This window comes from Thunnus albacares, chromosome 7, assembly GCF_914725855.1.
Source record: "Thunnus albacares chromosome 7, fThuAlb1.1, whole genome shotgun sequence".
NCBI classification, from domain to species: domain Eukaryota; kingdom Metazoa; phylum Chordata; class Actinopteri; order Scombriformes; family Scombridae; genus Thunnus; species Thunnus albacares.
This window is the reverse complement of record NC_058112.1, coordinates 12,851,305-12,923,393: the sequence shown is the minus strand read 5'-3', so window position 1 is coordinate 12,923,393 and position 72,089 is coordinate 12,851,305. Positions and strand designations below refer to the sequence as shown.

General features: G+C 40.4%; 2 protein-coding genes across 5 annotated transcripts in view; both read left to right on the top strand.

The window, feature by feature from the left end:
* Positions 1-2,775, top strand: part of fjx1 (four-jointed box kinase 1) — a 5,662-nt gene extending 2,887 nt beyond the window's left edge. Inside the window, exon 1 of the mRNA XM_044357691.1 lies at positions 1-2,775. This exon is cut by the window's left edge and continues 2,887 nt beyond it. The gene's annotated coding sequence lies outside the window, so the exon portion shown is untranslated.
* A 20,524-nt stretch (positions 2,776-23,299) lies between these two features.
* Positions 23,300-71,839, top strand: trim44 (tripartite motif containing 44). 4 transcript variants are annotated; one of them, XM_044356736.1, is made up of 6 exons: positions 23,300-23,591; positions 24,797-25,464; positions 26,969-27,046; positions 35,433-35,723; positions 42,984-43,006; positions 70,351-71,839. In XM_044356736.1, the coding sequence occupies exons 1-6, from the start codon at positions 23,525-23,527 to the stop codon at positions 70,433-70,435; spliced, it is 1,212 nt and encodes a 403-aa protein (XP_044212671.1). In that variant the 5' UTR covers positions 23,300-23,524; the 3' UTR covers positions 70,436-71,839. The 4 variants fall into 4 exon arrangements, with proteins under 4 accessions (XP_044212671.1, XP_044212674.1, XP_044212672.1 ...); XM_044356739.1 differs by having other exon boundaries at positions 23,531-23,591; positions 24,776-25,464; XM_044356737.1 differs by lacking the exon at positions 23,300-23,591 and adding an exon at positions 23,598-24,102.
* The last annotated feature ends 250 nt before the right edge of the window (positions 71,840-72,089 follow it).

Genomic DNA, 72,089 nt, shown 5'->3' with positions numbered 1-72,089 from the left:
GTAAGAAAACTCCATTAGTGGGTGCATGCTGAGAGGCCAAGCCCACAATTAATGAGAGCTCTTCTCTCAGAGGAGGCCTTTGTTTAGCATTTTTCAATGGTTGAATTTGTAGCGACCACCCGTCAGAATGTAACTGTGAGAAGCATTCAAGAGTTGCGAGTAAAGCACATGTATATACACATAGTGTCTGAGGGTCAGTGTTATTTGGCCTTACATGCTTTCACTTCACATCACCACACCAGTCTTTAATCTGGCCCTTTTGGAAGCACCCTTTCCTTATTAGTTCCACCACTGGCCCAGCTCTGTGTCTGATTTCTGGTTCTAGGCTTACGAGCACATCAGAGGGAGTGCCAATGAACAAACTTTTGAAGGCCTAATTCTTTCCAGCCTCTCACTATCCTGCACATCATCTGGTTTCTTTTGCAACTTTATATATGGCCAACTCAAGGGCACGTCACTACTGTTTGCACAGCTCCATAGAGTGGTATGAGCCAGGGATTAGTGCATCTTGTTCGAATAGTGCCTCAATTCGTACTCACCCTTCATTTCATGGCTTACAGCACGTGTCTCAGTGTCAGTGATTTGTACTTTACCCTGCTAGGTCACTACACAGCGGCAGAGATGCAGCACAGGTTTAAGCAGGTGTAACTGGAGGTTTTTTTCCAGACTAAGTGCCTGCTGCAGCTGCAATAGGGATTTGGAGATCAATATGTGCACTGACTGTTGTATAGGGGAAAGCAGGTCATGTTAATGTGCTTGTTGCCGGGTCTATGGTTAGTGTGTGGACGTGTGTCTTAGGGAAGGGGGTTGCAAGGACTGTGCTTGCAGCTGGGCATCGTGCTCTAAGCATGTCTGTTAATGCTGAACACTGCAAAGAGATTTACGACAGGCTGCAGACACCAGGGATTAAACACAATGCCAAACTGAGGTCTGCATGTCTAAACCAGACTCGCAACCCTTCCTCCTTCCCTGCCTCGCACGATTTCCCTCCCTCTGTATTTCACCCACATCTCGCCCTTCCTGCCATGCATCTGTCTTCACTGTTAATATCACTGTCAACTTCATGTTTTAGCTAAATGGAAAATGAAAATTTCATTTTCCTAATTAGTTTTTTTTTTTTTTTTTTTTTTTTGGATTCCTCCGCACAGGCAAGCCATTTTTTTACCAGGGACCATGCCAGCTGTAATCACACTAATGGTGGATATCAAAGAGGTTGTTGAATCACCCTTTTAACTATTCACATATGTTCCTCCCCCACCCTTCCTGCCTGGCTTATTTCAAACTACCACACAAACTTGTCCAAGTCTGCACCCACCCTACTTTTCACCCTGAGGCAACAAAATCCTCATGCACACAACTTTGTGACGCGGTCTAATGAATATAACTTGTTCTAGCTCATGGCACCAGCGCAGCAGTATATGGCAGTTAGTTATGCCCTTACACATGCCAGTGTTCTATGGTTCTCCCCAGATGTGCTTGTTTTTTGTGTCAGTAAACTGAATGACAGGCTCAGACAGTCCATACAGCTAGGGGCCCACAGCAGGCCTGAGCACAGACCCCAGGTACTCAAGCCGATCGTCTTCTTCTTTGTGAACATTGCAAACATTCCAGAGGAGCTGAGGGAGGATCATCTCCATGGACACGCAGAACGCACACAGACACTTCTCAGACGGGCAAGTGAAAGGAGACCCAGCTGTGTACACAAAACTGTTGTCAAAGTTGAATGTTTTAACTTGAGATCCTATGTTGTGAATTTTAAAACTACAAAAAGTCAGTATTATCTGTGGGTCATACAAAAGGAGAACAATTTATACTGATGCAACATTTTAACAGAATAATTCACTTAAACCGAATGAAAAACAAAACCCAAAGAATAATGATAATGGCGATCAACTCTAGATATTCTGTGAAAATACTGAATAGTTGTTTGACATATTTCTTTTTTGGTTTGGTGTAGAAAATGGTCAAGTCTAAAAGACTGGGTGCTTTGAAAAAATGTTTTAAAAGATTGTGTGTTTTGCCAAACACCAGGTGACTAAGTGACTTAGGCTGTCCCTCTCCCAGCGGGTCTGCCATGTGTGAGTGGACGGACGTAACTGAAATTCTTTCATTTCTACACAGTGCAGGGAACTTCCTGTGCATGACTGAATGATTTCATTATGAAACACGGCACATAGTAGGGGGAGAGTCACTTAGTCACAGCTGAGTGGATACGGGCCATGAAGGGTAAACCGGGGAGCCAGGGTAACGACTGGAGGGGCTTTGGCAATGTAAGGGCTGGACATCTAGGCTGTGGTGTGCCTGGAGAGCTGGCACAAAGCCTGGCTTTGTCCAAACCAGGGGTGCAAGCATAAGGTCAGGGCCTCTGGGCATTCTTGCTCAAGACAAAGTAGAAGGTAATGAGCAACAGAGACAGGCAAGAAGTGGGCTGTGCATATCTCAGCTAACAAGAGAAGAAAAATGTGTTAAATGTAATGACCTCGTCTATTTTTCCCCTCAGCATGTGTGTGTCCAAATCAATCAAGTTTTTCTCCTCTGTCTTTTTCTCTGTCTTTACTTATTACATAGATGTCTATGCCTATGACACAGATGTTAACAGCATCTAGTTTTTCACTTGGTAACCATCCATTGTTGTGAGATTTGCATGTAATAACATTTCATAACAAGTGTGTGCACATGGAAGCATCACGAGGGCACTAATTTCTGCTATACAGATTTACTTTTAAAGCCAACTATGTGATAGCACATGTATTTGAAACATGAGAGTGAATAAAATATTAAAAAGTCACAGAAAAAAAGTAACAAACAGAAGGTGAAGGTGTCTGTGTGTATGTGTGCTCATGTAAAACTCAGGACAGTGACAGAGGTCTACTGTCTTAAACAACAGACTTCCCTAAACTCTGATGGCCAAAGTCTTTAGCGAATAAACTTGCATCCTTGAGTGGGAAATTGGCTTTTGTGGGGCTCTGTCACAGTAAGTCATACACAGGGGACAGACTGATACATCTCTCCAGCTGTTGTCCACGCTTTCAGTGCTGCCATGCTTGCAGATTAAGGAAAAGATGACATTCGACTTGTCCTTTTCCAACACAGAAGCCTGTAGTTTATTTTTTCACTGTGTCATGACTACTAATGAGTCAGATCTTTGATGAGTTTATGTTGACAGAAATATATCAGATAACACAGACAGCAAAGGGAATTCAGATGACATATTTTATTATATTGCTCATTATATAATTTGATGTTATTATTAGATTTGGAACAGTAATATAGCCTACAGTATGTAGACATAGTGATCTACATACAGTATAATCCATTTAACAGTTTTTGAAACAAGAACTGTTTAACCTCAATTTGGATTCCCTCTATTTTCCCTTAATACGATTTGCTTCATGCCAGTCATAGCACACATAAAAATAAATCCTGATTAATTTCGCCACTTAATTCCATCCTATTTGTTATGCTTCATCCCTCAAGCTCTGTCTCCAAAATGTCAGAGCATAGCCTGCAGAAAGTCATAAGATTTGTTTAATTTCATGTAAAACATTGGCATTTTACGACATAAAGACAATATGTCGACTACTGCTATACTTCAGAAGGTAAAAGACTATTTTACGGCTAAATTGTATATGCTGTGATGCCATGAATGAAATAATTGTATTATGATTGATTGCTCTCCACAGTCTAAAACTATTAAACAAAATACTTTACCTGGATGTAAGTAAAAGGGACACATGAAGAGTTATTTACAGATTTAGCCATTGTAGCACATGTCTTACAATTCTGTTGTTGCTTTAATCTGGGATTACTCAGGCATGGCATTAGTTTCCTTGTAAGGACCTTGTTGTGTTCCAGTGTTTTGCCTTGCTTTTCCCCTCCTTACTTTAACTGAAATGTTGCATGGCATTTGATTGACATGCTTGATGGGTTTTGATATTCCTCTGGGTGATGCCTGTTGATGCCTCAGTGCAGCCAGGGGACTTGTTTCAAGTACACACTGTTTTGCTCATTTGCATCCGGGTTCATCTCTATGTAAATGTGAATTAGTATGCTTATGGAAATGACTGTTTTTTTCTGTTGTTGTTTTTTTTTTTTTTTTCTTTTTTTGATGGAAAGAATAATTGATCGCATTCACAAGGAGATAATCTATCGTCTTGCTGTTGAATGCATCTCTCTCATGGCCACTGCACCTGGCTGAGATTGTGGCCATAATTAAGATATTTCTATGCAAATGTTGTGAAGAGAGGTTATGAATCAGTCTCAATGCCAGAGAAAGAGTTGATTGGTCCAAATTAGCTGGCTGGATTTATGCCTGAGGGAATGACTTTTCTAATTCTGGGAAGGTGTATGCTGCACTGCTTGACACATCTTTTAGATTTAGCTTCTGAAGTAACTTTTATAAAAGCTTACTAATACTCAACAACCAAGACATATCTGTTGTTTTTTGGAGTACTTGTTTGTCAGTGAAGTTTGAGGTTTTGTGTTTTTTTCTCCATTGGCTGTGACTATGTCAGAAGGGTTTTGTCCTCTCCTGCCCCAAGTGCAGAGAGAATCGATACACAGAAGGGCAAGAGGATGTGTGATACTTGATGACAAAATACCTACAACCTGCTGAAACAGCACATTCCTTCCTGCTGGCTGACCACTAGCTCTCTGAATGTTAGTGTTGGCTGGAGGCTGTACCCTATCATAGACCTGTGTGTGGTTTCTTGCAGTAGTCGTTTTGAATTATAGCATCCATTGGCTGTGCCAGTGCTCAGTAATTTGGTCATTTCTATGTAAATTGCGCTTTGTGCCGCCATAGTAGGCTGTTGTACTGCACAAATGCTCCGGCTTGCCTCGTTCCATAATGGTGAACTGTTACAATGAAATGATTAAAACTAACTGTGAGAAAATGTCATGACAGTCAATCAGTTAAGTAGATAGGTTGACAGTAGTACAGATAGAAGAGAAGAGCACTCAAGCATGCAGCGATGAGGACAGGCATAACAGGCAGTCATTTTGGGTTGCGTCCAGGTGCTGGCCTCTCTCTTTAGAGAGGGGAAAGAGGGAACAGCTCACTAGAAACAAACATTAGGCGGCTTATGGCTGATTCTGCAGTATTATTGTCATTTGAACAAGATTGGACATGCCTTGGTGAAGGTGAGATGGGACTAACTCCTATACAATACAAAAGAATGGGGCAACGTATAAAAATTGTGACAATTACATACATATCATGGCTGTTCTACCTCAGGATTTTGTAAATGTAGGCTTGAGTACAAACTTTGGCAGCATTGTGAGCCAGACAATCTCAGCCCTCATGGTGCAAGACAATGTTATTCCCTCTGCCCTTGACAACAATATCACTTGATGGCATTGCTACCTTGAATTATCCTATAAACATAACGTTTCCTGTGAATATGGACAAGCTGTTCATAGATAAATCTCTCATTTTTAATTTAACACAAAAAGTGCAATTATTCAGTCCTCTGCAATACCTGTACAACATTTTACAATTTAAAAAAATGCCTTTAGCAATGTTGCTTATTGCTTGCACCCTGATAAATTCAAAACCTCATAGGACCAGCCATGATTTTAAACATTCATGTTACCTGGTTTTGAAGAGACATTCTAGGTCATTTGGCTGGACTTTAGTGGTTAAAATGTTACAAATAGAGGGCCTAGGTATAGTAGAGTTGAAATACTGCAAGTACCTTAATTGAAAGTGGTGTTTTTGATGACTTGCAGCGCTATGGGTTAAAAGGTCTGTTTTGTTTGTGCACGTGCATGATGATAAGCATGCAAGCAATGAAATATACATTCCTAGCACTGGTTTAACACTGATTAAGAGTTGGTGGGTAGTAATATGCAAAGAGGATGCACGACAATACAGTAAAGCTAGTAAACAATGCAAGATTTTAAATATTCCAAAAACTGGCTTTGCAGATGTTTCTTAATGTATCTATGATCACTGGAGGAACGTTATCATCTTCATCACTTCTACATCAACAAAATGGCTGATAATGATAGGACCATATGAATCAGGAATCAGCTATGACTAAACCGAGCTGGGAAAAGTGGACAAGAACATTAAAAAAGGCAATTTAAAAAACAGACATACTGTGTTTTCCTTGTCTCCCAGTATAACTTTAATTACATGGTATTATGTGCACTTTAAAGCCATTGCCTCCAAAGACATTCCTTTCTTTTCTCACCTGTAACTTGACTCATCTCAAATAACAAGTCTGAGACATCCAGGCCTCCCACGCCAGCAGCCACAGCAATTATGCTTTGACACGACTGCAGGGCGAGGCTTAGTGTCTAGCACTTCATGACACCCCTAACCAAAGGGGAAACAATACAGGGTGTAGTGGTACACTTCCTTCCTTCTCAAGAGGCAATTCAAGCAGCAAACCTTTGTGTTTTAACCTTATACTTTGAATAACATGCATCCCTTTGGCACCAGAACTGAAATGTTGCATGAGTAAGGTTTCAATATCCTCTCAATGAAAAAAAAAGAGCAATTGATAGACAAGGCGGGGTAACAGGAAATTTGGAGAGCCATATCATTTTGTGAATCAGCAAGGTTGCATTCAACAAAAACAAAAGGCTTTGATGTAGTGATGTGGCCCCTGTCCTTGTCTCAGTTTTATAAGGTCTTCTCTCTCTCTTTTTTCTCTTGCACCCATTTTCCTTGGTTCCCCTCCAATCTTTTCCATTCTATTTCTTCACATCTATTTGCCCTGTGTAAATATTGCCATTGTGAGATCCTGTGGGCATTGATTGATTGCGGGTGGGGGCTAATCATCCGGGCTAGTTACAAAGACATCTTCTACAAAATCAATGCCACTGAAAAAGAAACTAAATCTTTTTAGGGTCCCACAATCCTTCGTAATATAGCACTGTCTACCACAAGGGGAATATCTAGTATTTTGCTCTCATTTTGTCTCCTTTCATTTTTTCCCACTTCTTCGATTTTTTTTTTGAACCAGCTCATTTATTCTATATCATTTATCCTATAAAAGAGAATAGAGGGGGTTTCATTGGACACTTGGGGTTTGAAATATATCATCAAGATCAGCTACTGTATATAAGTCAATTTTAATGGCAAAATTTATGGCCTCCCATCATGAAATGGAAAGGTATAGAGATTGGCAGTGAGATGCTCTAAGACAGAAAACAGACATCTCCAGCAAGGGCAAAGAGAGTACAGAGCAGTGATTTATTCATTTGTGTGTGTTGACTTAAATGATTCTCCTGCTTTGCCTGTCATGTGGAAGCAACAAGAATGTCAGTTTTATGGTTTCATTCAAGACCCTTAAAGGTGCAGTGTGTAGAATTTAGTGGCATCTAGTGGAACAGACTTGGTAGATGGGTGGATGAAATATAATATTCATGAGTATGTTTTAATTAGTGTATAATCACCTAAAAATAAGAATTGTTGTGTTTTCGTTACTTTAGAATGAGCTCTTTATATCTACATAAGGAGCAAGTCCTCTTCCATGGAGCCTGCCATGTTACACCACCATGTTTCTACAGTAGCCCAGAATGGACAAATCAAACACTGGCTCTAGAGAGGGCCCTTCGCGTTTTTCATGAGTTCAGTGGCCACCGTAGGTTCTCACCATAGTTGGTTGCAATCTGCAACCTTACTACTAGATGCCACTAAATCCTACACACTGCACCTTCAACATACAAAAATGAAATATGATTAACAGTTCAACAGAAAATTAATTATCACCAATTGTGATCATTTGCATTAATAATTTAAGTCTGTTTTAAATTATTGCAAATTTAATATCTATGGGATGTGGACTGTTGTTCATACACGACAAGCAATTTAAAGATGTCACCTTGAGCTTCGGTAATTCAACTGTTCGCCAAACCCCTCCCTCAAATCATCATAGCTTAGCAACCATAACTAGGCACTTTAGATTTCTCCCCGTGTGCAAGAGACTGTAATAGCAGTGCTACTCGGCATTTAAAGAGTCAGGGGATAGTTCCTTTTTTTTAGTCTACAAAAATAAACACAAAAGAAAAAGTGCCAAAAATGGATTAAACAGTGTGTTTATCTGCTCTTACATAAGCTGCAAATCTTTGCATGTCTGGCTGACAAGCTTTCTACCAACAATAGTAAACGAGCATTACCTTCAAGGGCATCATTAAATGACTGTATTTGTTGCTTAGCTTGGGTTTAAAAAAGACCAATTCATGACTAGTACATTTACTGTGTGGAAGAGGTTTGTTTTATAATTGAGTCAGCATTATCAACCAACCCAAGGCTCTAACGTTAGCGATGGTTGTCATTTCTGACAGCAAATTTGAAGGTCATTGGTTGGTAAGGGGGGCCTGCATTCATCTACCTGAAATCAAGCAACTATTGTTTCAAAAATTACAATTTCAAGTGGTAAATCTACCACCATTAACATTGTAAACTGCAAATTTGCAGGCATACAGTGCAGTAATAAAGAGGGGCAGGGCTTAGTGAACAGTCAATTGTGAAAGGCATTTTTTTACTGTTTTCTAACATTTTATAGTAGACTGAACAATTAACCGAGCACTCAAAAAAATAATCGACAGATTAATCCATAATGAAAACAATAGTTGCTGCCTTACTCTCAACACATGTGCACAACAAATACTAGAGCAGGGGACTGAAAGACAGCCAAAGGCACACCTGGTACACAGATTCAAACCAACTTGTGCTCTCACTGACAGACAAACAAATGGAGTGCATTGTAGTGATTCTGCTAGGACACGCAGGGGCAGATGGGTGACTTTGAGCGTGCAGGCTTAAAGAATGTGATCTTGCTGTGCAGGAACGACAGAGTCAGGCCAGGCCGTGACCCTAGCCATGTTCTGTTTTTATAACCCACAGCCTTTTAAAAAACACCCCTCTCTGCCATCCCCGAATTCTCTGTAATTTCTTTCCATCTGAAGTTGCCACTGGGCAGGCAAGTATATTGCATGCTCATGTTCCCATCTAGTAAAAACAATAAGAGTGAGTGGCTTGTATTCCATGCTTATTCCATGATTTAAAGACATATTACCCACACCTAAGACAGTTGACCACCAGAACTAATCCATCAGCCTTGTTGGCTGTCAACATGTTGCCATTCATAGGTATAAGGATGCCTGAATCCCCCCTCCTTTTCTCTCCCTGCCTGTCCCCCCTTTACCCCTCCCAGGTGTTCCCATAACTCACCGAGCCTCAAATCCCATGCGGGCATTCCTGAACTTCAGAGGCACGTCGGCAGATGAGAGCCTGGATTTATGGTTTGCTGACGGACAGTGGAGGGGGAGTGGAGCAGGGGTGGGAAGGTGATAGGGTCCACTTCAAAGAGGAGGAAGCTTTTGTTGTTGTTCTCTCCTACGCTCACTGGTGTACACATATGCACAGCTCTCTCTCTCCCTCTGTGCTTCTGACAGCTGGAGTGCTCAATCACTGGTTTACATACACAGTTTAGTTTTGATTTCATTTTTTTTTTTACCTACTGTGTATGACTGGAGAGTTTGCGTCATGCCATATTTAAAGTTTGCCTCTTTTACACATCGACAGACACACAAAACTATTACAGACAAGATTTAGCCTCTCATTTTTCATGATATCAAAGGTGACCCCTCAAAGATTGCCTCCAAGCTTTTTTATTGCACCTGCATAAAATATCCCCCTTGATCTTAAATGCCACCTCCTTTTGAGCTATTAGAATTTGTTTGTGTGACTTTGCATATAACATCATAGGTCACAGATAAATGTGCGAGTGCGCGGATGTGTGCGTCTATCAGTATTTGTATATGTGTGAGTGTGTTTGTATTTACGTGCGTGTGTGAGTGCACCCTCCGTTCTCAACCAGCTAGTGTTATATTGCAGGGGCCCACCGTGTGTGAGGTTGATGGATGTGTGGAGTGGTGTCGTTTCTCTGAGCCGGATGTGTAATGAACCCTGCTTTACTCCTGTAGCATTTGGGCTGATTGATTACAAACAAAAGCCATTTAACATGCAGGGGTGCTGCCTCTTAACAATGCAACATAGCTTCACAGATGAGATTACACATATAGCATGGGAAAAGACGGCCTGTTTTTGTCCACAGCGTGCTGCTTGTTAAATTAAAGCTGTGCTGTTATCAAGCTTTTTTCCGCCCACATGAGGGTAACCACCCAAGACGAGGATAAAGAAGCATTGATGATTCATGTACAATTTTCACATCTTCATATTGCTCGAAATTCACTACTTGCTGTTATGGAAGAGAGCATATATAACTGTACTTGTTGCTGCAGCTTTAAATATACAAACCATTTCTGTTTTATTTCCTTTTCTCATTCCCTCCACCCTTCCTTTTCTATCTTACAGTTTTTTTCAATTGATAACATGCTAATATGACAGATAAAGCACAATTATTGAAACTGACACTCTGAGAGCAAAACCTCAGCTCAAGTCTCCAAAACACTAAACACATTATCTGCTTTGCACCCAATTTGCAATTCAACATGGCACTTTTGGAACACACTGCACACGGTCCTCTACAGCCAATCTGACATAAAGTCACTTGTTTGCCATTTCAAATTACTGCCATTCAAAATGCCACAACCATGGATTGGCCAATACGCGTGCCAACTGGCCAAACACCTTATTGCTTAATTGTCGACTCATTAATCAGAATGTAAGCACTATAAAAAGACCACAGGTGAGTATCTTTTATTGCTGAGATAAAGGGGTTGAGACAAAGAGGAGGAAGAGAAGACCACTTTCTGATGAAATCCGGGCATGGGTTGACAGTTAGACTTGAGCTGATTTACTGTTGCCTCTTTCATCCAGACATTTAGACTTGAGCATAGGCACGTAACCAAATTTTCATTCACTCTACATAATTCAGGACTCCACAAATCATACTGTATACATCAGTTGTTGTGTGATACCTATTTAATTCATGAGTGGCTGCCATGTCATACACTCTATAGCTGTACAAGAATCCTGCAACATATATTGTGGAAAAAAACTTCTTTGCACTTACCAATTACTATATTTTTGTTTTTTCCAAAGGACTGAGAGACATAAACATAATGGCGGAAGGTTTTGAATGTTCAATGACGCACAGGAAGCCACAATATTCAACTTGGTTTTGCCAGATAATGCAATTAGACTTTGAGAGATTCAAAGCCACATCATAAGGGACAACACAGTTTTCAACAACATCTGGCAAGTCAGCCTTACTACATTGGGGTATATTCTCCATCAAAACCAAGTGCACATGAAGCAGCTTTACAGGATGTCAATTGAGAGAAATTCTACACACAGTACAGCATTTTTTCCCAGCGTACTGGACTACACCATATCGACTGATTTTTTTTTATTTTTTGTTTTCAGAGAGCACTGGAAATGGATACTAATATGATCCCACATTAGTTTACTTTCAACCTGACAAAGACCAGGAGAAGGGGAAGGAACATCATTGGCCACAAAGCCATTGTAGATGTTCCTGGCCAACATAGCAAAAACATAGATCACATAGAATGGTGTCCTCCATTGCCATGCCAACCATAGTCCATACAACACAGCCCACATACTCATATTTTTGGACAGACTGCACAACATTTTAGTACCGGACCATATGGATGACGCAGAGCAGCACAGATATGTTGTAGTATGGGACAATGTCAGCTTCCATCATGTTCCAAAACTGGTTTGTTGACCACCCACAATTTCTTGTCCAATACCTCCTACCTTACTCTCCATTTCTCAATCCAATTGAAGAGTTCTTTTCAGCATGGCGATGGTAGGTGTATAACCGTCAGCCCTATGTGTGCATGCCTTTTCTGCAGACAATTGAAGAGGCACATGACGATATTGATTTGGGTGCTGTGGAGACGACACTCAAGGCACTTCTTCCCTTGATGTCTAACCAGGGAAGATATTGCCTGTGATGTTGATTAGATGCTGTGGTCAGACCCAGCTAGACAGCGAGATGGAGCCTAAGTATTTTTCTTTCTTTCTTTTTTCTTTTTCTGTAATTTATACTGTATGTGCTGTGCATATGTCGCACTGATTTGTTGCGGAGAAAAAACAGTATATTTGTGTTTCTGCAAATATTTCTGTACACTTGAACAATCTCTTTCTGCAGAATTCTCTACATACAGAACTATTATTATGACAAAGCCCACCAAAGATGAAAGTGCTTTTTATTGAGCACAACAGTGTGTAGTTGGTTAGGCAAAAATACGAATGAAGTGTGGGTCATTTGGTGCAAAAGTTTGTTTATGTAGTTTTGAATGCAGTGCTTCATTTAGCAGGATATATGATGCATTTTTCACTTTGGGTGTGTGGTTTTGTAAATTGTGTTCAGTATTTTGGGAAAATAGGTGAAAACGTGTGTTAACAATTGCAAAAAACTGTACACTCACTAAAATTTTCCTCTTTGGGTTTCCCAATTCTAGACATTGTTGAGGTGGAAAGCTGATGTAACTTGTGGCTGTTATTCCCAGTAACCAGGGAGATCCAAAAGTTCCCCATTGCTTAATCAGACCACTGTTTGTTCACTCTCCCTTTTCTCATGCTGTGGCCTGCCAAGCTAAACCAGCCAGGCATTAATGAAAAGTAAAAACTGCATCTTTATCTTCTATCACATATGAGTTTTTGAGGGAACTTTGAAATTGAAAGTCCAGCACGTCTGCAGACACTCGATATCCATTCCATCTCTACCCATTGCAGGGAGCCTCTCTAACCTGCCTCATTTCAGTCATTGCAGGAGAGCTGCAAAAGCCTGATGCTAGATGTGTGTGCGTGTTGTGAGTGTTGCGCTGGCCCTGACGTGACACAGTAGGGGTATAAATAGAGCAGGCCCACAGATCACTGTGCCAGACAGAATGTGGCATCTGCTGTGCTGGGAGTGCAAAGTGTTTGAGAGCCTCTAAACTCCTCTCCATTTCTCTTCCCTCCCCTCTCCCTCTCTCATCTTTTTTCCTCCTCGGCACTCCTGTCTGACTATTCCCTTCCTCCCTCCCTCTCTCCTTCTCTTTACTTTTGTCATCTCTCTCTTTCCTCGTCCTACTATTCCCTTTTCTCCCTCTCTGTTTCTTTCCTTCATTCTCTCCATCCCTCTGTGTCATTTTCCTTCTGCCCCCACCCCCACCCCCCACCCCCCTCACATACAGCCACACATCTGCTGCCATGTGTTGAGTGTTGTGGAGTAGTCCCATTTTCAATTTAGGCTACATAAGATCCTGTTTCTAAACACACAGTTGGAACTGGAGAGGGGGTACAGATAGAGAGAAATGAAGGAAAAGAGAAAAGGATGGCAAAAAAATGGCTGATAGTTGGCCCTGCAGTGGTTAACATCAAAGCCCTGATTTCATATTTACCATGGTTTTTCCTCTGCTGCGATGCTACACATGTTCTACGTAAAAACAATTTAAATCCCATGGGATTATGTGATGTACTTGCAAGGCAATCTTGAGTGGGACGGGCAACTCTGTGAGCTCAGGAGATAAAAGCAAAGTCATTGTGATTCTCTGCAGGTTATTTCCCACCCAGAGACGATTATCAATCCTACTGATTTAGCGATTCATTTCTCTGCTCTCAGTAAAGCCATTACAAAGTAACGGTCACCTCTCTGCCCCGTCTTCGTCACATGGTGCAACATACTGTGGTATATTATGCAAAAAATACATATCCACACCACACAGCTCATTTATATTGTACACCCATACTCCCCCTACATGCATACACACACCAAGTTTAGTAAAGAGTGACCTTCTTCTGGCTTCATTGAATTTACTGTATTCATCCATCTACTGTACCGTTTATTGTTTTTTTTTTCTCAGAAGCACACCACTTAATCTCATAATCTGCTTTCACTGTGACTAGTGTTGTATTCCCTCAGAGATAGGGGACTAACAGTAGCACACATATATACAGTCGCAGTGTCAACCAAATTAATGAGAAGCTTTTAAAATGATTCATCCATTCTTTCTACATGCCTCCCCATTTTCCTTTTCATTCTATACCCTTCTCCTCAGCCGTCCCCGCGCCCTGTGACAGGTAGTCTTCCATGTCTGTTTGCTGACTCAGCGCTATGTCCACCCTCTGGCAGTCCAATAATTGTTTTAAGAGTTGATATCGGACACTGGCAGGCAGCGGGGTGACTTGCAGCAGGAGAGTGAGTTGGAGGGAGGGGTAGCCATCAGGAAGACGGTGGACTGTCCAACCGTCAATCAGAGAACAGCGGCAGGTCATCTTTTCATCCTTTTGTTTGCTCGCAGGCAGTGTTCTCGTCTGTGAAGACGAAATTCAATCTTCATCCTTTCACTCACTTTTTTTTCCTCCCCCCATCCACATTACCTTGCTCTTTCCCCAAATCTATTCTCTGCCTCTATCCTCCTCTAACCTGCTCTTCCATTTTTCTCACTCTTCTTCTGTCTCTCTTTCTTCTCCTTTCTCACCACCAAGTCAGTCACATCAGCAACACACACAAAAGACTCTCCTCCATTTTGTTGGCCTCAGGCATAGTTGTTTGAGCGAACATTGTGTGAATCTCTTTCTCCTTTAAATATGTAATTACGTCAGCGTTTGTGCCAAATGCAGTCTCATTCCCTCGTCTTCCCCCCCATTTCCCCTCTGTCAGGGAAAGGAATAAGGTTTACGTTGGCACCTTTTGACTGGCAGGTGCAGTTATACCTTGTGATCAATGCTAGAGTCTGATAAATGAGTTAGAAGGTCATCTTCAACATGAAAAGATAATAAGAGGTTTGTGAAAACCCTTTCTTTAAAGACCGGTTGTATGGTTTCTTTGGGGAATGTGTTTCCTCCTTCTTTTCCAAACAGCAAGTGTGTGGAAACCCTTAAATCATCATCAGCACACTCAAAATTGTGAAAGCTTGATTGGTTTGGCAGCCAAATAGAGTATTTCTCGCCTAGTTGGAACAGGCCAGTTTTAAACTATTCAAAGGTGGCTCTTTATTATTATTTCTCTCACATGCTCTGCCTATCTCACTAAACACACTCACCTTAGAGTTCTCTCTCTTTCTTTCAGCGTTTTATAAACTGAGTCCCGCACAATCAAGCCTGAGCCCCAGAGGACGCCATCCGGGGATTTGGAAGGTTCGAAAGCTTCTGGCACAAATGTTCATCCTGAGAACTTTCCAGGGACACATCAGTGCCAGGATGCCATACGTCAGGGGGCACAGAGGAGCATTGTGAACCAGCGCCCACATTTAGGGGCCTGCTGAGAGGGGCCACAGAGGAAAACACTGAATGTCATTGTTATAAAGAAGCAATGATCTGCTCTGTGTCCTCCAATATGATGTCATGGCAGACAGTGGTCCAGCTGTGGCCAAGCATGCATGACTGTTGAAAAAGGCCGTTAGTCTCAGCATTGTGTGTGAATGTTTATTGAAGTATTCTAGCATGCAAACTATATTTGATGTAAATCGCACTTTGCACTTATGTTTTTATTTACATTTACATCACGTCCTCGATTTTTGATGCTGGTGGTCTGAACATAGTAGTGGTGTGCTCTCTACTCTGCAGAGCATGACTCACTGGCGAGTAAGTACTTGTTTGCCACTGATGAAGCACAGATGTAGCCGGGAAATGAGCATGTCATGGGTTATGCCAAGACATGACAACCTGAGACAAGCCTCCCATTGTGTTTGACTCACTTTTTCTATTCTGTAAACAAAAGATTTTAACCGGATTAGGGCAATGGCCTTTCATGAATAAGGAATCTTCTGTTAACCTAAGGGTAAAAAAATGTAACACTTAATTCTGTTGTTCAGTAAACCTCTTGCTACTAACCAAACATGATAAACATGACATGAGGTGCAAAATGTTTTCTCCTCGCCTCTACGACATGGCATTTAGTTGATAGATAGTCGCTCGTTGACAGCTGGTATTTTAGGGATCGCCATGCACACACGGTAAAAGCAATTTCATTGGCAAGCTAGAAGTGCACCTCATCTTTGGTGTCAAGATTCACAATGTTTTCCCTGCTTACATTACAAGCACCTGTTACTCTTTTTGCGACAGTTGGTGGTGGCCAAATCATACATCAATATGCACAGATAAGCTGACCAGCCATAATAACCACCAGAATTTCAGTCCAAAAACTTAAAAACAGACATCACTTAACTGTGGCAGTTTATCTGTGCTAGCATATATTAATATTTGAATTGCTGCACTGTATATTCACCATTGCAACTCCTTGACAAGAACACATTCCTATTACTTGCTGCTCTGTACTCACAGTTCATTACCAAAATCTCTCTTTTGGGCATAAATCCAACAGTAAGCTCAAGGATGGCCAATTTCTAAGATAAAAGCTACAGTCCACAAAAGGATCACCTTTCCAAGCTTGCAGACTGAATTTACCTCTCCCACTGATAACTGGAGAGGACCCACCCCAATGTCAGCCCTCAGGACACATTTTAACAATTCAGATAGCAGAATTAAAATATTACCTCACTCAAGAAAAGACCAAAAAAAAAAATGTATGTACTGTAAATACCTCAGCAGCAAGCAGTCTAGTTGTTGTCCCATGATGACAATTCTAAAAATGTTTTCAAGTAAACAGTCTAATAAAAAGATTTGAGCCTCTGGTATTTATGCTGAGCACACAGTTGACATTGGTGAAAATCTGCAAAGGTTTAGTATTTGGGGACATGAATATGTTTTAAATTTTTATTTTTCAGTATTTCAAAGAAAAATGGGCGAATGAAAACCAAAAACAAAAAAACAAAAACTTGACAATATGATTAAAAATGAATCAAATAAGACACATGAGCTGTCTGTGCAGGAGGAAAAGGTCCCCATGCCACCAGCAGAGGTGTAACACATTGCCATCACATCTGGAAACTGGATATTATGTGGTATTGCTGATTGAACATGAGATCATGTTTCTGTGACTCAATGACTCATTTGTTCACTCACATTCTTTCTGTTGTACATTAATGTCAAGTGCAAGACATCTTTTTTTAGATGTGTTGTTACTTTCTGAAATTTAATCCCATATGAGATGGGCCTCTCTGGTATAAAACGAGAAAGAAAATAATCCAGTCATTCATATAAAAGGAGAGGATAACCACATGCAGGTGTGCCTTGTTGCCTGCCTCTCACCACCTCCGTTGCTGAAGCTAAGCTATATGTTCAAAACCAATGAGAAACGTAATATATCTATACTGCCTGAAATTTTCTCCCATGTGTAACCAATGAATGAAAAGACTACTGATGTATGATTCATTCCAATTTGCTTCAGGAATACAAGTCTAAGCTTAATTGCTTCCACACACTGAAGTGTGTAGTGAGAATTCAAAGTCATCATATTAGCTGAGCTGGATGTTTGATTCTGAACAACGTTATTACCGTCATCCCCTGACACCCTATTTCTGCAGCACTGAGCAAAAGTGGACCGTGAACGCCGCAGGAAACTGCTGGTTGCACATCAGCGCCCTATGACTACTGGTGTAAGACAGTTACCCTGGTCACAGAGTGTGTGTAAGAGGCTGATAAGGGTAATGTTTGGATCAAACAGGAGAGGCAGGGGTGGGGCATGGTGAGGGAATATATGCCAAGGCAGATTGTGCTCCACTGGTTCATCTCATCTCCACTGCTATGTGTTTTCGGTCTCACTTCATGCCTGCCTGTCCATCTAATATCATACTTCAGTGTAGAGCTGCAACTAAAGATTTAGTTTTATTATCAATTCATTATTTTTTCGATTAATTGATTAGTCATTTGGTCTATAAAATATCAGAAGATGGTGAAAAATGTCCATTACTGTTTCCTAAATATCAATGTGACATCCTCTGATGTCTTCTTTTATCCAGACCAACTCTCCATAACCCAAAGATGTTCAGTTTACTATCATAGACAACTAACTAGCCCAGAAAATATTAACATTTGAGAAGCTGTATTCAGAGATGTTTTTTTACTCAAAACAATAAACTGATTATCAAAAATAATTGGCAATTAATTTTCTGTCGATTGACTAATCGACTAATTGTTGCAGCTCTACTTGAGTGTGTGGGGAAAATATTTTTGCTAGGAGTCACTTCATTGACACCTGGAAAATATGTTTTAATAAGGCTACCTAACAATCAGTGCGCAGAACACACGCACATCTTTCATGTCCAGGTGCTGAGTTCATAAAAGTTTGGGGAATTTTCTAAAAGCAATAAATATATTTTTAGAAGTTGGCCTTTTACAGTTTTGCGAGTCCTTGGAAGGCAGATATTAAGGCTACATAAAAAAAAAAAATTATTACTTTTCCTTATTGGTCTTCTAAAATATTTTTAACAACCTGCTTCATGGTTTTATAGTTCTGGCAATCTTCAGATAGAATATTTTATTCGATAGTTTCATTGCTGGGATCTGGGGACGCACTGGACGGACAAGAAGAGAGATCATCTGAGTGTAAGAAATCACTGGGTGATCACAATTAAAGCTGTTTGATTTCTAATACACACAAGCCCAAAGAGTCAGAATTGAATAGTTTGTTTCAGATAACCCAGCGATTTACTCTTCTTTTTTCTGTCCATTTGCTTTTAGTAATCTAGTCTAAGGTAGAACCTGGGTTTATAAAGACAGACATGAGGGAGCACTCTTGTGGGATCATTGATTAAATGACTTATTGATGGAAAGCCGCTGCCCCAAAGCTCAGTATTGATTCTGTGTTTCTAGGGAATAGGGGAGAGGGCCATAAAGAGATTTTGTAACTCATAATGCCCTTACAGAGGTCAAGAGAAGACTGTGAATAATGTGGTATCACCATCTGCGAAGGGCTATATTGAGTCATAATGTCAGAATTTAGTAATGCATTTACACACACACCTTGTTACCTTTTGTATCCTTATAAGAAAACTTTTACCATATTCACTCCTTAAATTTGGACCCAGAATCCTATCTGCAGCCCCTCGGAGAAGCAGGGACCAGCAAAATTCTATCAATTCAGAGAAAAAAAAAAAGTCCTAAAGGTCTAAATTACAATAATGCTGGAAGTGTGAGAGCACACACACACACACACACACACTTGTGAGTGCACACTCTATTTTTCAAAGCTCAACTCAGATTCACCTTACCACCATCATGGGAGGTGGTATTCTTCTTAGCCTCTATCCTCTCTGTCTATTTTCATGAGGGAGTTTTCAAAATATGTTTTTCTCCTACTCGCTGAAAGAGAGAGAGAGAGCAGGGCGAGACAAAGAGAGATTAGTCCAGATATCCCTTTGGCAGCAGACAGTAATGAGTTGGTACTTTGTGTGATATATATGATGATGCATTCTGGATGTATTAATTAGAGAGTCCATTCGACAGAATGTGAAATAAAGGCTGCAATATAACAATTTAGAAATGGATGACCGTAGCTCTGAGACAGGCATTGACAGTTTACATTATGTGGGGGAAAGTAGAAATAGGAACTTTAGGAAGAGTATGCATGTATGTATGTAATCAGATCACAAACAACTGTACTGGTTTATAATTTACCCTGATAGTGCCTGATCATTGATTAACATATGCTGTATGATTAAAGAATCACTAGGAAAAAGTTATGGGCCTGTTATTGAACAAGTAGGCTGGGATGCATGCTGGGATAGATTCCAACCCCGTGACCCTGAATAGGAATTAAATACAGGTAGGGAAGCAGGTCATTTCTAACTATTTCTTGGAGCAAGAAGTTGGCTTAATGATGAATACCAGAACCTGGCTTAATGATGAGAAATTGTGCCTCAAGGGCAAAAGAGGTATGCTGAGTTTCATCAAATTTTAGAAAGCCCTTATTGACAAATATGCTTATAAATAAATTCATAAATCTAAGCATACTTCAGTGGTTTCTTATAAAAATAAGGGTGTATATGTACTTTCATGTTACCAATTTGGACCATTTCTGTCAAGTTTTCGTTTCATACTCATGTAATTATGAGTGCAAGCTAAGTTTTTATTATATCTGTCTCAAGCAAAAACAATGGAAGTTTAGCCTAATTGGCTTAAAATCCTAAACAACCTATTTTGATAGGCATTAGAGAAGGTTGCACATACTGTATATAACATAGTTTTCCTTCAGATTCAAGCACTGATTGTGCTGTGGGTACATATTTATATTCTTGGGAGAATACTGTAAGATCTTGATCTTGCAATGTTTTGGATGACAAGATTTTTGGAAAAAACACTCTTTATCTCTGTCCTTCATATGCGCCCTCCCTGCACAAATTGTACTTTTTTTCCCTCTTCCCTCACCTGTATCTCACTGTTCATTGCCTCTGATCTGTCTTGACGGCTGTCCTTCCCCTACCATGCCCTACATACAGACACGCACACATAAAACAAACATTAAAGGGGAATTGCAGCACTATATGGGGGCTATCTCACTCAGTAGGATTACTAATACACCCATTACTCTTGACTTAAGTCCATGTTCCCAATTTGAAGGGGTTAGTCAGTGAAATTTAGTCATCTTACTTCTTGAGACATGAGTTCAAGAATCCACAAACAACCTTGCAAAACAGCATGTTGATTCTGTTTTATGATTCACAGCTATGACAGGCTGGGGGTGTTGTGGAAAAGTCAAGAGCAGAATGATGCAGAAGGCAAATGAGGAGCTGGGAGACAGAATAAAATATCAACAGATAAAGGGGGGAGAGAGTAAGAGAGAGAGAGCTAACTCACTCCAAGAAGTGTTCCTTTGACAGCGCTGTTAAAGGACATTCTATCTTGAGACGAACAGCTGACCTCAAGCCAATAAAACAATGTTAAAACTGAGGCATTAGGTAAGTGTTTTCTGTCTGCTCTGCTTGTCTGCCAAAGCTCCCCTCGTTACTCTTGGCTAGCATTTCTGAGAGCTTGATGTTCTTTGTGTTGCCAGCTTCCATGCACAGGCTTTTCTCAGCTGTAGAAACACAATTTTGGTAAACAAATTTAGCTCCTATTGCATGTCACATTTTCTCTGCAATTCCCGGGTAGAGAAGGAAAAAGTCAATGTTCCTATCAGTAGCCACATATTGTATTTATATTGGGTGCTTCTTTAATGAACTGCAAGTCAATGAGCCTTTTAATTGTTTCCAATTTAATGCAGTGTTCAAGATGATGCTGCCTTTCTCTGTTCAGCAGAGTTTAATGCAGTGGAAGATTTTAAAATAAGTCAGGTGAAAGTTTAGCATCACACTGACCATTTAGTGTGGTACAACAGCTGACAATGGTTGGATGTGATCTTGCTGTGATGTGTGTGGTAAAACAATGTGTGCTCTGGATTCCAACTACAACTCTAATCACAACCATGACATCTGTTACAATTAAATGTCCTCTGGAAACATTTTTAGTCATTACATTAGTATGGCTTAAGCAAGTCTCATGCCAAGGCAAATTTGATTTTGCCAGTGACATATGTTTTCATTGAGTCATCCTTTCTGTTTACAGTCTTATAATAAATCTTGTCTTTTGGCAATCTTTCCATAAGAGCAAACCTCTTCAAAACAGCTCATAAACTTTGGCAAAAGCAGCGCCATCATCCATATCGAGTGGATGCTCAAGGCTTCCTTGGACCGCGGTTTATGGTTATTTATGGCGTGCCACTCAAATCAGAGTAACAGTCAACAATTATTTGCCAAATACTGCTGGTATGAAGCCCAGCTCAATAGCCTCTTTAGATCTCTCTACAGAGAACAGCTTGTTTTTCCTCATCTCTTTGTCTCTCTCTCCAGACCTCTAATCCTGTTCCATTGTCCCTCAGTGCTGGTTTATGGAGGGTAAGGACGTGAACAGAAGGGGAAAGCATTATCAACATCATAATTAGAAATTTCCGTTAGTGCCAGTGTTAAAATACACATTTTGTTTACTCTTCCAGCAGAAGCATTCCTAAATTTTCCTGTATATAGATAATAAATACATCTTCATTCGGTTCCAAACTGTCACCTCTTTGTTGTAATTTCTCATAAATTTATGCAGAACCAATAACATGCACTTGTTTTAACATCACTTAAATGCTCATTGGAAAAATAAGATTACATTGTGTGATATGAGCATGTATTGCTTTTGTTCACTTTCCAAAACCATAAGGAAACCATCTCATCCCCAGAACCCAGTTATTGCCATTGTTATTTTTACATCTGAGGCTTTTGCATCCCATGATTATATTTATTTTAAATCTTATATTTTTAATTTAGAGATAAACCACTGTTTATGTCAAACATAAACAGAAGACTGATTTGGAAAAACCTAACTGGTCATCTGACAACACCTCATTTTTGAAGGCATGTCAATCAGAGCTTTTTTTTTTTTAAATTCTTTTGGGAAAAGTCTCAAATCAGATTAAGTATCACTTCAAGTCCAGTCAAGTCCAAATCAAGTCTCATAAGCAAATTACTGTTCACAACACCAATATCTCAGGTCTCTGAATACTGCTCATGCTCCTAAATTACTTAGTTCTTAGTGGGACATTTGCATTCAAAGCTGTTTAAACTGTGCAATGAGTGAGACCAGGTTCCCTCAGTAGGTTGGGCTACAAATTTGTGCTATAAAAAGAAACAACAGGAGTAGGCAGCTTTGCACACTTGATATCCAACACTTTAGCAGATATGACCAGCTGAAGTCAGAATAAAATGGTTTAGGTAAAACCATGTGCATACATGTGTCCAACAACACAACAAAAGGCAAGGTTGCAGGTGCACTGTATGACTTTTCAGTGCAATAAATTTACAATCACATGTAAAGCATATTTGCACTTGGAATCTCAAAGTCTATAGCTTGGAAAAATTCTGCAGGTCTGATGTAAATATGGCAAGTAACCGTGGCAGACCATAACAATTTTCTAGTAGAGAAGAATCCAAAACCTTTGTTTAAATTTTGGCAAGGTATATACACTGTGAAATGTTTAATCTTGTATTGTGCTCTCCTCTTTTAATGCAGTAATAAAACTCTGGAAAATATTTTTCTCTGTTTATTTATTTATTGTATTTTGAATTGGTTCAATAAAGACAGAGGAAAAAGGTAGTACATATTTAAAAAAGCATACACATCTACTTATATGCACACTGGACATAATATTTTTGATAATGTCTTAACTGTTTTCAAACAATGAGAAGATTATGGAGGTTATTTCTATTTAAGAGAAAATTATTATCAGAGGCGACCATAGACTGTATATAAAGAGGCAACACGAAGGCACGAGACACTTATCGAGCTGCTGATTGGCCTGTTATTATGTGGCATTCATGTCCCGTCAGAATAATCGGAAAAATGAATTTAAGCTTGGGAAAATTCACGCGCACGCCCCCTCAAATCGGAGCAATAATTTGTGAAGTGAAAATTTTGGTACACGACTTGCGGAAAGTTGATATCAGAAACGTGGGGGACAAAAGTAAATGTTTGGTTGATGGCAAGAAACGTTTTACTCATTCAGTCAGGTAAAGCAATATTTTAGTAGGTTTAGGGAATGTAATGGTGCAGCAACAAGACTGGGACAAAATACATCTTCTTTTTAGCGTCCACATTGTTTCCACATTACGGCTTAAGAGCTCATGAACACACCGAAGTCGAAAGAACGACTTCCCGACTCCGGAAATGGGACCATCCGAGGAGCACTTGAATGCAGCATTACCCTGCATAAGTCACTTTGCGCAGTTGTGGGGTAAGTTCAGCAAATAGTGACACACTTACAGCCTTATGCCTCTGCAATTCAAAACAAGTAGCTAATAACACAAGATTTATTTTAACGTTACAACTGTGCGAATCCTTTATTTCCTCATACGTCAGGTTTTGAGTTGTACTCTTTGTTGTTGTTGTCAAGCGAGTTTTCTCTCTTCAACCTCTGCGTGTCTCTGCCGTTCACACATACACACACACCTATATCCATGACACACATACAGAAGACTACAAGCAGGAAGTGGTGAAAAAAAACAGGCAGCAGCAGATGAAAATAAGGAAGTAAACGTTGTCGGGTTGGAGCTGGATCCCCCTCTTCTACTGTAAAGTGAAAGTGGATCAGTCGACAGCTCAGTAATTTATTTTAAAGCACAACGGCTGTGCTAAGGAAGTTAGCAGTCAAGCTAACACCTCTACTGACTCCATAGTGTCTTAAAAACAAGCCCTAGACAGAAAAACAAAAACAAAACAGAGGGGCGAGAGGAAGACAAAGACGAGTAAGTACACACTGCAGTGAGCTGCAAACTGTCAAGCCCCACAGGATGAGGAAGAAAATGCCTGCGTGTGTATGTGTGTGTATGTTTGTGTGAGTCAGATACAGGGAAATAGCAGAGCAGGGGTGTTGAAAGAGGGGATGAGGGGGAGTTTTCTCTGCATTACAGCACTTTTTTTCTAACCGGTTGTTTGTGTGTCAGCAGTGGGTAAAGAGTACACAAACAGAGCTCTGTGCACAGGCATGCAGCGGGTCTCTCCAGTCTTTCGGCTTCACTCCCGCAGAGTGGACTGAAAGGAGGGCGAGAGGGTAAAAAGATATTGTGTATCAGGGGGAGGTGAGAGAACATGCTGAGGGTACGGGCGCACACACCCAGCACTTTGTGCTTGTGAGTCATTAAACAAAGCGAGTGTGTTTGTACACAAAGACAGTTCAGTGTTCAGTTCCTGTTTTCTCGCGTCTGTTGTAGAGTGATGCGTTTTTGTGTGATAGTGTTGCTCCGGATGTTGTTTACTGTGGACTTTGGCGCCCTCCCTACATCATCTGTTATGGGAATATTATATCAGAGGGGATTAGTCCTGAGAATCTTGGACTTTCCCCCGTGCAAATATGAGAACCTTTCACAGAAGGTCACAGCTATTAATAACCTGTCCTCTACTCTATGTGTCCCCTAAAAGACTTACTCCTCTGATCCCCAGAATTACTTTCAGCAGCCACCATGGACCACAAAGGGGAAACCCAGGAAGGAGGCATGGGGCTGAAACGGGAGGAGCTGCCGCAGATGGACGGATCGTGTGATGCGTGCGAGCCCGATGAAGCCCAACCAGCCACGCAAGTGTGCCACACCTGCAGCTTCGCCTTCTGCCCTCTCCATGCTGACAAACACGCCAGCAGCACACATCACCCGCTAACGCCTTACAACCACGAGGGGACACAAGCAAATGATCTTGGCTCAAATGGAGACCCCAGAGTTGCAGGTGGAGCCGAGGATGAGGATGGGGCGGAGAGGGGAGCTGACATGGGTGTGAATCAGGCGATAGCAGCACTGAGAGGAGTGGCGATGGCTGGTGCGGATGAGAGTGGTGATGCTGAGGAAGGAGAGGGAGCCAAGAATGGTATGCCGCTGGACGCTGAGTTGGGTGAGGGAGCAGAGGGTGCAGAGGCAGGGCAGGAGGCCATGGCTGCTGGAGAGGCCGGGAAAAGGGACACTGTGACTGTGGAGAGACTGCGTTGCAAGGAGCATGGGCAGGAAGGCTCCCTCTACTGTAAACCAGACGAGAAGATTATCTGCGTAGTGTGTGCTGTACAGGGTGAGCACCGTGAGCACGAGATTATCACCCTACATGAGGCCTACGTCTGGCAGAAGGTGAATCGCACACTAAGAACATGACAGGCTTATAGTATACAACAGAATGCCACTGTGTGGTTCACTGTTTTTCCTATACTGTATATACATACATACTCTATCATATCTACAGCTGGGTAATGTATAACATAATGTATTCAGAGCGTTGCCTATCTGATTTGCATTTCTAATTCAGTATTAAGTAGTATGCCAATAGCTGTAGGCCCTCTAGTCTTTAAGTCAACTCACTAGGGCTCTGTAAGCGTTCTGTGTATTATTTTAAACATAACAATGTCTAATGATTAGCCATATGACATCATTAACAGATTGATTCAAATATACAGCAATGCAAATAATTTCTATGAAAACTGTGAAAAGGAAATCAAACATCATGAATATATTCCTGTGTCCATTCGGCTTTTGGCGCCAGTTATGGCTTCATCCTTTCTTCATTCCCCTGACGGCTTTTTGCTTCAGCCGATTTTAGTAGGTCCAGTGAGTCACCAGTCGTTCAGTGCAGTATTACAGTTGGTCCAGTAAGCTGAGCTAATGTTGTGCCGGATTTTGAGAATAACTCGAAATCAGTTCAACGGGATCAGTTCTGCAGAGCATAGTGTTTGTGATGATTATAGTCCCATTTACAGTCAGATGTTTTCAGCACACTGAACACATTCAGACTGTGCTATTGTGCAGATGACCAAGTAACAGGGATGTGACACAGATCACAAACCTGGGATTTAGTTTTGGATAAATAATTTGAAGAGTCAGGGGTTTTGTTTGTGAAGAGGAAGAGTTTCATTCAAAAATCGTACAACAAAGCCAATGCATTTGTCTACAGTAGTAATGACCCTCATCGTGTGCTGACTGTAGTTTGTAGAAACACAGCGTTGTCCTTTGCCCTGTGGCTATACAGCTGAAAAACAAAAGTAGACCACATGGTGCTATGCACCGCGGCACACTTCACTGGCTTACTCTTACATCAGGGCAACATATGGATTGACGAGAAACAAAGGGGGTCACACACATATACACAGCCCAGGGCCACATTATTTACTCTAAACCATGTCTAGTTTTTATCCTGCTTCCTGTGCCAGCTCATTCATGTGAATGAATCCTTTCTCTGGGAGTAGCGATATGATTCCCCCTTGCATGTAGCAGTTGTTGTGATATCAACTTGTTACACTTTAACTCGATGGATTGGGTGGATTCAAAGGTCTGGACCAGGCAAATGTAGATTGTCAGGCTTAATGTGTCAAACTGTGGCCTGTTCACAGTGTACCTTGGTCAACATATTCTTAAAGTATCATAAAAAATATTTTGAAGTTATTCATACTGAGATGTTGGTTCGATCAAAGATATTGTAATATTTATGTCCATCAATGTGCCCATCCCTTCACTGTATAGGCTTACAAACTAATCAGTAAAGCATAAGGAAGTGTGGTGTACTTCAATCTTGGTGTAAGTGTTACATTTTATGTGTTGGCATACTCTCTGTTTACCGTTTGTTTGTCTGCTCCACTTGTAGAACAGGCAGGGTTATGACCTGCTGGGCTGTACACAACAGATGGCTGAGAAGATCAAGACCAAGTGGACCAACCCTGAGGTGAGTCCAATCTCCTGCATACAGAACACCGAGTCGAAGGCGAAAGTGAGTCATGGGGGCAATTTTAGAAAATCTCTTAAAAAAGATTTGCTCTTGTACTATTCTCATTTAGTAATGAGCTCCAGCCAACTCTTATCAAATGAAATGAGAATTTCTCTGCAGCAATAAAAGGTGGATTTGACCTCCTTGCGGTAATGACAGCGTACTGTGTTCAGATTGCATTGCTATTCATTATATGGTTGTATTGAACTTGCTGATGACCTTTTACTGAGATATATCTCAGTGCAGCCATGATAGACAAAGCTGAAGAAGTACAGTGAATATAATGGCTGCAAAGAACACATAAAACATAAATATGGGAAGCTGCTATCGCTGTGCACTTGCTCCGTAGTTCATGAACAGTTAGAATTATACAATATTAGTTGCTTTAGGGTTTGTTACTATGGATTCTAGGTTTGTGTGCAGCTAAGGGAAATATTGGTTGAATTTGAGTCATATCTGTGTACATAATTAGGCCAAGCAATCTCAAGTCAGCCTGAGAAATTAACATTGCAGCCCTGCAGAATCCAATTCTGTATTTTAAATCAGTTCTATATTTCAGTTGCCCCAGTCAAGGACTTTCCTAACTACCAAGTCCTGTAGGGATTGCTTATAATCTAATTTAAAGACAATATTATCTGCCATAGTTTTGATATAATTTGAAAAGGCAAAACATGAATTTTTCTCAAATGGCTAGGTTATGCCTATAGTATTATTGCATTTTGTTAGTTGTGTAGGTTTTTGGTAAGGTTTTACCAAAAAACATTGGCTGATCCTGGTTTCAAGCCATATAGAGCAAAAAAAAGCTATTACTCATTTCTAATTCAGTAGGTAAAGCAGTAAGCACTGCAGCAGTATAGACACTGCAGCGGTGGAGACATAAGAGTCTAGAATGAGATAAAGAGGGATTAAAAGGAGATTATGTCATAAAGGCATTGGGTAGTAAACATGAGAGCCAACTATTTCAATCCATATATTCATCATGCCGCCCCATTCACAGATGACAGATCTCGCCTATTTCTGCAGATGTAATTCTACTTGAAGCTTAGGAGTGACGGCATCATTGTGTGATTACTGAGTCATGTCATTTTCAGGCTCCAGTTGATGTCACTTTTTTGACTCAGCACTTCTGCACTCAGTCAGAGGTTGTATTTTCAAAGTGACTGTGATTTAGGCATTGTCATATATAAAATAGAAAGCAATACTGAGCACTTAATTTCCTCTAGTGGCTTTAGTTTTTAAACCCTTGTTGACAAAAAATCCTTGTATTCAGTCTAGGGTTTAGAGGGTAGATTTGGTGTACTATACACAGTGTTAAATTGTTTTTAATATTTCTTGTACCTTCCATATAAATAAGTGAGAAGGTATTAAAAACACCTTTTGATTTAATGCAGTCCGATATGACACTAATACAGATTACACCCTTAACAATGACCATAGATAGGAATCAACACTAACATTCACAACATTAGCGTTTATTACAGGACTGCTGTATATTTATTTCACTCTGTAAATCCTCTCACACATCCCTTTATACTCATATCAGCGCGGTTGACCTCAGTTTTGTACTGATGGCAGTTGAGCCGTAGCATCTGATTAGTGGTGCCCTGTTCAAAATCAGACTCCATGGTAGTTAAGGTTCTTTCAGACAGCAAGCACTTTCCGCAGCAGCCTCTATTGTTTCCGATGTAAATGTAACAGCAGCAGCAAGGAGAGAGAGAGTGCGACTGCCGCTCCTCTAAATGCGCCCTCCGATTTGCCGCCACCGTCTGAGGCGATGTTAGTTCAATGTTTTCAGCTTGTCATCATGACTCACCGTGTGACCATGGCAACCACGGAAATTATAGCAAGGAAAACGATACAGGACCTAATACTACTGGTGTCTGAGTTTCCTGAATTATACACCTCTTCACCAGCAACAGACGTATCAGTAAAAATGAAATGGTCTTGGAGTAACGTCAGCTTCAAAGTTTGATTTTCTGGTCTGGGCCAAAAGGCAACATTCGCTGTATGACTTTAGTCAGCAGAAGTTGCTATATTAATCGTGTCATATTGATAACCATTTCCTCTTTTTTAAGGTTCAACGTGCTATACTTAGCTATGTGATGAGATTGCAGAAGTGAGATAGTATCAACCTGTAGTGTATGGCCTGCCCGTTCAAAATACCGACATTGCCCAGTGGCAGGTGCTGTAGAAACCACTCACTATCTCAAAGCACCTTTACTGAGTTACATTGATTTGTTTGTGCCACTCAGATTGTCCCAGTCACTCATAGGAAATGAGGTTGTGAAAGAAGGGTCACAATCTGAAATGATGATCACAACCTTATTTCAGACCTTTTGGTTAACCTTCATCACAGTGCTCATTGCATCCTGTAACCTTTCTCTTGATATCAACCTAAACAAAAGCTGGTGAAGTTGAATTTTCATGACAAGCCAACCTTGAAAACAGTGGCTGTATTTCCATTACAGATGCCACAGTAGGGGCATGTTCTGCCAGTGAAAATAAAACCTGACCACCGACTGTTACGTGTTGCACAGTGAGAGATGTAACAGTAAGCGGCAGGAGCACGGATGTACAGCTACAGTTGGTCTCAGCTATTATTTACCATTGACAGCAACTGCACCTGCTCTCTCAGCCACCCCTGCAGCCTCAAATCCGCCTTATACTCTGCCTATATATCTGTGTCTGAACCCATTGGAGAGCCGTGGCACACAGGAGCATTGCTCAATACCTGCAGAGGTATGACCTAAGCACAGTGGCATAATGTAGAAGGTTAATTTGACTGGCCTGTGAGAGGCAACACTTTTGCTGGCAGCCGGCACCCCAGCCAAGTTCATGTCTATTATCATACTGAAATATCAACGCTGCCCCAAGGACTTTCTACACATTAAGTCTTCTGCTGTTCCACAGTAGAGGCGTGGTGTGCTCGGTGAAAACCACTTACCTGCTCACTCACAGGGCACTGTGTTAGAGACCATTACAGTATGCGGATTTGTCAGCGTGTCCTCTCTGCTCTCTCAAATGTCAGTGTTTCTTATTATGCATGACAGGCAACCATCAGAGTGACTGCTGCTGGTGAGGAAAGTTGTGTGTGTGTGAGAGAGAGAGAGACAGAGGCAAAGAGTGAAAAAGATAGACAGAAGTTGGAGGAGGTTAAATTGTATGGTATTGACATCCTAAAAGACTTGAGAGACGAAGAGATGTGAGAGGCTGTCAGTGTGGAGGTGAGGGGTGGGTGTAAAAATTTTAACCCTTAGCTGGTGTTTGCTTATTAAATCTACAGTAGCTTGCATAATTATGTACTTTGCCCCAGGTGTGGGGATTTTAATCTCTCAAAGCTCATATCTCCATCCCCCACAGGGGAATGGAACATAATGCAAAAAACAGTGATGAGTCTGCATACATATTAATGAGGGACCAGAGGCATAACGTAACATGGGGGGCCTGGATGGCTGTCTGTCATTCAGCAAATCAGCTAGTGTTACCTATCGTCAGAGAGAGTATGGAAATGACATGTGAATCATGTTGTGGCTTCAGACCAGGACAGAAGGTAGTCAGCATATTTACCGGGCTCTCATGTTTTATTTACTCACTTTCCGCTGCGCAGGGTGTCGTCTCGAGGCACACGCAGACGCTCTCTGCAGCGACAGAGAGAGAGGAGTCCGATATCTGGAAGCAGCAGCACGGCAACATCAGCCCAGTCACAAATGTATGTGTGTGTGCTGTGCAGTGGCTACATCCATTTTCCCTGCCTCATAAAATCTACAAGAGCAGCAGACACATTAAAGCTGTCTTAGGGAGCCGAGGCTGAGGAACAGACGGGGAGAGGAATGAAAAGACGTGGCTTCTGTTGTTAGGTTTATTCATCCTCTACTTCATCCCTTTTCCTCTTCTTCCTCTCCTACCCCCTTCTCGTATTGCTCTTTAAGTCTGTCATTCCCTTTCTATCTCTGCTCACAGAAATTTAATTGAATTACTCGGTATCATTCCCCAGAAAGTTGCTTGGCTGACATTGCCTTACTTAGAACCAATAAAAAGGTGCTGGATATTGAAACTCTGTTATTATAAAACCAAAGGCCCTCTGTCTCATTTTGCCGTTCCCTCTTTTTACTTCCTGTACTTCTCCATTTTATATTACTCTATATGACTTTTGAAGAGCTGGTGTTTTTCCAGATTAACTTTCTATGTATTTCTGTGTTGTGTTTGAGACTAAATTGGAGAATCTAATTTCTGTAAGAGATAAAATAGAGCATGAGCTAGAGAGAGTATTCACTTGGAACAGGGCCACTATTGCCAAGGGCAAGGACAGTTCAAATCCATTTACTCTTAATGTTCTATTAATGCTTTTTAGGCCTTTTTAAAAAAGCATCACACAAAACAGTCCTCTGCATAAGCAGCAGGTGGGGCTCTGATTTGATTGTGAGAGCACTGAAGAAAGTTAACCACTTGAACTCTTTGAACTCCCAATATTCCCCTTAAGAAGCATCAATGTTTTCCTTTTTCTCTTTTCTGTATCTGTATTTTTTTAATCATTTTAATGAAGCTACAGGACACTCGAATTGAGGGAAATATTCAAATGAAAAAAGCCGTCATTTTGCCTGCAACATTACATCAACTAGTAAGTCCTAGATGTCATATTCTTCAGTAATTCAGAATAACACGTTTGGTATTTGCTCTGGCAGTTCATTAGAAATTAAGATGCATTTTCCCACAAAATACATGGGTAATAATGGACCTACTGAAGTGTCTGTGCAGTTAGAGGTTAAGATTAAAGCTAAGACTACTTTGATATTTTGTTGTGAGGCATTTTCTGTTTACTTCAGTTTTTTTCCACTGTAGTGTGTCCTGATGTCTCAGCAAAGTAAGGCGACACATTGTTTTTGTAGTTTTTTTTTCTACACTGATCACTGATCTATTTTCACTCCCAAGGGCTTTGGTTCTTGTTCTGCATTTTTTTTTCATTAGCACTAATGAGTAGCACAACCTCTTTTTGTAGCCAGTCACAAAGAACAGTAGTGTGTGAAGTTAATTCTATTTGAGTGTCTTGCTATATTGTAATCATGTGAGGTGTTAGTGGAATGTTTAAGAAGTTTTCCATTTTTAGCAAACCACAGATCCTAGCTCTCTGTGTCTGAAGAGACATTTTCAGTCACAAGCAGCCTTTTTTTCCCTTGGAATTTCAACTTTCAGTTCACCTTTCACAACTCCCATTAATTGCACATAAAGTAATACTATCAAGGTGAACTTCAAGTTGACCACTTAGGCATGACTGGGTCTGTACTGACAAAGGCCTTTTTAGTCTTTCATTTGCTTTTATTACCATCACACCTGAATTTCTCAGATAAGAAACATTCTAATACAACGCATGTTAGAAACATGACTTAAGATTTTAGCTCACCTAATCTTCTTACCTAATGTCTTAACTTTGCTTGAAAAATAAATTAGCTTTCTTAATCTGCTAGCCTGATGTCCTACCTCTGCCTGTACTCTCTCTCACCCCCCGTCCTTACTCCAAGTCTGCCCTTGTAAGCAGTGTACCGCTGTCTCTCCTGAGGGTTCATTTCGTGGCCTCAGCTTGCAGCAATGCAAATGAAGATTAGCACGCATGAATGCTTCTTCTTCGCTAGCAGGACAAATTCTCAGAGAAACTCTGTCACCGAGTAAAAGGTCTAAGGGCAGAGGGCTCCGGCTCAACAAACACAAAGGGCACTGATCTGGGTTCATGGCTCCCATCTGCCACTGAGGCCAAGGGGACTCGATGAGAGGGCAGGGGGCTTTATGGAGGTCCTGGAGATTGGAAGATGTGGTGAAGGAATGTGTCAGATTGATGACAGATAAGATAGACAATAAGTTTTATGTTACAATGCTGTCTGCCCCATTCATATCGTAGCTTCTCTCTTGGGAAGCAAGTTCTTTATGATTTATTCTAACTGCTTTCTTTTGATGTGCATTTACATTCTCTGAAACTTGTTGTGACCACAAAAGAACAAAATATGCAGATCCAGATTTTCTTTTAATTATTTAATTAATATGTACTGAATGACTTAGTTGCAAATTTGATCTCATACCACATAAAGTCAGCAAACTGACTGAAATGTAAGTACAAAACCATATCTATGTAATGTTTGCTAACATTTGCTAATGTTAGAAAACTTGGTTTCAAAATTACTTTTTATTGATAAATTCAACTTTTCATTAGCAAGAGGAAGATTATATAATTTCTTACTTCAATAGCTACAGTATATAGACTTGCTTTAACTAATTGATAGACTAGCCATCTAAAAGAAATGGATAAAATGTAACATTTCTTCAGTATTCATGATGATAGTTGAATACTAATGCTATGCCTGACCCGGATTTAGCTAATGAAGAAATTACTTCTACTGTCAGCTGAATGATTTCATGAATATTATTTGACAAACAGATATATTCAATTTGGCTAATGTATATGCATTCACAAACTGCAGGTTTGGAAAGGAAACCAAGGAAACCAAGGATAGGAAAGCTTGCCAGTCAGAACAGAGTGGGCTCATAGGAGCTAAGACTACCTGTTAGAGACAGAGGCTGAACCGAGGGGCTTCATAAACAGCCAGTATAAGATAAATAAGGAGTTTTTTGAACTGTGAATCATGCAAAGCTACTCTAGTGAAGTCCCAGAATAAAAATATAGAGCTGGAAATGAGCATAATAGGTCCCCTTTAAATGCTCACTGCTCGTGTTAAAAATGATCATTCTTCTGGAAGATTTAATCAGCATATATATTGCAATTTTGTAGGATTTATTGTGTTTGAGCGGTTCCTCCTATTGCACTGTGTGATAAAATAGAACAACGTCATTCCATAAAAAGTGTCTATGGACAGGGAATAAAACATGTTGCTTGTGCAACACAGCTGTAATCTATTGTTTCTTAACCAACAGATATGTATTTAGGGCATTGATTCTGGTGAAGCAAAATGAGAAAACGACTCTTTGTGTTCCAATTAAATGTGAACACTGTGTCTGATTCAGAATGAATGATGTGCATGGTTTTCTCTGCTCATACAAAGAAAGTAAATTAAAAATGTTACTTTTTGAGTTTGGTTTAATGGGCAATTTGGAGAATCTGATTGCTTGTGCAGAAATGGCAAATACATGATAGAACTTTGGACCCCTAGGGGCTATGGCTCTGCCAACCTCAGTAAAGACTGATGATTCCTTGCTTCAGTGGAGAGAGCAAGACTGAGGGGAAACAAGATAAAATAGATAGAAAGGAAAAGAATTAAGTTCTGCTCAAGGGGAGAGGGGAGACCAAGCAGCTGATGTACGTAGATTGAAGCAATTATAACAGTCAGGAGCAGAGATCATGACAAGGGACTTTGGGGTGTTTTACCTTCTGACAGCAGCTGTGTTGGAGGTGGGGCCATCTCAGCGGGATGGATTGTAGGGAGGCATCTTGTTTATTGAGATGTTTTAACGTAATGAGTCATAGCTAAAGAGATCCTCTGTGGGGAAACAGGGAAACGGATTAAAAAGGTATCTCATTGAGCAGTTCAGTTGCCTTGAAAGTCAAACAGATGGCTTGCTTTGGTAGAAGAAACCTCTGAGGTCTATATCTACAGATGGGATGCGTGGAGTGTGCCTCCAGGGGATCTTCTTCATGCTATCAATCAGCTACTGCATGATAAAGACCAGTGGGTTTAGCAAATTAATATTCACAGTAAAAGACTGAGGTCTCTGTCTGGCCTCTATACTGTGGTCATTTCATATGTATTTATTTCTGTCTATTTGTTGCATTTTGTTCTTTCTATTCCATGTTTATTTCCAACATATTCTTAGATGTACATTATCTTTGTGGTTTAAGATAACAATTAGGAGACAATGCAGGCTTCAAATGACCAAGATTTTTATTCCATGTCTGTACAATGGCAAAACATATCTGTGAACAATTTAATAATTTATTATTAATGAGGGCTGCATGTCTCTTTGTTATTGTTTGTAGTTTAATAAACCAACATGTTGAAGGATGCATAGTCAGTTGAGTGTCGTAGGGAATTAAAGCAGCTTTTGGGATGTTCAATTCGTGGTTCTTCTGTAATTTTATTGTTATCTAATCTCTATTTTTACTTACTTACTTTGTACTCACTTACATTTTTGTGTTCAATGTCTGTCTCTACTTCTCTATTTTAAGAGTTCATCTTAGTGATTCATATCTACACTAAAGTAGATCATTCAGGTTAATTTGGAATGACGGCTCAGTATCTCTTTCCATCTTGGTAATTATTTGACTTCCTCCACTGAAATTTTCTCATCCATTCACTCTCCCTCTCTCCCTCCCTGTCTTTCTTACATCATCCACCTATCTTAGATGTCTACAGAGGAGTTGGAGGCCTACGTGAATGACCAGTTCGATGAGCTCCGCAGATTGGTGCGTCTGGAGGAGAGGAGGACCCTTCACCTGGTGGATCTCAAAGAAGCATTTCTGACAGCGTCAGCTGCTGAGAAAATTGCAGAGATCACTGTCCAAACTGAGCGCCTGCAAGAAGAGATGGCCAACATTACACACCAGCTTTGTCTGTTGGAGCAGGTTGAGGCACAGGCGGTTGGTCCTGCAGTGGCAGCAGAGGTCCTCGTAGCTGGACCAGCCCACAGAGTGCCGGTGAGAAGAACCTTCCCTCCTTCCTCATTATCCTTATTATGCTTCTTAGACTGCTTGCACAATCAACACTGTATGTCTTAGTCACTGCAGGAGAAAGGTTGTAATGTCACAGAATCCCACTATGACTGACATTCAGTTTGCCAGAATTTATATAGTGTTTGTTTTAAGCTTGGAGGTTTTAGCCACACAATTTCAGCTCAACAGCCTCACACTGTTTGCTTTACATATAGTCTCAAACACTTTCTAAGTCTGACGTAGTTAAGGTGTCAACCTTGCTCAAATATGACCTTCTGTATCTAATCTAATTTCTCTGAGGACGAAGTGAATGGGATATTTCCATCCCAGTTACAGCCCGTGCAAGGCTATGTAAACGTTCACATTTTTACCTATGTGCATTTTTCTGACCAATTATACTGGATCCACTGCATTCTGGGGTTGAAGTTGGTTTAAAACTGGGCTGCAAGTCACTTGCAATACCAGTCTTACCTTGTGAACCAGAGATAGTCACAGAAATGAATGAAAAACACATTTATTTTCCTCCTCAGTTAAAATTGCTTCAAATCCAGAGGCCCTTATTTGTGAAGCTGACACACTAAATGACAATATCTCATTAAATCACAAAGTCTGTTGACAGCACTTTGAAAGAAGTGATTTATTCATTTAAACTTTGAACACAGTGGTCGACTGCCAATACTAAGGCCAGCCTTGTAAAAACAGGTGCTGTTGCTCTTGTCAATAAACAATTACAAACAATTGGCCAGCCAGCACAAAGACAATGACTACGGCACCTGCTGCATAGTCATTACGGTAAAATGACTATAGTAAACAGGTGCCACTGTGCACAGCTATGTTCCAAATGAATGGAGAGACCATACGTTATGTTTGTGTAGAGAAATGGAATTTTTCCTCTCATACAGACAGCTGTGTCAGTATGATAGAGGTAGTAACATATAACTAAATCCTGAGTGTTGGCTGAGGTGGCATGAGTGTAACTATGGGTACGTCTCAAGTCTCTTATTTTATGGCTCCTTGCTCCTCGCCTGAACTGGAAGTTGTTCCTGATGCACCATTTTGACAAGCGTCCCAAGTCTCTTATTTTGCTTGGAGGAGCGAGGAGCGAGGAAACATGAGAGCAGACTTCACGGAAGTCTTTTACCGGCCGACACGCCCCTTTATTGGATATCAGTTATTGATTGGACGCTGCAGCTGATCAGACTGATCTGATACATCACTGCAGTTTCATATTGAAGTGGAGACAGATTACAGATTCAATTTAAATGTATCACTCCCAAGTTTTATGTTTATTTATATATTCATCATATAGTTAAAAGTCTGTTAATTGTCGGTCTGATCAACAAAAGAACCATAAACAACTTTCTTCATTTATTAGAAAGATTTTTTTTCATGATGTTATTTCCTCCATTAAACTGTTTCTGACAGACAGACTCTTCCTGACTTTAATTTGATCCATAATAACAGTTAAACACATTTATATTTTACATCATTTACCGTCATTTCCATTCAGTCACATGTGAAGCTGAAAATTCCTGAGTGTCGGGTTTGATATGAGTTACATCATTTCCATTTGCCCTGAAACATTTAGCCAAATACATATTTTCCAGTGTTCAGAAGACACCCTGATCATATTCTGGGTTATTGAATGATGAATTCACTATCAGGGTTATCAAAAAATACAGATGGAAATGATCAATAAATAGTATAAACGCGAGTAGAAATGATTTCTACAGCTGTTAAAGCCGACTGACAACTGATCCAGCTGTGGTCAGCTGTCGCCGTCATCAGAAACGGACGTCGCTTCACATGACGCTTCAGAGGAGAGGACGTCTCATGTCTCTTAAAACAAATTTCCTCGTTTCCTCTCTCCTCACTTGGTTTCCTTGCCTCTCTCCTTGCATCCACGGTGGGAGGAACTAAGACACAAGTGAGGGAAACTTGGATGCAATTTAAGAGACTTGGGATGCACCCTATGTTTGTCCTCTGGCTACACAGCAGATGGGTACCCTGTTCCTTTTCATTCTACTTACCAGCCCCTCGGTCACAGTTAGTTTCCCATGCCAAAGTACTGTTCACACCAGAGCATGTGTGCAGTTACAGTCTACAATTTATACACAACATACATGTACATTAACACAACCAAGCCACGTCAACACTTCACCCTCACCCTCTCTCTTCTCTTCACTTCATCTCTCATTTTAAAAATGTAAGAGGAGGCTTGTACTGCTCTTAGGCCCCAAATTAAAATATCCCTTTGGTCTACTTGTCACTTTACTGAAGTCACCACAGCCAGGCAAGGACTCTTGAGTGTTCCCTGGTGATGTTGCGCAGGGCTGTGAAGGCTGCAGTAATGGTGGTATCTCATGTGCTTTTTTGTTTATTTTATTCCGATGGCTTTTTTTAGCTGAAAAATGAATCCATGGTGGGCCAAGTTCATTAAGAGCCTAATTGAATGCTGATGGTTGCCCTGTTTGTTCTCATGTGTTAGTAATGTGCGCTGTTATTTGGAGATGTACAGTCACAGGAGAGGGTTGTGTGGGTGTGGAGTGGCAACAATTCACTTACCCAAGCAAATGTGTATCTTATGTTGGTATACACAACAAAGTGAGTTGGACTGAGTTGTATGTGTGAACGGTGAGATTTGAAGTGAATGAATCCACGGTCACCGTAACAGTTGTTGGGAGGAAGAGTAGCATCAAGTAACTCACCAACACTTGCAGTAATTTGTTTTGTTTTGTGTGTTGCACCTCATAGGTCCAGAGAAGAGCTGAATCACACATTAATTCTCTTACCAGCTCACTGCTCTATCACTTTTAGTCTCTTTGCCTCTTAGTGGCTGTATCTGTCTACAGATGGCACATTGAACTACGATCATCCAGCTGCCTCTTTATTGCAGTTCTGCGGAACTGTATAGAGTACTCTGTGTCTATGACACCACGGCTGGAACTAACAGTTCTGTTTGTAATCAATGAATGTACCGGTAATTGTTTAGATTAATTACTTAGCTAATTGTTTAAAATGTCAAAAGTGACAAATTTTTATGAAATTGCCAGAGCCTACAGTGATGCTTTGTCTTGCCAACAGCTAAAGAACACTTAAGCGTTTATCATCGATGTATGAAAAGAAGCAAAGCCACCAAGACTCATATTTGAGGAGACTTATCGATTAATCTGTTGTTTGAGCACTATAGCCAACTACCAACAATAGCTGCTGCAGTGTTAAGAGTAGTCTGTAGTTATAGGAAATGTGCTGTGATGTGATGAATTAGTGTTTGGGATATGAAAGCCATGAATGAAATCATGATATAAGCTGATTTAACACTGGAATAAACACAAATAGAGTATGCTGAATCAGAGCCATTTCCACCTTCAGCTCTGTTTGAATGAAAATGCATATTTACAGATCAAGTTAAACTTTATTATAATCCCAGAGGGCAATTGTTTCGCAGGCCAAGAGCAACACAGCAATAGGCAGCACAAAAAAGAATACAGAAGTTTAAAAAAAGACATAATCAAACACACATCGCAGTGGGTTATAGTCTAGGGTAAATTGCATTACAGTAAAGCATTACTACAGCAAAATGCGTGTACCTATCTATTCAACAAGCTAATAGCTGATGGAACAAATGAGTGCTCATGTCTGTTTGTTTTAATCCTCGGTACCTTGAAACGGGTACCCGAGGGGAGAGTCTGGAACTCTGAGTGTAGTGGGTTGACCCTGTTTACTGTTCTGGCATTTATTTCTCTTCCTGTAAAGCAAAATCTAATCCTGTTTGCCAGAGAGCTGCAGTTATAGCCTCCAGCACTTTTGGAAGTAAATCCCTCATTCCAACTTTTTTAAAAGAGAGACTAGCAGCTTTGGAGCCAAGTCAGAAAAGTGATTGCTGCTTTGTAAGCATAGCAAGCTCACATACTGCAGCCATGTAACAGCAAGCCTGTGGAATGGAACGACTGTAAAATAAAATATTTCTCATCCATAGAAAAAAAAAAAATCATAATTGAGGTCAGTCTTCCCGCTCGCGGTCAAACAAACAAATTACGACTGGTTCTGTTGATAATCTCCCTTCTTTCTTTTTAATGCAGCCACAGGTAGACACACATACACGCACAAACAAAGGAGGTTAGGAAGGAATAAAAAGGCATCCTGAAAATTGACCAATCAGTGGGAGCCAGAGGGAGAATATATTAAAAGATTTTGTCTCAGTTCAGTCCATTTATTACCAACATTCTCAGTCTCCACATTTTCATTAAAAAGTGCCAGTAGGTACTCATTTGTACAGCCACACACTGTGTTTACTTGAACATTCACTAATGACTGTACAGTTATTAAAAAAAAACACTGATTATGTCACCAGGTAAGTGATTTTTCTGCCAAACTGGCACAAGCACAAGAAATGTGTGTCATCCCAAAATTCATACAAATACAGAACAAGAATAGTTCTACAACCGGTAACATAAACCATGAAACTACTCTTATCATAGAGATGTGGGTGACATCCACTGTATGTTCCTATGAAACAAATGTGTTGCTACCATTATGGTAGGTCACATTTTCACATGTTTGACAGAAGAGGTTCTGCAAGGTTCCTTTAGTCTGTGATTATGTTTAGAAAAGTTGAGGCGGAGGCTCATTGTTCTTTAAGCTATAAAAGACTTCTAGCACGAAAACAAAGCCAAGATGCCTCATTAGTCAGGCATCAGGGGTCTGCACCAGTGACCCAACCCTGACTCAGTTGTGACCCAGGTCACAATGAACTACTCAGAGGTTGATTTGCAACAATGCAGCCCAATAGCTATATCTTTAATTAAGCTGAAGCTTTTTGTTCACACTCTTTTTTTTCTTTGTAGTTTATTTTTTCTTTCAGTTGAAGCATCACACACTGCACATCCTCGTCTGTCACAAAGTAGTGAGCACTCTTCTCTTCAACTATTATGATTATAGTGTGAGGTGAATTATGGTGAAGAAGAGTGCAGCTATTGTACACCACATACTGAGTAAACCTCTTGAGTTTTCACTCAATTCATTAACTGAACTAATTAAGTGTCAAATGAGACATTAATCTTCATTTTTTTAAGGTGGATATCTATTATATCAGGACAGTATATAATAAATAATAAAAACATGTTTGCCATCAGGTTCTTTGTAGGAGGAGTTAACACTTTTGAAATAAAACTCAGCTCTTATTTGAAAAATTCAAGAACCAATCATTCTATGAAGTCAGTGTTGTTTTTAAATTATGAATGATGCAGCTTCAGGTTGCATCGTTTTGTGACAGACACCAGAGGCTAGGTTGTTTGTAGCTGTGAGAGAGCAGTTGTTATGTGTGCACATATTTATTGAACTGCCTAAGGCCATGTGAGTAATGTAGGAAAAGTTGAATCTGGTATTATTCAGCCCTGAAGGCATGGGAGGGGGTTTATATTGTTGTATAGGTAACTGGTAATTACAAAGGGAACAAAGCTCTGTACTAGTCGGCTTCTTTCAAACGGCATATTTCATTTGATCTTGTGGGCAGTGGCACTGAAAAACAAAACTAAATTTAACTAAATGAAAACAAAGCACACAATTGGGACTATAACTTTACATTTTCATTGTTGTAATATAACAGAATATTCACAACAAATACTGAAGAAAGACAGTAAGCATTACTAATTCAACACCATCCATCTGACTCCATCTGATCACCAGTAATGACTTCCCTGATTTTAATAATAATGATCTCAGTGTAGTCATCAAGGCACCGTCAGGGCATCATAGACAATCCCTGTTAGTGGGATAAGGTCATTGTCAATTTTGGTCTCCTCAGGGGAATTGTTGATTTTTAACAAAAAAGATGAAATAACACCATTATAACACATTTGTATACAAATGTTTTTCTAAGGTGTAGCAATTACTTCTGAATAATGAATTACTGATATCAGATATATAGTCCACCTGTTAAAGGAGGTAGACTAAAATCTATCTATTAAGAATAGTTTTATCCAGCAGCATTATTAGTGTTCATAGTTTTTCTGTGTTTCTAATGCATTTAATCAAATATATTTAAAAGGCAACAGTGGATTTACAATTTTTAATTTTAAGCAGACTTTGACTAGGGAGTTTTCACATTTCTTCTTCCCTTTGGTAGTCGTAAAACCCGTCAGTCAGTTAATTAACCACGGATTGGAGAAATAGAAGTAAGGCAGCCTTACAGAAACCAGTCAAGAGCTTCTTTAGTGAACGCCAGCTTTGCACCCTGATTACACAAATTGACTCTTGATTCTATTGAGGTGTTTAACAAGGTAAACCAAGTAAAATCTCACTCAGTTCAAATATTTGAAACTATGTATTTGTCCAGATCTGCAGCTAATCAAATTTAGAGCCGAATCTTCAGTCAGTGAGGCAGACAGCCAGTCATTGCTCCACAGCCTCCACTCGTCAGCTCTCCTCTCATCTGCTGTGCTGCCAAGGAGCTACTGCCTTCAAGACACTGTTACTTACACAGTGTCAAAATCCCTTTCTGGCGCAGCCATTTTAGTGCTGGTAGTCAAGGTCCAGTGCTACAGTACAATCAATGCTGAACAGAATATTATGAGGTAACAAGAAAAAAGCCGTCTTGTACTCAAGGTCCTCTTGACTGAAAACAGACCAATTGAGATCAGCAATTGTGTACCAAGAAGTTTGGCTGTTCATGACAGCAATTTCAAGTGTGCTGCATACATACTGAAGCTGTGTGTTTGATATGCTAAATACTGAATATACTTCTCTTTGTAAATTCATAACTGTAATTTGAATATTATGGGTAAGCCTTGTGAAATAATGCCTTTATCCTCCAGGAATTGACATAATTTGAAATGTGACTCAATATCGCATACTGCATTTGGTACATCAATACCATTTTTGCTTGCAGTGTTTCTGTCACATACTGGCAGTCAACAAATCATGTCCATCATTTTGACATTGACAAATCTTTTGAGACCCAGTTAAAGTTAAAAAAGAAAAGCCTGCATGTTCGCAGCTCACTCGATGCTTTGTTCCAGACTGTTCCTTTAAAAGCTCATGAATATACATGAGCACAACTGGTGGATGAAAGTGAAAATTAATTGGTCAGATTTAGAGCCACACCAGCTGTGGACCAACTTGATGTAAATTATGCTGTTTACCTTTTATTTGTTAGCCACAACACCTGTGCTGCAAAGATTTTAAATGTTTTCTTCTTTCTCTCTGTCTTTCTCTCTCTCTCTCTCTTTCTCTCATTGTTTTCAGCACGACATTGAGGCCAGGCCAAGGTAAGACTGCCAGTGTGATTCATGTTCACCTTTTTATAGCGCTGACTAAGGACCCTTCAAACTCTCCTCACTCAGGTCCTTCCGCCATCAACCAGCATGAGACTGTCGAGTATTCATCTTGCATAATATCACACAAGTCTTTGTCCCTGTTACACTGCCACCTTTCAGTGACTCTCTCAAACAACTCACATACTCACTACAGAGACGGGGTCACCTATGCACATCCACCCTCCCAAATGCCTCCAAACCTATCCGGTCACATGCGAGTCACGTTGGTGCCCCAGCAAGGCAATTAGTAGCTCTCATCTGTGTGTGCCCGCTGGAATCAAAAGAGGTGACAATCTGCCTGGTCCAATAAGAGGACCCTGGACAGTGGCTGACAGGCTGGAGCTGTGTGTGTACGTGTGTGTATGTGTTTATATGCTCACATACTCTATATGCGCGCCCTTGTGTTAAGGCAAGCTGTTGTGTCATTAGTGGAGTCAAGTCTCGCCCTCTGATACAGCGTAGTATTTACATTTGTACTATCTCCACACTGATTATGTGTGCCTTCAGGCGTGTGTAAGGGAGAGTTAGAAACAGGTCCAGACAGATGCAGCCATATTATTTTCCAGCTGCTATTACAGTTTGTTTGTGTCATTTTTTTGCTTAGAGTACATCTTTCACCTTTATCTCCATCTGTGTCAGACAATCTGAAATGGATAGTCCTCTCCCAGTCTTACACTTGTTGATCTGTTGACACGAAAACCTCTCTGCCTCTTTCACCTGGAGCAGGAGCAACTCACCTACCCTACCTCCCCCCCTGGCTGTCTCTCTGGGCTTTCATCTCAAAGTACTGTTCTCCTCTAATGACACACATGCACAGACTCAGACACCTTCAGCAAATGCCAGCACATCTGTCCTCAGAGAAAAGAACCTTATTCTCTTTGAGACTTTATTTAAAATGAAGGCTGAATACAAAAATAGCCCTGTGTGCCACAAAAAAAAAACACTTTTGATTGACAACATGCTCACTTTGCTTGTGCTTCTGAAGTCTAAGAAACAGAAATTGAATTTTTAATTTCACTTTGTACTTTTGTTATTGTGATGCTGCGTGCTTTTGGGAAATGTACTGTAGTTCCTCTGCGGAGTGTGATGTGCCAAGAAAGTCATGAGCAGGGCTGGCGCATGGTGCCAACATGTAATATGTTATTGATTGGTCAGCCAGTTTTATGACCTCTAAGCTCTGGAGCAGATGGCAGCGAGCTTGGACCCAAGGGTGAGATGAAACTAATAGTTTGCCCTTGGTCAAGGTTACCCTCTACATCTCTACACACACACACATTCACACTGATATAATTACTCTCAAAGGTCCCCCATATCGCCCTGAAATGCAGTGGGTGCAGAATCTTATGCGGCTAGTGGAAAATGCCTCACATTTTTGGAAAGGAATACTGGGAGGAGGGAAGGTTTGGAAAGCTTCATGTGTGAGTTTGAAGGAAAACCAATCAAAAGGGTGAACAGGGATGAAGTGAAACTAGAGGGGGAAGAGAGAAGGAGCAGAAGGGGAAAGATTCTGCAGAATCAAGCAAGGAGTGGATGTTTAGGGTTATGTACAATGGGATCCAGACAGCAAATTGATTATGGAGCAGAAACACTAATCCGCTGTCTGAGCCCCATATCGCTGCCGTAGACAGAGTATCCCCATGGGACCGCAATCCTGCACCCACACGCATCTTTCCAGGACCTCCTCATCAATACGTTCCCCGCCTCTCCCCAAGCCTCTTAACATAGGTTCTCCATGCCTGCCAAGATTTGTCCTCCTCTGAATATAAATCTTCCTTTACTCTCCTCAGCCCAACCACCTCTAAGCACTGCTGCCTCTAATGGGATGCATTTCAAATTTCACTTTCATTCCCCTGCTTTAACCGCCACACCCTCCCGTCCCTGACTTTGCATATATATTTATGCATGTGTTTGTCTTGTGTGTAAGCGCACAGAATTTGCAGTATGCGTTTGTGTGTATCTGTATGTACCATGTGAACACTCCTATTAGGCAAATCAGAATATTTATCGTCTGGATCTATGTAGCTGTTGCAACATCTTTGTACTTTATACTGTACATGCATAAAATAATGTGCCTAAATGTGCGAACTTATAAGATATGCTAGTATCTTAGGGCATATTATGACATTTAGTGTGTCTGATATGAACATTGAATTTAAAGGTAAATAATTAAACACCTCAATTAAATTTTAAATTACATTAATGATATTCTGTTTCTCTTTCATACTATGAGCACATGCGACTTTACCTTTCTCAAACCACTGACACACCATCCATTTGGTTTCACATTTTGTAGTCTACACACACATAAACACAAAGGAAGGATGGGGGAAAAGGGGCTTATTGCTGCAGCAATGCTTTCAATCCAGAAAGCCATTTTATGTTCTCTCCCGAGACCGAAATACCGTACATAAGAGGGAAACAGATGCAGAGACAGTCAATGAGAGGCAAAGAGATGTACACTAAGGATTCCGCTTGCTAGACTTAAATTTGTTGGTCTGTTGGGACTTGGGAAATTTATTTTTAGTAGATATGTAGAAGTATTTCTCTGTCTTTTGGCCTCTACAACTGAAAGCTTTTAGATTGGGAGCTTTGACTGTCTAGCCACTAAGAGGGAGTCACTGGAGCACTCCTCAAAGGAATATAAGATTTTTATCCTTATCACTAGGATTTTAATGATGGGAGTAACAATCAGTAATGGTTCATAGTGTGCCACTGCTCCCTAATATGCTAAGGCAGCCAATACGGAACACCTCAGATTGTTTTTGGCGAGATATGCTGAAAAACAACAGAAACTAATAGCAATTCCCCCCTGTCAAACAGCAATAGCAAGCCAGCATATGGAAATTGGCAATCACCCCATGTGGCAAAGTCCAATTTGCTAACAAGGAAGTGACAATGTGTCTAATATATCAATCCTGTCACAGAGAAATTATGTTTATAAACTACAAATATGTTTTGGAGGCAACATGATGTCGCCCAGAATACATTTTCTATTTATATAATAAGGAATAAGGATTTTTGTCAGATTCTGTCTAACAGAAGCTCATTCATTTTTCAGCATTATATGACTATACGCATGGTTACCACACAACATTGTTTGTTTAGTTGCTAAATGTGGCTATTGTAGCAGTCAAGATAGCTAGTTTGCTAGTTATACAGTAATAGTTATAGGAATTAATATAGAATTGTTAATTATTTTGACCCCTCCCTCCCAATAGCACGAAAGGAGCTATATAGTTTGGCTGTTACACATTTATTAGACAAACAGAAATTAATACTTGATGCAAAGCAAATTTAAGCGTGTTGAAATATTAGCCTTGTGAACAATTGGAGTCGTAGCAATAAGTCATGGTAACCGTTGTGTACCACAGCCCTGAACACAGAGGTTGAAATGAATACTGGGTATCGCAGGAACAGTCGGGAAATTAAACTGACTATAAGATGGTATGGCTTTTTCTCTACCACTAGTAGGGAAGTTTGAATTATTTATAAAAGTGCAGTTTAACAGTCAAGATTGGCATACCCTCATATCTACCAATAAAAGAAGTGAAACATTTCTTTAAGGAGAGGAAATTCTAAGTATTTTTTGGAAACAGTGTCATCTTTAAGTTTTCTCTCTCTGGGAGGCAACTCATTGTTTTCTTTGCCTCCCACATTGAGTCTTCCCTTGTGCTTTCATATCCTGTCATTCTGACCATATAAAGGATAGCAGTGAAGATGAGAGGGCTTAAAGAAGAGACATTCTAAAAAGGAAAACTCAGAAAAAAATATTTCAACACTTGTTAGTTGTCATTGTTTGGCTAGGTTCTCCATGGAGTTAAGTCATTGTATGACTTTATTTTCTATTGCAGATTTTCAAGGAAATGCAGAAACACTTGCCTACAATAGTAAAAGCTTATTTGAAGCAACTTTCCCCATATGTACCAAGTGCTTTTCTTGTATCCATTAGCACGCTGCCTCATCTTTACCTTTTGGAAAGCTATACTGAGTAGTGTAGATTATGTTATGTGTATAGTGGTTAGACAACCCTTTATACAAGACAATTCATACAAAAAAATGTGGACTATAAGGGGCACGTCTATATGAGCGAATCACACTCACTTACTTTGTAACCAGACCCTGCTTGATATTCTTTTGAAAATCTGCATGAGGTCTATTTTATTTGCCAATACAAATTATTAAGACATAAGAGGGATGGAATAAGAACTATATATTTGTAAAACCCCAGGGCTTACTGTCTAAAAAAGTATCACCCAGAAGGAAGAAAGAGAAAATGATGCACGAGTAGAATGGTGGAAAAACAGCTAAATGTATATATAACAAATAAAGGAAATAAAACAGGCAAAAGTAAGTATGATGCCAAGAAAGTGGAATCTTCAGGTGACAGTAACTGTGTCTGATTCTCTAAACAAATAAAAGAAAAAACACCATAAAACTCAATAACTTCATAATGTGCTTTGTCTCTCAGCTCAGACTCAGTCAAAACCTCTTAATGATCAGTAAATCGATAGTAGAATAGAATATAAGAAGAAGAAAAAAACATCTGAATCAAGAAAAGTTAAAGCTATGCGACATGCGGCAAATTTACTTAGCAAGAGTGATGGCAGCCTTCTGAGCATATAAATCACATGGTGTAATCACACTAAAATGGTAAAGCCTGCTGGAGAGCGTAACACTTCTAATTACAATGCGAGGTCCCCCCATTCATTGCTCCAATCACTCATGTCTCCACTGTATCTCAGGAGCTCCTGTCCTCTGCTTCACTCACTTTATCATGCATCTAAGGCCCAGAACACACACACACACAGCTGGTTCTCTCTTTATTTCCTTCCCTGTTCTTTATACTTTTACAGTTTTTCTCTAACATGCACACACATACTGTAGGTTTACAACAGTAATTTATACTTACATATGATGCGCTCTCTATTTTCCTCACACTACACAATGATCTAGCCTAGTAGTAATAATATAGTGATGATCTAAGAATCCGATATAATTACAATTGATCAGTTATATTTATACATGTACATATGTTATTGTTAGTTAATTCATTTGAAACTTACGTGCAGAGAGTTCATCCGTGTCAGTTTTACCCTTGTATATACCACCATGCGCACACACACACTGTGTATGACACAGTGAATGGTACAATATGGTGTTTCTTTGGTGGCTTTTAACTAAAACCATACTAGTTATTTTAAAAGGAAATACATTTTTCAATGTTAACATTGTACTCTTCAGCTGCATCTCACATCATCCCCTGATCCTCCAATTTCAACATTTGTAGTGCTCTACATCCAATAATCCCCCACTATAATCTAACTGTATAAATGGGGGATTACGCCACTGTAATCTCAACACTGGAAATGGGAACCGACACTCAAATATCACATCTCGCAAAATTTCTTCTTTCTCTGTCCAGGTGAGCCTACAAGTTTTGCGATACGTGCTATTCATAAGTGCTGGTTCCTATTTCTAGTGTAAATTTGTTTATCGTTATTGTGCATCTGATCTGTTTGTGCATCCTATACCCGTGTATCTTCAATTCAGAATTTTTCCAAAACCCTTCTTGTGATGTGCCATCATTGTGCGTTCATTGACAGAAGGGGCAAGGGCCAAATCGTCCGCAATATCGCACTGAGTGAAGGCTTCAGACCGCCCTCGGTCATGGTGTACATTCACATGAACTCACAAACCAAGGAAGAGTGGGCTGACAGGGAAGTGAAGTGGGTACTTTGGGACACAGCTTATCAGTCAGTCTGAGCTGCTTGCCCTTCACTGGGTCAAATAGATGGGCTGAGTGAAGCAGGGAGGTGTCAGGGGAGCATGGCCAGAGGACACAGGACAGAACTAAGAGGAGCATGGAGGGAGTGAGCTGCATTTCCTCTAATGAAAAATTTACATCTCCTGCTACAAAAGGAGCCACTACAGGCCCTCTTGCCCTTATGCCATTCTGTTTGTGTGTGTGTATGTGTGTCAACATGCCCTCATTTAATAATTTAAAATGTTTCAGCTAGATGCATCTGTATCTGTTTTCCTGTGCATGTGTGTTTGTGAAGCCCAGCTGCTTGTTATGACCATATACTAAAACCTTTTCATTAATTCTCCTTCTCTCTCTCTCTGTCTTTCTCTCTCCGTCCCTCTCTGCATCACTGTGTCTGTCGTCTTGTCTCCTCTCTCTCTTGGCTATCACCATTCCACAGGGGTGGATCTGAGGTCCCAAATGAATGCAAAGCACATACAAACCCAACTGACAAATAGAGAGACATGCGTTTAGATGATAAGAGACTATAAGCATGCATAATTCATACCACATGCACAAGGTTCCCTCAGTTTTTTAAGATGTCATTCATTTGTGTGTATGTGCGTTTTTGTTACCTCTTTGGGACCTTTTCTGGTATAAACACCAACCTTCTCGGGACCAGTTGTCCACATGGGGACCAAAGCCTGGTCCTAATGAGGCAAAACATCATTTCTGAGGTCCTGGTTAAGGTGTGAATTGAGGTTAGGTTAAGGTTAGTGTTAGGCATGAATTGGTTATGGTTAGGGTTTGGGTTAGGCTGTCCACAATGAATGGAAGTCAATGCAATGTCCTAACAAGGATAGCTAGCTAAACTCTGTGTGTGTGTGTGTGTGTGTGTGTGTGTGTGTGTGTGTGTGTGTGTGTGTGTGTTTGTGTGTGTGTGTTCATTTTTTGTCTGTGGCCACATGCATGTGTGGATATTGTCAACACCACCATAACTTATATCAAATACAGTTTTCAGAGGGGTGTGTGCAGAAGTGTTGGGAAGAAGGGAGAAAATAAGTAGAAAAAAGATTATGTATGTGTGTGCACGCTTCTGTTAGCTTTGTCATTTGTGATGACTAATGGCAGTTTTGTTTCTTTTGAAACTTTTCCTGAATACAAATTTACCTACAAAATAAAAACACTTCAGATTTAGAGTTGGGGTGGCTTCAGCAGTGTCCATTCATTTTACTTTTGCTTGTGGGAGCCTCCAGATTCTTTCCAAGCCTTCTAGTGCAATATAATGGTTCAAAGAGCAAGTTGGGATAAAGCGGCTGTCTAATTGAATACTTGTTAAAGTGGAGAGTATGAATCATGACTGTATACCACCTGTCAAAATGCAAAAGAGACCAGACAGGTAAGAATGTATTTTTGTGAAACAGACATGACAGGTATGAATGCATTTCCAAACAGAAACTGCCTCTTTTGATATTGGGTTTGACTGCAGTGGGGATTTGCCACCTGATAAGTTTGATGTACTACAGGATTTTGAATTTCACCGGAGTTCTAGTGGCACTGCTGCTGAATCCTGTGGTCGTTCAGTTCCTATAGACTTGTGCTTGAGCCAGGGACACAGTGTGTAGAGCTTTTGACCAGAGCTTTAAGAGTGCTTCTTGTATTGATCTGCCTTGTGGATGGATAGATAGGAGAGCAGTGCCGAGTGCTGTGTGTTGTTGTCTGTGATACCAGGGAGCAAAGAGTCGGCATTAAGTGTCTGCGATGCATCCGAGGCTGTAGTGCAGTGAAATCGGGTTACTGCTGTGTTTGTGTTGATGCAATGAGCCCGTAGTGTCCATGAATAATGGATTGTTAATCCATGTGTGTAAAATACATCTCTCTCCCACACACCTTTCCTTGCACTTCTCCCTGCTGTTTTGTTATCTGTGTGTGTGTGTTTGTGTGTATAGAGCATGTGTGCAAAGGTGTGTTCGCAGACATATTGTACTGCATGCACGCTCATGTGTTATGTGTGCTGAAGTGCTTTTCTTCAGAGATCAGTGTCAGCATAGACACTTTATACCTTGAGAAAAGGAATGATTGTCAGTTTTGTTCTGCTGACATTGAAAAGCTGATAAGAAAAAAAGGATTTAACAATTTAACAAGGAGCACCACAGGACTCTTTAAATATTCATATTTGTTGAACTCCGCCTTTAAGTATGAAAAAAGGCTAAATTTAACGCAAAGTAGTGGGGTTCAGAACCTTTTGCAATTCATATTTCACAAGTAAGGCTGATGTTCTTATCCAGAGGGACAAGTTAAAATAGAAGACATTTGTGTGTTAACATTATTCTAAGCAGCATAGTAATAAAGACATACAAGGAACAAAATGCTGCAAGGAAAGAAATGATAAAGGCAAAGTATTTCTAGTGGTGAATGTAAGAAGACTGAAGTCAAGCACAGGTATGGTGTATCCAGGCTGAGGGGAGATGTGCATAAGGTGTAGCCTGTAGAGATGTATTACCACTCCAACAAGGACGATGTGGGGTGACTGCTGAAGAGGAAAGAAGAGAAAAAGGGGACGTGCATGAAAATGGGGAAACTACAGTAAGCTTTCTGGCTAGGCTGGTAATACAGAAGGGAAAAGCATGAAAAATGAAAAAGAGCATAGCAAATAATATTTCAGAAGGCTCTAGTGCACAAAGCAGCAACAATAGGTTAGTCTCTGGTGGCAAACTTCACCAAGTTTCTTGGTATGAGCATTTTATCTCTTCCAGTGGTCCATATTTTGTTATATCTGCTTCAACAAATACCCCTCCTGATAACCTTGTGCTGTTGAACATCATACTGTGTCCCTTAGACTTAGAAACCATACTCGTTTTTTTTGTTTGTTTTTTTAGTAGTCGTCTTCCTTTACTGTCTCTGCAACTGTAAATTGAGGCAGAACATGCCATATTCATGTCACATCGTCAAACGTGTTGATGTGTTATTATCTACTTCGTTATTTATGAATACAGAGCAGCCTTTCTATGTGCTGCACTCATTTTTTTCCAGACTGTCTTGTTAATTCTTACTCTCTGCACCTACTCATTAAGTTACCCACCCAGACTTCTCTAGCTGTCCCATCTAATAATCACATTGTCATGGAAGCTTCTTTGGCTTGTGCGTTCTGTCAAGAGAGAAGGCTGTGAGGAAGTAGTATGAGAAATAAAAAAATGAATCAAAATGTGTTAATTACAGCTCACTTTCTCCCCCCTTAAAGCAGATGCTTCTGTGGTGAGTGCATGTGTGTTGTAATGTGTTGACATGGGTGTGTATTTGTGCTCTCGAGCAATTATTTGAAAAGAAGAAAGCGACAGGACAAAAATAAGTGAGAGAAAAGTGATTGAGGAAGTGCAGTGAGGAAGAAGTTGGCAGACAGCAGGAACTCCAACTGTGCAGATGTTGTGGTATTTCATCACCATGGCAAAACATATCTGGCGGGATGCAGCTCTCCCGCCGTGGTGTAGAAATGACCTTCTATTTCCAATTCTGATAGATTGAGTAATATTTTAAAGTCAGTCACACGCAATGCCTTTAGGCTTTTTAGCCGCCTGACTGTAAAGCACCATCTATCTTGTATAATGGCTATAACATGATTGTGAAATAAGGGTAAAGGCACATTCAAAAATGTTCAAATTTCAATCAGAAATAAAAATCAATGTATATTCTTTTGACAGGACTACGGGCCCTATTTTAACAATCTAAAGTGCATGGTCTGAAGCGCATGGTGCAAGTGCATTTAGGGTAAATCCACTTTTGCTTTAACAGTGGAAAAATGGCGCATCGTTCAAAGGGGTTGTCCATTGTCTCCTAATTAATCATGGGTGTGTTTTGGGCGTAACATGCAATAAACCAATCAGAGTATCATCTCCCATTCCCTTTAAAAGCCAGGTGCGCTTGCACCTTGGTGGATTGCTATTATGATGGTGCATTTGCCAAGTAGTAAGAAGGAACGCTTCCCTGCAGAGGAAACGGATCTGCTCGTGCGCAAAGTGAAAGCGCACAATTCATAACGAGCACACCAGCCCCTGCTGCTCCTGAACCCTCCCGTTGACATCCCCAGACCACCTTAAACTGGTGGTCTGGGGATGTCAGGTGGTTGTTCATTAATTTGTTGCAAATGTATTTGTATCGTTTGATTTTTGAAAAGGTTTATTTTTTTAATTACAGCTTTGGTTTCTTTAAAATAGTTTTGTTCAGTAATGGAGTAACAGGTCAAATCAGCAGGGTTTTAATGGCTGAAAGTACGGAAACCTGATCACTGTACTGTTAAAGAATATTTGTTAAATATTGCTCAAAAATTAAATCATTAATTTTGATCATGTAAAGAATCATCAACACAGTTATCAGTACTTGATCAGCTCTCCAAGGTGCTGATCCTTTTGCTGGCAGCAGCTAGAAGCTGTGCAGATTTATTTCCTTTGTTAGTTTAATCATTGTTTTCACCTTATTTATTTCCTCATGTGTTCCTCATGCAGTAGGAAAGTCGATCTGTATCTGATCTGTTGTTGTCTGTCTGTTTAAATACCTACGTGTATTGCAACGATTTGGTTAAATAATTAGACAATTTTATTCGTCATTACGTCTTATAGTAACAAAAGCACTTGCGTCGCGTTTGGTGCCGCTTTGTGCTGGGCGTAAGATAGGGCCCTACGAGTCTACAACTATGCTAGCGGTGCTTTGAGATAAATACCAACATCAGCATGCTAAGGTGCTCACCATGACAATGCTAACATGCTGATATTTATCAGCTACCATGTTCACCATCTTAGTTTTGTTAGTTAGCATGCTAACATTTACTACTTGGCGCTAAACACTAAGTACAGCTGAGGATTATGGGAATGTCATTATTTTGCAGGTACTGTATTTGGTCATAAACCTTGTCAGGGTGTCGCCAAAGTCATGGCAGTTCATCCCAAGAGGTTCATGAAAACCTGGACACAACTTTATAGCAATCCATCCCATAGTTGTTGAGACATTTCACTCAAAACCACAAATGTCAACGTCACGGTGACACTGGACGAAAAGTCAGGGGTTTACCAAAGTCATTAGGATACATCATCCATCACCATAAATGATAAATATTCATCCTTTGTGCATCATGGTCATCCATGCCTAATTTCATGTTAAGACATTTCACTATAAAGCAAAAATGTCAACCTCATGATGGCGCTAGAGGAAACGATATGAGATCACCCAAGCTAGTTGGGTTCATGCCTGGGTATCATTAATGTCTAACAAAACTTCTGTCCCTCTAATCATTGTTGAAATATTTCTCTCTGGACCAATGTGGTGGACCGACCTACAGACAGACATTGCCATCCCCAGAGACATGCCATTAGCCTGGCTAAAAATAGTTGTGGCATTAGCAGGGATGGTGATTTGCCAGTTCAGACCGCCATATTCTCATTTGAACAATCTATACAGTCGCTGGTGTGCGTTTTTAGGTTACATATTATCCGATCTGAACATTTAACAGCTGGACTGTAATGATCAGCAAATGTCAATGTTGTCAGCTCAAATCATCACCATGGGAAACTGCCAATCAGCCAGTTGCTCATTGGTCTGATGGGTATGTAGCATGCTGTACAATCTACCAGCGCTTGTGAGTTTTGTTTGCATTTGAGAATAACATTATTTGGCCTGGATATGAGGCTGATATGACTAGCAGGACCTGGACAAGGCCATTAGAGCTCCCTCTTCTCCTGTCTTGTTTCATGTCAGGGATTTATACCCATTTACAAACAGAAGAAATAGGTTCTATGGAAGCTGCATATTCTCTCTCTCCTATTTCCTCTCTCTCGCTCTTCATACACACTCGTCCTCTCTCAGTGTTCTATCTACAAGGCAGATTGTCATACTGGATCTGTACAGACTTTGCCTTGCACCCTATCATGCATGCAATGCTCTCACACACACGCACACACACACACACACACGCACACACACACACACACACACACACACATGAGCAAAAGCACTCAAAAAATGTCACACTCTGTATAAACATTCATTATTCATTCCAACACCAACACACACACACACACACACACACACACACACACTTGCATGGTTAGGGTAATTAGAGGAAAAATGGAAAGAACAAGGCAACTGTCTCTCCACACAGACAGGAAGATGCTTACACTCACAGATGCTTCACACTGTCTCACCTAGCATGTCCCCTTTAACCACACACACACGCGCTCATCACAGTGTGTTAGCCTTGGGTTGGAATTACAGGTCTGATTTCAACTTGGTGGAGATGTAGGAAGACGATAGTGGCAGGCTGAACCACAGGGCAATGAATCAGTGCCTTATCAAACCTCTGGCCCTAGGTATGAACTGTCAACACAGAAGATGCACAAGCGCATACACATACACATATACACACACAATTGGCAAACATCTCCCTTTTCCGCAGCTCCCGCAGTTGGACACAGCAACAACGTCACAGCACATGTTTGACGGCTCAGCGGGGCGGTTGTCAGGGCACTCTCTCTCTCCTAGTCCACAGTTCGTCCCTCTGCTCAGTTATTCTGCCAGTGAGGGGAAGGGGGAGTGTTGCGAAGGTTGGCATGTTTAATTCAGCAGCCCCCACGACAAGCCCTGTCACCATGTAGATTTATGGTATTGGCTAGAGAGGAATGAGGAGATGGTTGGGATTTATTACTACCCCAGGATTCTAATGGGAGATTTAGCATGCACTTTACAAAATCACCTTAATCCAGCGATGTTCTGCGAGGGGAGGGACGTGAACCAAAAATTAATTGCTTTTTTTTTTGATGGAGGTCCCATTTGCATGTCTGGGTTTCCCTGTTGAGCAGGATAATTGCTTACATTTTTTAAAACTATTACATATCATTGCTTTTGATTTTTGTGAATTTTGTGCACATATGTTTTAAATTGAAATCTCTTGTGATTACAGATAAAAATGCAATTTCCAAGGATGGTCAATTTTTTTTCTCACCGGTTTCCTGACGATTAAATATCTTACGGGAGCATGTCACCTTCAGGAGAAGACAGTCTTTCATGAGTGATGTTTTACAGGATGCATTAGTAACACATAAAAGTTTATTAGTTAGGCAGTACTGGGGAGCTGTCAAGTCCCATGACTGTATTTCACTGTGTTGCAATCCTGCATCTAACTATGCTGCTGCAGCAGGAACAAAAATTCCAGTTCAGACTTAATAAAACCCAAACTAGTCTCAGTTTGTGCAGACTGGCATGTAAAGTCTGATGCTTAGCCTACATGTTTGCATTATAGCGCAAAATTCACTGGCAGGACTTTTCTTTTATGCTGGTTTTGTTGTTGAGATCACAGCTGTTAATCTTTTTGTTTGTTGCAAGAGAAAGACTTTTGTGCTGCACCCTGAGGGAAGTCCTTTATTCCACAGCGTGTTTAACATTCTGCAGAGGAAGAAAGGGGGAGGGACGGATGAGGCATATGAGACTTTTATCAAGCGAGATGAGAGTTGTGACAGTCTGGATCCCAGGTTTTCTGGGCTGTCTGTCTGGGTGTCCTTCACACTGAGGGCTTGGATGACAGGGATTAGATGCAGGGGAGGGGGAGTTTTCATATGACAGAAGGCTTTGCCTAATAGCCAGTCTGTTCTCCAGCTCTGTGTGTTTGTCTCATAGACGCACACTTTTTTTTTTCTCCCTCTCTTTTTTCCTCTGCTCCTCCTCCTCTTCTCTGACCATATGTGCCTCTGACATCCCTCCATCTCTGATAGAGGAGATTGCTGACAGAGGAGGAGTTTGTATCATTGCTCCAAGTGCGGTGTAAACAGCCTTTTAATTTTAAAATCTCTCCAGAGCGATCCAGATTCTGGGACAGCTCGTCGAGGCACCTGGGCAGCCCACTGATTAAGGTGGCGCCGGCATTCTGCTGTCAGAGAAGGGGCCGTTTGAAAGAGGCAACAGGGGGCAGCTCTGCCAGCCTGCCAAGTGTGTGGGCGCTGCTGTGACCAGTCAGTCTTCATAATGGCTGTCTGGCCCTGGGACAGAGCCAGCACAGTGGTCACATGACTGACTGTGCAGATCAGGCTAGGAAGGACTCCCTTCAGTAACTCTGGATCGATGGTGCCTATGGCGACGACAAAAGGCAGAGAGGGACAGAGAGAGGTCGGCGGGGGCAAATGACTTGAGGAACAGGAAGAGAAAAAAGGAGAAACCATTGAAAAGCAGATACAGGACACGCTGAGGGACAGAGATTGGAAAAAGTAGAAAAAAGTCTTAAGTTAAAGTGAGTGTGGGGACAGCGTAGGCGCTCACTATTCATTACCTGTAAGCTGATCCTGTGTGCTTTCCAAAGGACAGATAAAAGTTTATCTCTCCAATGTGTTTTCTCTCCATTTCTCACTCTTGTGGGCTTGAGATTCAAACTTCAAAGGAGTATTAGATACTACAAAAATTTCAATTTAAGCCAAAGATATAATCTGCATTTAAAGTTTGCATGTTTTTAAGGAAACATTCAGGAAAATTAGGTTTTGCTGTACTTAGCAAGTATCAGTTATCCCCTGACCTGGGACCTGTATAATTAAGCAAAATCAACACAGTCTGTGCCTCAGATATGTGTGTACAGTATGCCTAATATTAATACTGAGATAACTGGTCTGACAAAACAAGTGATCAGCTTTAATCAGAGAATATTTCTGATCAAGCTATGTGCATTTAGACATATAAGAGGTGGGGTTTGAAATTATATTTCCAATCACATGCATCAATGCCAGTGCTACAGCAAAAATGCAACTAAATAAGAATATAAGCACCTAACAATAACACAATATCAGACAATGGCACTGTGCTAAAGTGTGTTTGAGAAGGAATTTAATTATTAAAAGTGCTTTTATGTTTTATTTAACTACCATAATGAGTATAAACAGAGGAGCACAACAACAAGAGAACAGAAGGAGGAAAAGACTGAAAGACAGCAGCTGCACTAGCAGCCCTGTGAGGCTGCAATGCTCTTTACACACCAGAAAACAAATTTGTTGTGTGGATGCAACATGGAAAGACAACTTTGCTATTATTAGATGCTTACCACTAAAGGGGCAAAAATATAAAGTTTGGCTTGAGAGCAGTGCCAGAGGAAAGGGCATGTTGTTTCCTAATTGAAAAGGGTTTGAACACGAACATGGTTTGTTAGATTTTTATAGCAGTCTCTCACATTATTTTTGGCCTGAAGCTTGTGCTGAAGGAATCAACTATATTGTAAACCACTCATGAGAGTAGTTTACAATGACATTGACATGCTTTACTGATGATGACGGTATTATGATAAAGATTTTATAATACACAATATTTTGCAATACAAATAGCTACAATATATCACAGAGTCCAGATAAAAGTCGAGGAAAACATACCTCTGCAATGTAAGTGGTCATACACTGTGTTTACTCAGTGTAATACAATTCTGTTTGACAGACTTGTTCAGACGGCTGAATTGAACCACTGTGTGATTAAATTGTGTCGCTTCATGTCAGTTTACTGTTTATTTTATGTCAGCGTTCTGTAAGAATAGTGACTCAATTTATCCAGACAGTTGATAGATGAGTTTACACATTTTGACCCAAACAGATGAACTTAACCATGGTGGTGATCAAAGGCTAAATATACAGTATTACATGCTTTCACATTCCTGATTGAGATGTGGCCAGAAGACTTTCATGTTTTTTTGCTTTGACAGTTTGAGTTACACTGAAAAGGGGATGGAAGTAACTCATGTGCAAGAAGTCAGATTTCTGTTTTCCTTTTCTTTCTTCCGTCCTTCTTCTTTGTTTTCGGGAAAACAGTACACTGATAAACCACACAACAACACATAATATAGAGGGTAGGGGGTGGGGGCATAACTAAAGTACAGTACCACATATTTAAACATATATTGTATATATATTATATACATTTGTCATCAAAGGGTTTACCTGAGCTTTAAGTTTCTAAATCATCTTAGATACAGACTCAAAAACAAAGAGAAGGTATGATGGAAAAGATAATACCACTGTGAATGTGTAATTTCAAAATGCAGCTCTTCATCTGATCAAAAAAAAAATCTGAATAGTAGTTAATATTAGATATTATAAATTCTTCCCATACTATTAAGATAAAAAAATCAAGTAAACAGTTGTGTTGCGAATTGTCAAATTCAACAAAATCATTCCCTTAGCAGCCAAAAACACTTGGCCTGCTATCTTTCTATCTTTACGTCCTTTTTGGACATAGACCCTAAGGAAACAACAAGCCACGGTGGGAGGTTTATAGTCATACTTACTGGTATTGAATTAAACATTTCTGTCCAGAAAGACCTGACTATGGGGCAGTGCCACAGTATAAGAATTAAAGTCATTTGTCCACAATCATGCCAGCAGAGATCAGAGGAGCATGGATCCATTTTTTCAAGTCTGGAGGGAATGATATAAGCTCTGTGTAAGTTTTTGAACTGTATAACTCTAAGTCTTACTGACTTATTACTAAAGAGTCCCTCCATATTCTTTCCTACACTGCAGAGGTGAGTGAAACACCTAAACCTTGTTCCCAATAAGACTAAGGCTTTTTTTTCTTCTTTGCAAATGGTCCCCCCCCCCCCACTCCTTTTTTTTATTAAGGTCCATTTCACTTTTTGAACTATCAGTTAACCTTTTAGCAGTTTGTCCAAGCCTGTCAGGAGACAGCAGCCCATTACATCAGCCTTAACCTGTAAACTGAGCTCAGGTTGTCATCAGTTCCATTTTGAGCTGCACCACTCGAGGACTGGGTCATTTCTCTGTTGCAGTGAAACACCAAACAATAGCATTTACTTTGTGTGGTGAGAAAAAGCAAGGATAGTAGAAAACAGTGAGCCATTTATCCTGTTTCATAACCACCCACTGGGTCTCTTTATGGATCTGGGTTTTACTATGTTTTAGAAATGAATTGCTGCACATATTTGTAAGAATGGAAAATTAATAATACTATGAAATGACACAATATAAGCCCCCTAAGATTGAACTTCTCGTTAGCAGACAACAGCCAACATGTCTGTCCTCACTCCCCTCGCTCTTTGTTATACAACAGGGAACCATTAAGGTGATTCCATTATCTCCTCCTTGCTCCCCTCTAAGGGATCTTCTTAATGTCGTTCATAGCCATTTAATTTGTGACCAAGAGTATAATGGCTCTGGAAAATTGGAAGGCACAGTCCTGTGCTACACAGGGGTGTTACCCATTCAGGGTAATTGTTGATTGTCAGATTGCATCTCAGTGACGAGGGGCTTTAAAGGAAGCATTGTGGTGTATTTTCCACACTTGATGGTCCGTACACAATTATATACCTGAAGTGAATAACAACCCGGATGCGTGTTCGGGTCAGATTTAATTTCAAATTCACACTAATGAGCAGTTTTATTTTTGTGGGCTACATGGACAGGCATACTCGAGTTCTCCTCAATTAATTCCTCAATTGCCCCAGTGGCCACAGAAATGGTAAAATCACTAAATGAGCCAATGTAAGATTGAGTCTTCACAGTGGTTTAATACCCTTATCTGAATGGCTCGACATTAATTCCTCTGTAACGACGGGTACCTGTGTCGAAATGAGCAAGACATTAGTTCACGGAGGGATAACGGTTTTCATCCAACCTCCTCGCACCTGCTGCACTGCAGACAAACCTGTGTGATTATTCTGATTGGCTGAGCATCAGCACAGTATTTTATTCCGCATCACTGACCTTTCCACCGAACTGTTCACAGTCTGTGTGCAGGAGAAGGCGTCCTCAGGATAATAGATGCATCATGAAGAGAGTTGACTGCACGCAATCCTTGGTTGGAGTGCTACGCCCCGTGCTTCCTGATGCACATTCTAAAACAATGGCATGAATGAACATACGTTTGAATGGGGCCTACTTGAGGCGATACAACTGGTGGATGATGAGATGGGTTTATCCTCGCCTCTCATTTTGTTCTGATGAATAAGCTGCAGTTCACACAAAGGGTCGTAGTAAACAGCCCCTAGCTCTGTCCCCTGTACTATAATGCTTTGGCTGTTGTTGCGCCTTGTCTCTTCTCTTCCTCCATGAACTGATTAAGTCTTTGGAACAGCATGGAAACACCACAGGGTGTTGCATTGTTTTTCCGGGGAAGACAGTCCCAGTGAACAGTAGGGATAGACCAGTGAATCTGAAAGAGGCAGATTGTCATTGTTTGCAGCAATTATTCAGTCAGCTCAGAACACATGACGGTAGTCTCTCTCTTTGGTCAGTCCGTTGTCTTCACTCTCTCCCACTAATTTTCAGGCATTTGGATACAGTCAATAATTAATTTCATGTAAATGCGCATGTAAATTGTACACGTCTGCATATTTGTGTTTCATCTCAAAATGCGATGTAATGACTGAGAAAGACTCATGTTTGATTCATAATTGATAAGATAAATGATAACACTTTTTTTGCTTGATCAAGCTGTCAGTTTAGATATTAAATTATCACCACATTTTCCTTCAGTGTATGCAGTTTGCTGTGGTCAGCCCGGATATCATGAGCAGAGACAGTTATGTTTCTAGGGAAAAGAAACTGCTCAGTCCAATAAATCACTATGTAAACAAAGCCAATACTGCTGCGACTGTGGCTCAACTGGGGGTTGCTGCACAGACGCAGGCCATAAAGAAATTTTACGGATTTATCATTTAAATGCCTAGGGGGATTTTGACACCCACGTAGATTATTCTCTCATCTCATGGAGGAAGAACAGTGTTGTGGTTGTTTTCTTTGTCTCAAGGCATATTGCTAACATCATGGATCCCTATGTGTCTGCTTTGCAGAGTATGTGTGTGTGTGTGTGTGTGTGTGTTACTGCATCAGAGAACATTAGACATGGCTTCAATTTTTGCTTAAGGACGACGTTTCTAGTAGGTGGGTGCATGTACTATATCACAGTTCATTTAATAATCTAATTAAAAGGCTTAGGCATTACAGAATCAGTTAATCAAACAGCCATCTAATGCAAATCCTTGGTGTCAGTGGTTTAAAAGCAAAGTAGTGAAACAGTCATGAAAGTCAGGCTGTGAGTCATCCAACCTGCCATCCACCTCCAACACCTGCACAGCTGGTAGCACCTGTGCCCACATAGCAGCCTCTCACCACAGAGTCTTAATAGAGTCCTGGCTTCTCAATAACTGCTGTCACACTCTGTGACATTTTATCTCTCCACCATGACAGGACAGAAAGTCTGTTAGCTGAGGATAATGGTGTTTTTTACAGAAGACGTCTTAAAATACAAATCAATCAGGATAGGGTAAAGGAACAAAAATGAATGAGGCCAAAATTGTTGTAGACATCAACAGATTAAAAAAAAAACATCTTCACGTAAGATAAATTATAAAAGACAAGGAGGTTATCAACATGAAAAATTTATTTAATAAGCAAGCCTAGACAGGATTGATAGAAGTGACTTCAAACATTTTACTGACCTCCCTAGCTTGATCTCAGTCTGTGCACTAACTGTCAAAAGGTCTGTGATGTATCATGGGGCAGACCCAGTCATGCTTTTAAAGTAACTCAATCACTCAAATTTTAAAATAGTCAGTTCTAAAAATAACAGGTAACCAGTGAAGTGATAGAAGAGTTGGAGCAAAATGCTTTTGTATCTTTTTAGCAGTTAAAACTTGAGTAGCTGCATTTTGAATGACATGAAGGGATGCACAATTATGTCAACAGTATAAAGAATACAGAGCTACAGTATGAATGACTCTTTCAAAGTTCTGCTAGCATGGGACAGCAGAAATCTGTTATATTATACATATATGCCTTTGTATGGTGCTGTTAAGAAAAAAAAAAACATAATGAGATAATGAGCCAAGATTGTTGATGATTAGATAAGCTATACAGTCACAGACTATATATGCAAAGAATCTTCTGGTGTATTTGCATTAAACTGTAAAAAAATTCAAAACACAATTTTGATGGTTCTGAAAGTAGATGAAGAACATCATTTGGGTACTTAGGTCACATATTATGTATGTTAACCATATACAGTGTGTGGAAACTGAGATTATTTGTTAACAGGGTGGCCTAATGGTAGCATATGAATAGAAAAAAGAACAAAACTCATAGTACCAACACTGAAAGTCTTCTCTTGAAAATACGATTCTAACCAGTTTCAAGCTCTTTTAGAGATACTGATTCACCATTTAAGATGGCTATCAACTATTTAAATTGTTGCACCTAATTCTGGGAGGAATAACACTGATGATTCTCTTGGATCAATTGCTAAATTATTTGCTTAAATTTTATTTATTTTTTTTCCTCTCTTTTTTTTTTTTTTTTTACATTTATCACACCCAGTAGCAGTATCAGTATCTACATTACCTCCTTTGTTACTTCAGGTGAATTGATCCCATTAAGTACAAATTCTCCAACTTAACTAGATATCAACAAACATTGATGTGACTCTTCTAGACTCTTACACCTTTTGTTGTCTGTCCCCACAGTGCTTGAACTACTCTCTGCAGTAGAGCATGAGAACATAAGCACTGTATCTGATCATGGTCTGAGTAACCTTTAATAGAAAAAATGTATTTCTCTGTCACGGCTTCCATATTCACCCATCACCTCTGCCTTCTCATGTCTGAGCCTCAACAACAAACTCAGATCATCATGATGTCACTTCCTGCCACCGCTCCGGATCTTCTCCTTTTGTTCTGTGTTCTTTGTGTTCTTGAAACTCTGATAAATTGGCTTTTCCTTCCTGAAGTCCCCTCCACCTCTCTGTGTCACTCCTTTGCCCTCCTTGTTTTTTCTCTCACATTTCTTCTCATTAAGATACATCTATATCCCAAATTCTAGCTGGCAGGATCATTGCAGTGCAAAGTGTTGGGAAGATCACAGGGGTGCTCTTAATGAAAGGTGTGTGCAGGGGCTATTTCTAAATTACACGTCCCTAGACAGGCCTGTGAGATGAAAGGAAAGGAACATAAATCCATAGAGAGAAGAGGGGAAGTTGGCAGAGAGACGGCAAAAGAGAGAGAAGGAACCCTTCCAGGACAACGGCCAATTAGATCCAGCAGAGCATCAGCGCAGAGAAGCTAAATTACTCATAATAGCCTGCAGTATGTCTTTTCTTTTTATTAGATTGCCATCTACAAATTAGTTATTGTTTTTTAAACATTCGCTTTCCTTTTTCCCCCAAGTCATTAATGCTTTACCCTCAGTCTTTCCCCCCTTCCACTCCCCTATTTGATCTATTTTTCCATATCACGGTCATCTCTTGTCATGAAGCTGTTTGTAGTGTTAAATCATCCTGCAGGAATGACAAGTTTTACTTCGTTAAGTAGCGGCAGAGTGCAGTGCTTCACTGGAGAGTAAGGGTAAGAGTCTGTCCTCATGGGCTCTATCAATAAACATTAAGGTTCCTCTCTCATTAGACCAAACCTCATAGACCTCCAGGGCTTGAGAAATGGGCCCTGCCATCTTATGTGATAGAGTACGTTTAGATGGCATCACCGGTGTTTGGAAATGCAAATTGCAGTAGTTATTTTCCCCTGCAGATGATTGCCACTAGTGCTGTGTACACAGCCTTATTCTCATTCAACCTCTTTGCTTAATCAAGAAGAACCCTGCTGCCCTATCTGCAAACCCCAGTTTGCTCTTCATCTCCACCCCCTTCCTTCCCTCCATCATTTTACACATGTGCACTCACATACACACACCTTAAATCCATTCAGCATATCCAAACTACTGCAGTATGATTATTCATATGGCAATGAGGCTGGATCAAGCTGGCAAGGCTGCCACGGCGTGATGGGAGTGTTTCCGGATGATGACTTAGGAGTCCTGCAGCTTCTCTGCCAAGAGCAGGGAATTCAAACTTAATCAGGGCAAGGACCCCTCCCTCCTCTATCTCCCAGAGAGCTCCACGGGGTTGAGGCCAAAACAGGAATTGAATGAGAGAGACGAAAGTCAAAGTCTAGGCAAGATCATGCACACTCTCTCCTTCTGTTTTCCTCATGAGAAGGTAGAGGTTTTCTCCTGTGAGCGATGTGTTCATTTTAGGGCTATTGGAGAAACTTTTCTGTTTCACACAGACAGGGGACATTAGTAAGATTAGCTTTGTTCTACTCTATCAGTCCTATCTAAACTCTTATCTCTCCCTCCCCACACACATACACAGAGTTTCGAATTTCCACACACTAAAGCTGTTGTCCATCCATCACCAAAGGAGCACAGCCAGTGTGTTTCACTGAAGCCCAGACGGAGAGCTCTGCAGCAGGCCTCCCAGCCACAGCCCGCCTCTGTCCGCAGGCCATGGTCACACCAAGTGGAGGAGGCAATGATCGGTCCTGATCAATAATACATTGACTGCATTAAAGCTTATGAATAAGTCATGGTAGGAAAGAACCCAGTCGTCAGGAACAAGCCGCCCATTCGCACAAACACACACACACGCACACACACACACACACAAACACAGCAAAGTGATCTTTTACTTAGGCCAGGGAAGATGAGCAGACAAAAAAAGAGAATAAAGCAAGGGCTTTAACTTGTAGGGAATTTATCACCCACCCGCTGACATTTTGTTGCATGTCAAAGCTCCACTCTCTTTTTTTCTCTCTACCACCCAACCCATTCACTGCCTCTCTCTCTCTTTCTCTCGCTCTCTCTCTGTCAAGTAATGGCCTTTTTCCTGCGGGTGGAATAAATAAGTTATTACATCCATGTGTCCTAAGGCTTAGCAAGGACCGTCTGAATATAAATAGTTCATTTGCCTCCATAGTGGAGGCCTCACTTTGTGTCATATGAATATATTTGTAATTACTTTCTTTTTTCTTTTTCTTTTTCTTTTTTTTTTTTTTTATGAAGAGCAGGGTGACTGTTTTGGTTGACTGGAGATGCAAGATGAAATTGCCTTACACAAATAAGTCTGCCAACGTTTTACCCCAAACACCATCTCAGACAGGAGGGAGCTGCATTTGAGAGCTCAGTGCAGACTTTTGTGCTGTGCTGACAACGAAAAGACTGAACAGCCTTTCTTGTGTGATATAGTAGACAATTTGAATGCTGAGTAAAATCAGTGTGGTGGATGAAAGTACATGCGGTAACTTTGCCAAGAATTTGAATGGGATCAGCACTTTTGAATAATTAATCTCTCGAATGTATACTTAAGAGAGATGGCATACCTATGTAGCAGCTAAACCTGTATGCATATGTATACACTCTGTCCAAAATCGTCGTTTCTTTTGGCAGTCAGTTACTTGACACTTGCCAACGTGTGTGTGTATATGTGTGTCTGCTGCTTTGTTAAAACTTAAAACTGCTGGGAACGAATACCAGTTTACCATAAATAATCATATTGAACATAGTATGAGTTATACCAACCTTGGTATAACAATGGCAGCATCAGGGAGTTTCAGCATGGCAGTGAATGCACTAAAAGAAAAAGCTGAAAGAGCTCTAAATGCAATTAAAAGAAAATCTTTATAATTTCCAAATTTTAATTAAAATCTGGCTTAAAATATTTGATAGTGTCATCTTGCCGATTGTGCTGTATGGTAGTGAAGTATGGAGTCAGTCGTTATAGCTATACCCGCTGGGACAAACATCCAACAGAATCTTTACATGCAGAATTCTGCAGATGAGAAAAACGCCAACAAATGCATGTCGAGCAGAATTAGAACAGAACAGAATATGGTGTCACTGTTTGACAGGTGAGGTTGAGACAGAGATGTGCTTCCTCCTACAATGTAAAATATTCAATGAAATAAGGAACATTCACTTTAACAAGTTCAACTCTGTAGTTTCAGATTTCAAAATAAAAATACTCCTGGGAGAAGGAGACAGGGCATATCTTGCTCCTTAATATGTATCAACATGCAACAACCTGAGGGACAGTGAATAATCTAGACACACACAACACACATGCATTCACACACACAAACACAAAAATACATAGGATATACTGTGTATATATATATATAATTAATATATATCAATCTTAATGTTGTGTTAATATTCATATTATTGCCAATATTCATATTAATGTGTTGTTCTCAAAAGCCCATTTAATTAATTGAATTGATTTGTGTTTTTAGCTTGACCACTGGGCATTTTTGAGGTAATATATTTAGGTCTGAAAAGCCAATAGGTCATTAAAATGTTTTACGACTGTACATATATGGTAAATGGACTGCATTTATATAGCGCCTCTCTAGTCTTCCGACCACTCAAAGCACTTTACACTACATGCCGCATTCATACACTGATGGTGCCAACCTGCTCATCAGGAGTAGTTTCTAATCATTCACACACACACTCACACACCGAAGGCACAGCCTGCGGGAGCAATTTGGGGTTCAGTATCTTGCCCAAGGACACTTCACCATGTGGGCTGGAGGAGCTGGGGATCGAACCGCCGATCTTCAGATTAGCAGACGACCCGCTCTACCTCCTGAGCCACTGCCGCATTTATGCATGCTCACATTTGTTGCTGCTCCTTGATAAGATGCCCTGTTGTGAGTTTGTTCTGTGGTGATGTGCTCCTTGAGGAGGTGCAGGAAGGGAGAGGAAGCAGCTCTTTGTTTCTGCCAACAGAAGTATGTCAAACAGGAATACTCAGGGAGCAGCGCTCAGAAAGATATTGCAGTCTATTAACAGATGCGTAGATTTTTCCTCAAAGATTGTACTGCATTACAGCATGGGCAGGAAAGCGGAGGCGGCGGAGGCGGAACAGTGTTTAAGATAGTGCCGGAGAGAAGCTTCGGCGTCAGAGAGGCAGAGATGGATGGAAATTGTGTCCTTGAAGGAGAGACAGGAGATAGAGACCACATAATATCACTAGATAACCCACACAAAACCAACAGGTTTATCTAGCATTTATTAATTTTCTGCTTGATTGAAAATTGTATCATTCTATGCAGGCAAGTCTCAATTCTGTATCCTGAAGCATATTCAGTTCTTATGACAACTGTTCAGATATTGCATGAGAGATTACAAAATTATAGGCATGGTTGTGCTCTTATGTTTTGCAAGTACTGTATAGTGTTCATTTCAGCCAGTGTTCATATTGTGAAACTGTTTTGTATCCACAAACCCTGTAAAGAAGGTTAAAGCATGCATGGTAAGAATACCAACAAGTTGTTCGTTCCATGGTTGTAATGGATGATGCAGGGACTAAGAATGGGGGGTACAACTTGTTAGGTATTATCCCTTACTGAATACATATGATTTGATACCTTGATAGACAGTGTATAGTCTTGAGTAGGGCTGCAACTAATGATTATTTTCATTATTGATTGATCTGTTGATTCTTTTCTCAATTAATCGATTAGTTGTTTGGTCCATAAAATGTCAGAAAATGGTGAAAAATGTTGATCACTGTTTCCCACAACCCAAGGTGACTCCTTCAAATGTCTTATTTTGCCCCAACCATCAGTTCATAACCCAAAGATATTCAGTTTACTACTAAAGAAACTAGAAAATAACGCTGGAATCAGAGAATTTAGAAATTTTCTTCTTAAAAAAATGACGAATTTCAAAACGAAATAATCAATTACCAAAATAGTTGACGATTAATTTAGTAGCTGTGACCAACCGCTTAATCATTACAGCTCTAGTCTTGAGATTCGAAGTTCAGCAGTTGAGAAAGTCTTATTTGAGCTGAATTATCAGTAACAAGGTTACATGATGGACTTGGAGGTATATTTTCAGTTTATTTTTATTATGTAGCAAAAAAATGGCTATCGATAGCCATGTTAGCAATATGGCTCTATAACCAGTCTATAAACCCCAACTGAAATATCTCAACCACTATGGATAAAGATAAAGTTTTCTACAGACACTCATGGTCCCCAGAGGGTATATCCTAATAACTCATATGATCCCCTGACTTCTTGTAGCGCCATCATGAGGTTCACACTTGTGGTTTTGAGTGAACTGTTTCTATTAGATGGGATTGCTGTAAAGTTTGGTGCAGAGATTCATGTCTCCTTCAGAAGGAATTGAAATAACTTTTTTGATCCCTTAACTTTTTCTCTAGCGCCATCATCAGGTCAGAATTTTAACTTGTCCACTAGTTTCATATATGACCAAATACCTGCAAAATTAACAACATTTCTGTGTTCCTCAGCTGTAGTTTGTTTAGAGGTAATTAGCAAATACTAGCATGCTAACATGCTAAACTGAGGTGTGTTAGCATTTAGCTCAAAGCACCGGTGTGGTTTTAGTGCCCAAATACAGCCTCACAGAGCTGCTAGCATGTCTTGTTTTAGAGGAATCACTTACAGATCATGTTGACTAGATCCTTTTGTCTTTCATTCCTTGCTCTGAGCACAACAAATCTTACTTAAACTTAGATGTTGAGATGTAATATTTTTTGATGAAACATTTTTGTTACATCCACATTGCATTTAGCTATTTTATCCTCTGCCCACCGCTTTTAGATGCTTTCCATACAGTTACATTTTCTGTGTTTGTATGTTTTGTTAATACTCACCATGCTCGTGGGGGAAATGATTTATTCATTAGATCCACTTTGTTTTGTAACCATTTGTATGAGTGATGATATTGCTTAATATACAAATAATCTGTTTCTTTATTGGTTGCCATGAACCACTCTCCCTCCCAATGTAATAATGAGAACAAAGCATCTGCGCTATGGTTACATACTGATGTAGCTGCTTAATTGACAATTTATCTGGTTATGTGATTTTTTCATCCAAGTAACAGCCTCATATGTAACAGCTATATCATTTCTGTCCCCAAACTAGAAGAATCAGTAATACTACTTTTAAGCCCAAAAAAAGTGTACAGTAAGTCAAGCTGCCATAGCAGTTAACTTGACCTTCTTCTCTTCCAGTTTGTGCATCAGTACGACATTAAAGATTTGAGTGGAATAATCTATTCTTTGTTGATTCTTGCTCTGATAAATGACAATAAATTCACAAATATAAATGCAAACTAACTGCCGAAGGTCATAGGAAACATTTGAATGGCGGAATTAAATGGCATAGCTCTAAAGTGAATTGAATCTCATTGAATTAAACAGCACCCCCATATCATAAGTGTGTGTTTAGGAAAACACGCTGACATATAATCTTTTAAAAATGGATGTGGTAGATATGGGGGGGAAATCATAATAAAAAAAGATGGAAGGTGGAATGGGAGAAGTTACAGAGGAGAGTTGCTTCTCAGGGACTAGCAGTGCTCTATCACCCTTACGACATTGTCCAATTAGAGCATATGATTAGTGTAGACTGTCTCCAGTGAAATTGAATCTATCAGCCAGGCTTGGATTGCTACAGGTCCCTGCAATTTAGCTATCACTTTGTCTCTGTCACCACAGAGCTGCTAATATAAAACTGACAGAATGGATGATTTCTACTTAAGGCGTAGCTTGATTGAAGCCGATTACATTTCACAAAGGTTTATTATATTTCCATAATATGTGTGCATGGTGGAGGGTGTGTGGTTGGAATGTGAGTTTGTGTGGCTGTATTCAGGTGTTAGTTACAGTTGGAAGACTCGAGAAGTCATCTGATTTATTTCTGTTTCTGCCATTTCTCTTCCAGGCTGCCAGAGCCAAGGGCAGACCCCATGGACCCACGGGACTTTGGAGACAATGATTCTGGACCATCCATGGACCACGCCCCCTGATAACAGACTCTTACCGCATCCACCTGTCCTTCAGTTTCTGCTTCAGTCAGCTGTCAGCCCTGTTGAGCTGTCAGGCTGGCCCTCTCTGTCAGCTGTCTTCCTCTCACCCGTCTCCCCTCCCCTCCCTTCCCCTCCCCTCCACTCCCCTCCACTCCCTACCCCTTCCCCGTGCCTGCTGGCAGTGAGCTGACCTTGAAGAGGACTGCTGTGACAAATATGGATGGCCACGTCTTTTCTGCTCTCAAACTTTTTAATCCCTCACTAGCTACTAACTTTCTTTAATTGAAGCACGCAAGTTATGTGCAATCAATTACCATCAGGCTCAATTTCCACAGCCAGTCAGATCCTTGGCTTACTGGTGAGCCTGGCTGACTCAGAGAGGAGCCTGGGTAGGCAGCTGAGCAGAGCATCTGTTAAGCCCAACAGATGTCAGAAATGGGAAATTTTGTGACACGGTGTGCTTCACTCTTCATTTATTCGCAATATCATTTTGGTTCTGTCGTTTTGACAAATACTTTGGACACTCTCAGACACAGAAAGGGAACATTTGTCATATGCCCCAATGCCTTACGTCATTGAGAGAATATATCACAAAGGTGTTTCTGGGTATTATATTTTGATTGTAAAAAAAAAAGGAGACCTGTCTATAGCTTATTTTCTATAATGTTGTCTATTGTGCTTTCCCTCATCCCACTGTCTTCAACCCTCCTTTCCCTACAATCCTAACTTTCTGCCCTACCAGCTGATTCTTTATTGTAGATTTGTGCATGCTTCCTCATATGCAAGTACTCGTCAAATCTATTATCAGAAGAAGGGAGCATTTTGACACCCATTGATTGGTGAATGTTGCTGAGTCTTTGTTAGGTGAAAATCGAACTGTAATTTGACTGTGCAAAATAGCCCTCTCGCAGTATCTGCTCTCTATGTACTGTAATGTAAAGGCTCATTACTCCCGGCCAATCTGCGGCGTATGACGGATTACAGTTCAGACAAGCGTATGCACTTTCTACCTTGACCCACTCAGCCATAGCTTTCATTCATGATGTACCGCTGCAAGTCTGTTTGTACCAGCAGTTTGTTTTTAATGTGATTGATTCTGTTGCCTTAAATTCAAAATTGAAAGCAGTGTCACCCATAATATGTGGGGCCTGTATGACAACAACCTGACTTTGCTACTCTAGCACTGCACTAAGATGCACTGAGATTTGTGTACCCACCCAGGGGAAATGTTGATGTGTCAACAGACTATTGAAAAAAAAACAGCTCATTCTTTATTCTTGTGTAACAACAGACAGGAAGTCAGGCTGTCTGATGTTTCCTCTGTTTTTATTTGTCTATTTTTGTCTTAAATCTATAAATAAACAGCCTGTTTCTTAGAGTGGATGTTGCAGATGACATTCACGTTTTCACTTTAAGAAAAATTCCTGCATTATTTGTCTCTTGAAAAACACCACAAACACCTGAAAGCTCAGACATCAGTCATCCGTGACACTATTATCTGAAAACCTTACAGGCACGTGACGATGGATGGAGACAGGAAGAGAGATGAAGTGTTGTAAAGAGAATATGGGAAAGGGGCAGATTTCTGGTTTTTCCTTCATCAAAATTCAAAGCAGCAACTCATCCAGATAGTACTGGGAATAGGAGGTTTGGG

Coding starts and splice junctions, on each gene's coding strand:
- trim44 (XM_044356736.1), top strand. CDS start 23,525: ATGGGACCATCCGAGGAGCACTTGAATGCAGCATTACCCTGCATAAGT. Junction 25,465..26,968: donor AGGCCTACGTCTGGCAGAAG/GTGAATCGCACA, acceptor CTCCACTTGTAG/AACAGGCAGGGTTATGACCT. Junction 43,007..70,350: donor GACATTGAGGCCAGGCCAAG/GTAAGACTGCCA, acceptor TTTCTCTTCCAG/GCTGCCAGAGCCAAGGGCAG.